This window comes from Silene latifolia, chromosome 5 (genome assembly GCF_048544455.1).
Source record: "Silene latifolia isolate original U9 population chromosome 5, ASM4854445v1, whole genome shotgun sequence".
NCBI classification, from domain to species: Eukaryota; Viridiplantae; Streptophyta; class Magnoliopsida; order Caryophyllales; family Caryophyllaceae; genus Silene; species Silene latifolia.
In genome coordinates this window covers 24,589,704-24,648,361 of record NC_133530.1, presented here as the reverse complement: position 1 = coordinate 24,648,361, position 58,658 = coordinate 24,589,704, and the positions used below count along the sequence as shown (strand labels likewise).

Sequence of the window (58,658 nt, the reverse complement as noted above, 5' to 3'; positions counted from 1 at the left end):
GAAACTTCGGTCCCCTTGTTGGCTTCTTGCTTACACCAAGATTCGTCCTTGTAGGTAGTTAAGCTCGCTTTGTAGACAATAGACAATGACATTCTAACACACATACTTTGTATTTTAGGGTATTATCCAACACCTATACTTCAATCAAGTAATTTGATATATAAGTGTTTTATCAGGTTTGGTGAAGTTTCGGAAAGTGTCATTCATAAGTTTGTGTAGTTTTGCTTGGCTTGTAGTCCTAAATAGTGAAGTTTTGTTACCAATATGCCACCTTTTATTCTTGTATTATATAATAATAATTGCATGAGATTGACAAACTTCTAGTAGGTTGAGGTCATTCTTTTGTAGGGTAGCCATTAATATTTTCCATGAAGTCAAATTAGAACACGGTTAGTTTCTCTTAAGACAGATATATCTATCTTAAGATTAAAACGGACTCAATAATGTATCAAACTTGTGTGAATGAGACAAATATTTTGTTAGTTCTTAGGCATTTTACTTTTGTCTGATTCAGTATATTTGATAAAGTATGTCTTAAGCTTAAGACGAATACTTATGTTCCGTCGTAAACAAGATTTTGTGATTAGAACAATTGATAATGCAAGTACCTAATTGGTAAATTGGGAGTAGTTTTCTTGGCTAAGTAGAGTGCCAAATACGGAGTATGTAAGTACCAAACGACATTAATATGTGATTATTAAATAGGTCTAAGGTAGTTGCTTTCGGTTAGAGGGTGGTGTCCATGCGAGACTTAATCATGGTTGTCACGTTTTGATTTGATGGGAATTGTACTCTCCCTCCATTCCAGTTTGTGTCATTTGTTTACCTTTACGTCCTCACGTAGAATAAAAGAGAAAAACAAATGATTGGCATGAAAGGAGTAGACAAACCATTTGGGTATTGTAGGAGCTGCATTGGTCTTGTATGAGACCAATGTTACTTTGTAAGATAACTAATGGTTTATTTGGATTCATGTTATAATTACAATACATTAGTTTTAAATGAGACTGCTACATGGTGTACAATGGTTCTTTTGTATCTTATCCTATATTTTTGAGTTTTTTAAAAATTGAGATTTCTTTTCTAGATCCTCAAAATGAGAATACAAATTCTTGTTCAAAACGGAGATATTTGTCTTAAACTTTAAAACGGGGCAAATAGAAAATGCAAAAAATTGTCTCTACTATCACCGTCTAATAGTATTTGAATTCGTCTTTGAAATAAAACGTATATCTCCGTCTTAAACAAGACTAGACATCGTTGATCACTTGCACTAAAATTAAGAAGAAAAAGAAAGTGAAACTAAGACATCCACAATCTCATAGCATATGGCTACACCTTTACACTATAGTACTATCTATACCTTATGCGATTATGGCCCCAGTTGGTTGGAGAAAAGCCTTATTCCATTGCTTTATTTAAACTCAAAAAGATAAAGAAGATTTACAACAATGTTAAGCATTTGCAGCTTTTGTTCTTTATTCTTCATCATGAGTGCACTACATAGTACATACTACTTTTATAATCTATTCTCTCTTATCCCTTTGATCTAGATCTACCAAAGCTTGTATGTTTCACATTTGATTAATTAACTTTTTTATGTTCACTAAAGGTTAATATGATCATGACTAGCTAAATTTTGAGCTCATAGAAAGGATTGAGCTTGAAAAGTTTGTGTGAAAACTGAAAAGAAAGAAGAAAATTTTACTGGAGAATCCATCAATTTAAATGACTCGTGGTCGTTTGATTCGTAAGAGAAATTGCTGTTCCAGAGAAGTAGAAATTCTCATTATCATGTATTTTACATACATAAAAAGAAAGTTGGTTGATTAGAATGCAGGTAAAAAATAAAAATTCCAACAAAAATTCTCACCTACGTAAAATTATAAATAAGCAATTTCCTCCTTTACGGATGTATTAGAGTTCTTATGAGATTACAATTCATGTTGAATTGGGAAAAAAATAACTAATTAATTTTGTAAATTTCATGAATTGTAATTCATGTATTTTAGAAAATGTAACTAATGAAATCATATGTATCAACATTTCTAAAATGATAATTAGTGTTTTGTTTTAATTGTCAAAAAGTTAGAATCTCGAATTTACTTGCATTTTGAGTCATGAGATGTTTGCTTGACTTGGCTCCCATCAATCTTGAAAATTACAGTTCGTGTCGTGATCGATATGAATAGTACACGTCACGTTTACACTACTAGATTATATGATGATAAATATTCCATCTTATCATACTCGAATTAACTTCGGTCTTCCACCTAAGAGTTTGTAAACTATATACACTTATAGACGTTATAGTTTATTTAGTTCTTTGTGTCGAATTAAATAGATAATACTTCCTCCATTCAACTCCACTCTACCACTTTGCTTTTTCATGTTTGCCAACGCGTGTTTTACGCTGTAAATATCGTTAGCTACGTATTTGCAAAAATTATAAAAGTTAGATATTTTTAATGTATTCGTAAAGACGAATCAAACAAGATCTCGCATGAATATATTTTCACTTACGTATCGAGAGAAAATCGAAATTGAATGTTCAGCTGTGAATAGTGTAGAAAAGAGAAAATGGTAGAGTGGAGTTGAATGGAGGAAGTAAATGACTGGAACAGAGGGAGTAAGATTATAAATTGAAAACATATAACAATTCAAAAGCCGACATATAAAAGAGCTACATAGTTCTTAGGTTGGATTAAATTAAGTTTATAACTAATATACACGGTAGTTTACATTTTTTAACTTTAACCGTCGTTTGTATTGACTTAACCTATACAAAGTTAATGAATAACTCTTTTGTCTCACTCATTTGCTTACCTTCTTTATCCTCTGTGAGAGAGACTTGAGAAGTATTAAATCGAAGCTAAACAAATAATTAAGGCGAAGGGAATATATTTACACACAAACACATTGATCATACAACCCGGATCTTGGAAAATGATCGGGCACCACCATGTGATATTCAGTTCAAATCATAATTATTACACAATTAACCAAATCCTTTAGCATTTAGGTTATAACACCCTAAAAGCAAAAGTTACACTCCTAAGCAAATAAGCAGCATCATCATAAAATAATACTCCATATCAATAATCGAACAAGCCTTAACCTAGTAGTTAAGACGAAGATATCTTGACAATAGGTCGCAAGTTCAATCCCGTTCTCATATATATATATTGTACTGGCCTTAATCCTTGCACCTCATTTAACACCGCCAAAAATATACTTGTAAATAATATTCCCTCCGTCCCCGACTCCCCGTAAACAAATTGTTCTTCTTTCTATTTTAGAAATGTATTTGATGAGCAATTTGATCATTCACACTCAATTTGGTCCACTTGTCATCTACTCCCTCCGTCCTGATCAATTGTTGTCCTTTGATTTTGGCACACCGAGGAAAGAGAAAGGAGTCAATTACTAAATGTCAATTGGAACAAATTGAATGTGAATTAAATTGCTCATCAAGTTCATATTTAAAATAGAAATGACAACAATTGATTGAGACATCCCAATATGAAAAAGGAGAAACAAATGACCGGAACAGAGAGAATAATAATTAATTCCCTCGTCTTTTCGTAATCTTTGTACCAAAATTAATGGATAATAATTGATCGAAAGAAGGGAATAATCACAAATTCTTGTTTGTGACGGCACATATCCGTCACTCTTGAGTGACGGATACTATTTTATCTCACAAAGTACCCACTTTTTCTCTCTCTGCAACACTATTCATGTGGTCCCCTTTCTCCATTAACCCATTTTGTTACCATTTTATCTCACAAAATATCCGCCACAAATGGTAACCCGTCACAAGGGAGACCAATTGGGGAATAATAATAGTATCAATAGGTCTAGTAACATTAGCCCCCAATATGGTTGACAATTGACTAATTGACCAATACACACAGACTCATGAATTTACGTACACAACCAACTCCATATATTTTCTAATTTGTGCCTCTTTATATAGTTGGCCGGCATATTGGACCCCCTCATATAAGTATTAAACAACACTACCTACACATTAAAAGTTTTAAACACACCAATTACTACTATTCCTCTCCTTTAACCCAAAAAACAAAACATCCTAAAATTTTCAAAAACAATCACTATTTGCATTGTAGTTAGCATGAAACACAACACTAATACCAAAACTATTGGTATTCTTCTTGACCAGTTTACCTCTTAAAAGAATACCAGCGACGCGAATCTCTTCTTGTATGAATCTTATGTGATTATGGGACAAAAGATTAATGTGGCGACCGGAAAGATGACGCACCTATGCCGGAGAATAGTCCACGTTAATATAAAGTGGGGTGTACTACGACGTATTTTACGGTATATATGGGGAAGTATTATAGGTTGTTCACGTGTAAGGAAGCCTAACTCGCCGGGTCATTATCGGCGTATTGGGCGGCCTAATTTGCCGGCGATGGTCGATGAGGTTGAGATTGTTGAGATGTTTGATGGGTATGAGTCGGATTCGGATTTGGTTCATCTTAAGATTAGTTTGTTGGGTGATTGCCAAATTGGTAAAACAAGTTTTCTGGTAAGTAACAACCTGTTCTATGTTATATGACGGTCTTACATATATTGATTTGTCTCATTCGACAAGGGAAATGTAATGACACTAAGGGTCCGTTTGGATTGAAGGAATTGGAGAGAAGGGGAGGGGAGGGAAAATGAGGGATTTAATTTACTTTGTTTGGATAAAAAATATGGGAGAAAGGAAATGGAGGGGGAGAGAAATGAGAGGACTTATTTTCTCTCCTATAGAACAAACTATAATCTTTCCAATGGTGGCAAGATTTGGAAAGAAAACCTTATTTGGACTCTAATTATATCACTAGCATCCTTCAATCCTCCATCCATTCATCATCTCCCTCATTCCTCCCCTTCCATTTCCCTTCATAATTTTTGTTATCCAAACATCCACATCCCATTTGCCCTCCCCTTCTCTCCCCTCCCTTCACCTCCCCTCACTCTCCCTCCCCTCCCCTTCCCTCCTAAAATTGTATCCAAACGGACCCTAATAGTAACTATGTTATATAACGGTCTTACATGTATTATTTTTGTTATCAATTGCTATCGTAAATAATTCACGTGTCTCATCCAATTGTTTACATATTTAATTTAACTTTGGACATGTTTGTTATTGATCTTAAAAATGTTGTGTGGTTGAGAAATTGAGAATGATCGTTGATTTGTCTAACCCATTTGATGTTCTAGACTTCTGTTCTAGACTTCTAGTAATAAGTAATCCAATATATTCTTGGCTTGTTAATTACTCTTTCCGTCTCAGTTATTTGTATTAACTCTGTGAAATGGTGTAGATTAAATATGTAGGAGAAGAGCAAGAGAGGAAAAGTTTGGAGATGAAAGGATTGAATTTGATGGACAAAGTTATGATTGTTAGTGGAGCTCGAATAGCTTCTACCATTTGGGATGTAGCCGGTAAATTCTTTATTTTTCGACATCAAGTTCGATTTCTTGAGAAATTTCAATTTCATTGAAACTTCCTCCCATTCTTTACGTTTTGATTTTTTTGTGGAAGTATATAATCAAACGTAAAGAATCAGATGAATTGTTAGTGTAAAGTAAAATCGTAAAAGTTATTTGGACCGAAAATTGATGGAATTTGGTGGGTGTGTGTAGGTGACAATGATTCTGTACATCATGTTCCAATTGCTTGTAAAGATGCAGTTGCAATTTTGTTTATGTTTGATCTTACTAGCCGGTGTACCTTGAATAGGTATGATTCATTTTACTCTTATAATTTTTAGTACGTTTTTCGAAAGACGGTCTCTCAGTATACTTATTAAGTGTGATTAATTAGTTGTTTTGAAAGTTTATTTACTGAATGATTATTTGTGTATTTGCAGTGTAATTGGTTGGTATAATCAAGCAAGGAAGTGGAATCAGGTACAACATATACTCATTTCATAATACACTCCCATGAATAATTTACATTTACTTTATTAAGTGAGAAAAGTGTAAACTATTGATTAAGATAAAGGGAGTATAGTTTAATTTACTTCAATAAATTATTAGACTACATTTAGGATTAGTTGTTGGATATGTAGTAATTTTTAATTGGTCAGTCCCAGTGGCGTTTCTAGGAGACTCGTAATGGGGATTCAAGTTTATACACTAAAATTAAAATTGAAGCAAAAGTCAATTAAAAATAAAGAAAGAGCTAAAATATCAAAGAAAAATTGTTCGCTATAGGAATTGAACTCCAATCTACTGCATAGAAGGTCATGTACAAACCATTTTGCCAACACCATCTTACTAATTCATTATCATTCTTAGTCATATATATTATTTCTTGAGACCAGTGGGGGTTCAACGGAAACCCATTAACCCCCACTAGAAACGCCACTAGTCAGTCCGTCATTTAAGCCTAAGCCGTAACCCTTTTGGAGTATTTTGATTGGATCAACCCTCATATTGGTGTTAAGGAGGTTCTCACTTCTCACACCTAATGATGTAAATTGGTCAATTATATAAGAGCAGATCCTTCGTCTCATTTTGTATCATGTCCTGATAACATTGTTCTATAGAAATAACAACCAATTTACATTTTTGGTAGATCATCATGAAACAATCATCAATTTATCAACATTACATGAATTTAATTAGAACAATAAATTGTTATGGTTGATGACTTGATAATTACTAATAAACTACAAGTGGACTAAGATTTTTAATATAGTTGTTGGTCCACTTCAATTTATTTTGATTTCCTCTATAATGTAAGAAAACATCAATGAGTGGAACTCCACCAAAGAAATAAGCTTAGTAATGACTATTTCAATGCTAAAACAAATCTCTCCAATTTTTTCTCTTACTAGTAGGTAGGAAGAAACAAGACAAAAGGGAATGTACAAACTTGAAAGGCTTCTCTAGTTATTTAGTCATGATCATATATCTGTCTTAACTCTTAATATAAAACGGGTTAAATAGATGAATGAGACGAAAAGTAGAATGCCTAGAGCAATATGGGGTAGTATTTGGTCTATTTTACACTTAAATCGGATATGACCGTCTTGAGGAAGACCAACTGATTATGAACATGTCAATTCCCTCAATAGCATGAAATATACCCCTCCACCTTAATTAGTTTGATGATTATATCAGTTGAAAGGTCTTATTCTCAAGTCATTAGTCAATAATGAGTGCATTTCATTCTCATTGATTTGTCATCCTTTACATTACTTCTTTAATAGTTTTTTTTTAACCTAATAATGGTATTTAATTTCTTATTACTCTGTATTTGATATCGTTAAAAATGTTGGTAAATTAGGTTTAAAGTACGCACGAGATAGTAGCGATTAGGTGTAATATTGTCACATTTATAAGTTATAACTCGTTTTTCAATATACTTGTTGCAGACGGCTATCCCTATATTAATTGGCACAAAGTTTGATGATTTCATTCGACTCCCTCCAAATTTACAATGTACTATTGTGACTCAGGTAACCCTTTCCCATTCACTACTATTTCACTCCGCTTGAATTTAAGAGTAATACGTAATCAAGTAGTACTGAGTTTTGATACAAACATACACGATACACTACCAGAGTAGTGTACCCATTACATTTCTCATGATGGATACGTGAAAGGGATAGTGGGGTTCATTTTTTTGTTAAAATGAAAGTGACATACGTGAATGAAATGTGGTTACCGGGTGTGAACAGTGTATCTGTCTCGTAGACTTGGTACTTGGAAATTTCTCCATTTCTTTTTGGTCAATTTGTTCGCAAAGAAAGAAGTCTCTTACACGTCAATTATTGTATACTAGTTTGAATGCCCGTGCGTTGCAACGGGGGTAATTAACTTATTTATAATGCAAAAAAAAAAATATTATAAGGGTTTAATGTTTATATTCTATGTCTAATGATTTGTTTACATTTTATTAAAATATCTCTTTCAAAAAAAAATAAAAGATTAATATATACGTGGGTTAACTCTTATTTATAATCATATAATCACCCCACCTTATACTAATCTTTCGATGTAGGACAATTCTACTATTTATAAGTAATATATTCACCAAACTTGGATTTTTTTCTGATGTGGGACAATTCTACTATTAATACGTAATATATATTCATCAAACCTCGCATTGTTTTTTCAATGTGAGACAAATAACATACTTAATTACACTATCTTTTTTTGCACTTAGTTTGACATCCAACCGGATCTCGAATACCGAATATAGACAATTTCTACTCATTATATTTAATAGTTATATTTAAATTTAATAATATGATAAAGTACTCTCCATTAATATTTGTACGTTGTTTTTCTTCAAAAAAATGTAACATAATTTAGATACGGAAATTTCCCGTGGCACCCCTTAATTTTGTCAGATTTTCTATGTTACCCCTACTTTTAAGAATCTGCCTATGATACCCTTGAGGTTCCATTTTTTTGCCCATGGTACCCCCTAATGTAAAGGCTGTTAAATGGATGTTATAAAATAACAATTAAAAAATAATACCCCCTTTATTATTTTATTGATACAGATATCTCTCTCTTTTAAATGAAAATTTAATTAACTATATCATTATAATATTGGAAATTTCTCATGGTAACCTCTTTGATAGATTACACATGCTACCATGGACGTTTGTTTTCTATTTTTTTATCATAATTAAAATATGTGCAAATGATAGGAACCTATACTCTAATGATAGAATATTTTTTAACACAATTCTAATTATATTATTTAAACGTAGTATATTTACCACACCTAAATTATTTTTCAATATGGGACATAAAATCTATAGGTAGAAAATATAATGATATTAACTTTTAAGAGTTCTCCAAGACAATACTTAAGACACTCAAAACATTTTGGGTTGATGCCTAAGTTCCAAGGATGCCTCCTATTTATAATCTTAGAATCACCCACCTTATGCTATATTTCGATGTGGGAAAATTCTATTTTTTATATGTAGTATATTTATATCACCTATATTGTTTTTCAATGTGGGACATATAACATACTATGAAATACACCATATTTAATATGCGCAAATTATATGAAATCTATATATATACTCTAATGATAGCATTTCTTACCATGAATCTAATAATATTATTTTCATAATATTTTTACCGACATTATTTTGCCAAATGAAATGTAAAAGTTTTTATATAAAAATTAAAAACATCACTTAAATATAAAATAAGAAATACAGAGTATATATTATAATAATTAAAAGATTTTCCAAAGATTAACCTAAGTTAGAAATCATTATTGTAGAGAGACGATAATACAAACTCTTTTAAGAACTCTCTCGACAATACTTAAGAGAATCAAAAGATTTTGGGTTATGACTTCTATTTATAATCATAAGATCACCCCGCCTTATGGTAATCTTCCGATGTGGGACAATTCTAATATTTATACATAGTATATTCACCAGACTTACATAACTTTTCAATGTAGGGCAAATAACATACTAAGTACACCATTTTTTTTTTGCACATACTTTGACATCAACCCGATTTAATAATGAGAAAATACAATACAATACAATCCACACTCTAATGATAGCATTTTTTTGTCACAATCTAATTATATAATTTTCATACGATACTTTTTTGTCAAATGAAATATAAAGTTTTTATATCAAAATTATAAACATCACTTTAATATAATATAGAAAATGTATATATATGGGACAATTCTATTATTTATACATAATATATTCATCAGACCTACATTATTTTTCAATGTGGGATATATAACATACTAAAAAGTACATATCTTTTATATCAAAAAATTTTGGGTTAATAACTAAGTTTCAAGGATGCCTCCTATTTATATTTATAGAATCACCCTACCGTATACTATTATTTCAATGTGAGATACATAATTTAATTATTTAGACGTAGTATGTTCATCATGCCTACATTATTTTTCAATGTGAAAGATATAACATACCAAGAAATATATGTCTTTTCTTAAAAAAGCTACTATTGTATACATATTATTTTTCTTTGAAGGTAAAACCACTTAGTCTCGATCATTAGATAGGGATCTCTACATCGTACATATAACGACTCATTAACTCTTTATTACTGCATTCAGAAGATAACCATTAGTAAAATCTTTAGTTCTGTACTATGTCAGGAGACTACCATTAGTAAAACCTTTATTTTTTGATTTTCTTGTTCATGTTCTTAACTCAATTAGTAAAAGCTTTATTTTTTGATTTTCTTGTTCATGTTCTTAACTCTTTCCCGGGTAGTTCCCTACAACGATTTCCACTTTATTTTTTATATCATATCGTAGATAATGATAGAAAATCTTAGGAGCTCTTTAAAATAATATTTATGAGACTCAAAATTTTTTGGGTGGATACATAAGTTCCAAATATGCCTCCTATTTATAATCATAGGATCACATCACCTTATACTAATCTTTCGATGTGGGACAATTCTAACTATTTATATGTAGTATATTCACCACTCCTACTTATTTTCCAATGTGGGACAAAATATACTAAAAAGTACACAATTTTACGTATTAAAAAGTACATCATCTTTAATATGTGCAAATAATATGAAATCTATATCCTAATGATAGCATTTTTTTCCACAAAGCTAATTATATTATTTTCATAATTTTTTTAACGATATTTTTTTGCCAAATAAAATGTAAAAGTTTGATATAAAATTTGAAAATATCACTTGAATATAATTTAGGAAATATACATATTATAATAATTTAAAAGATTTTCCACTTTATTTTTTACATCAAAAATTATACTTTCCTAAATTGATTTTTGATGATGTGGACGCTCTCAGATCGCTCGAAAAAACTCTCTTTTATATATATATATAGATTTGTAATTTTGTGTATAATAATCAAAGTTGTTACTTTTTGAATTGGTAGTGTCCAAATTTCCATCAAATAGCGTCATTTGCTGGATCTAGTGCCTGTAAAAATGGGTACCTTGTCATAAAGTATATGGAACAAGTGGGTGTAGTATGAGTCACCCTTAAGACCTGGTAAATGGGTCATTTATTTCGGTCGGGTTTAATTTGGGTTGCTCCGGGCCAGGTTGCTTCAAATCGAGTAGTTTTGAATTGGGACGTTTTGAGTCGCGTTGGGTCATTTCGGGTCAGGATTTTGCCTAATTAAGTCAATTCGGGTCATTTCAGGTCACTTTCGGTTTGGGTCACTTCGTATACGTCGGGTCAAAATAGGGTCGCACTTTTCAGGTCGTGGGTTAGCCTTATTTTGGGTCTTGTCATGTTTGACAGGTCTAGTTACATCAGGCCCATTCTAGTTGACAAGTAAATTCACTCATCTTAGACTTAAAACAACTTAAACAATACAAAAACAGAATGCCAACGGATTAACAAAAAATTCTTCTTCAACTGTCGAACAAAAAAGCAAGATGGATTTGTGGACTTGGGCTATTTGAACGATTATTTTACGTCGTAAATTGTACAGTATAAATGTTGTAATAGCATTGTCATATCAAATAAACCTCGATTGTCTCAAAAAAAAATGGTTCGATAAACATAGTCGAGATCGTATAAAAGATTTTATTTTTGTTCGTTGTATCTCGAATGTTTAATTGTGCTAACGAGCGTGTTTTGGGTGATAATTGGCAGGCTAGAGCATATGCAAAGGCAATGAAGGCAACACTATTCTTTTCAAGTGCAACACACAACATAAATGTCAACAAAATCTTCAAATTCATAATGGCTAAGCTCTTTAACTTGCCTTGGTCACTCGACCGGAATCTCACTGCCGGGGAGCCCATTGTTGATTACTAGTTCTTTTTTTTTTCCATCTTCGTGTTTTTTACCCTCCTCTCGGCCATTTTTGTACATTCCTCGGATCAGAAAAAAGGATTAGGCCATCAACATTAACGCATCAGTTAATAGAATTTCTCGAAGCGCTCATGTACCTAACAACGGATATAAAAAAGAATGAACAGAGTTGTATGTGAATTATTCCGGTGTTTAGTACCCCGTATATATATCATGTGTAAATGGATGGTGAATAAGTTTTTACAAACTAGTTGCGTAAAATTACAAATGTCTTGCAATAATGTAGATATATAAAACCGCTTACACAAGTATTTGATGGACCACTATTTGGAGAATATAGGAGATAAATTCAATAAAGAATGATACAAGCCGAAAACCCGGGCTTTTGAAATATGAAAGGACCTGTGAATACAATTGCAGTTTCATTTTCTGTCGTTTCAATTGTCTCGTTAATACATCCGAGAACAAACTAGTGACTCACTTTAAGAGTTAAGATCGTTGTATGTGTGAAACAGACGCAGTTATGTTTACCACTATTTACGAGGTTATACTTTTATCTATTCTTTTCACTTGACGAAGCATTAGTCTTCCCTGAAAGTGGTACAATCAAATTAAGACAATTAGAAGACATTTATGGTCATTGTAAATAAATCGGGATTCGCTGATGTAATTGTAACATTTTCTTACCTCTTCCAGCAGGCACATTTGATCTGAAACTTTTTCTCTGCTTGCAGCAGGAACTAACTTCGCAATTACACTATGCAAAATGGTCCGATTTGCTGAGATTTCAATGATTGCACACATGACAAAGATAAGTATGGCTGCCCATAAGGATCTGTATGCTATTACAGTGTAGACGCCGGTCATAAATGCTAACAAGGTGCCATATAAGGACTGCATTAGTATGAACACACTATGGTCTACCAACAATCGCGCCATATCAGGTTCAGAAACCATAGACCATATCAAGCAGAAGAGGACCAACATGGAAGTACACATTGCATATACATCCGCAAGTAAAAATACTAATAAGAATGCTGTTTTCTTAGCCAGAACAGCTTCCCCACTGCTATCAATGCCACCAGGAAGGGTGAATCCTGCTGCGAATGAAATGTAAATCGGTATTGGCTTACATTAAGCTACAGAAATACAGAATTACACCAAGTATATGCGGCAGACCATAGATCTTAGTAACAGTGGATACGTAAATACAGCAGAACGCAGATATATAGAGCCTACTTGGACTATGATAGCATGATTATAAGTCAAATTGAGCAAATATAGGAGAACATGTTTATTTTGGGTTAAATAATCCGATAGTAGTAAATCATATGAGGTTTTAGGATACAAGGTTCAAAAATTAATCGCATAAATTAGGTTGTTTAAACATACCCAGTCGTCATTGTCCTTGCAAAGCTCGGCAAGTAAGTCCATGCTGGTTCCGCCATTATGATCTGCAATGGTTCGCTCGACACCACCATCAAGGAGTAGTATCTTTGCAAGAAGCATATCCTTTCTCTCTAGTGCACGGTGCAATGGTGTTGCACCATCATGATCAGTTGTGTTTTTAAGTTCTGCGATCGATGGAATTTTAAGGAAATTAAAGTAATCTTTGTGAGTGGCTACTAGTATTACATGGTGCAGGGGAGTGTCATTTTCTTCGCGGTAAGCCCTTTGTAAGTCTTGGCAATTATCAACAAAGGCAAGAACAGCAAGAGTCTCTTCTCTTTTACAAGCTTCAATCCAATCAAATTCTTCTTTTTGTATGAGAGACGGGTTGGTCAATAAACTTACTGGCCATAGAACATTTGCTTGTTTGGCATAGTCAAGGGCTGTCTTTCCTTGATTATCACGCGAGTTGATTACCCACCAATATTTCTCAAGAATCGTCCTGCCAGTTTCCTCTGCATTCATGAAAAACTTATCTTAATCTAAAGAACTAAATCAATCCGCAAAAAGAAACACCCATTTCCAAACGAAACATGAAGGCCTATGAACCATTTCTATACAGCCTAATGTTGCTGATTTTCAACTAACAATTTTCTCTTCAATAGTACTGTATAAAATTAAACAAACGCACCTGGACAGGAGGATAAACTGTGAATCACAGTAGTTCCATCGTTGCGAAGGAGCATGTGGAAACGAGGCTCCTCAATTTTCATGATCTCATCCACAGCTAATGCACAACCAGATCGGACAGCAAGAAAGAAAGGACTTTCGCCCTTGTTGTTGCAAATTTTACAAGAGGATGGATCTATTGACGGGATCTTTAATGCAAGTTCTTCATGTTTTGACGTTGCATCCAAGGACGTAAGTAAAGGTGTGTTTCCTTGATTGTTCGTTACATTCCGAGGTCATTCTACTGCCACTAACTCTTTGTTTTCACCCTCGCGAATACTCACTTGTTGCTGATAACCATGTATCCAAATTTGCGCTAGCTCGGAATCCTTCTTCCTTGCAGCTATGTGCAATGGAGTGTCAAACCCCTGGTTTTCTTTCCGAAAAATACATTCCTTAAAGATTTTGGCCCTCGCGTCACCAACACCATCTCCCTCCAAAAGTAGCTTACACGGCCCTACGTCCCCTTTCTCTGCCCATTGATGAAGAATTGAGAATCCTTTGCCATCAATCTTATCCAACCAATCTCCACATTTTTTGAACAACAGCTTCACTACATCCTCTGTTAGTCAAATGTTAGGGAGTTAGACATGTAAAATATCTGCTGGTAGTACATTTGCAGCTTCCCCGACAAACTCGACTCTGTTGTTCCATGCAGCTAGATGGAAAATATTCCCTCCAAGTCTTTGGCCTTCGTCTTTTGGGGTTTGAGTCAAGGAGTACTCCGAAGGTTGTATGGAAAATGCTTCCTTCAAGAACTTCACATCTCCCATCTTAGCCGCTTCCTTCAACGCTGGATCCATCGTCTGTCGTCGTCTTCTTCAATTCGTTCACAAGCGTTTTTTTTTCTTCTTGCAAGCCTTTGCTCAAGACTCCTACAAGCCTTTTCCTTTTGCTGTTTTTGCCCGGAACGAACTTCTAATACTTATATAATATGGCTGCTACCATGTGCCATCTCTTATAATTGTTTTTGCGTTACTAGTGGTCTACTACTCTACTAGTCATTTTTTTATATTATGATTCAAATAAAAAAAAAATGTAAAAAAATAACAGAAAAAATAAATAAATAAAATCATATTTTTAAGGAAGGCATAACTTGGACTTATCATTAAACTAATAAAAAATAATTACTAGATATGAATCGGTGTTGCTCAAGAAAAACTAACAAACACACACAATGTTCCAAAGTCCGATCGAGTGGACCGATAGATTATTAAAACGACTCGATACCACCAACCAGCTCAAGCGTAGCAGCTTTGAATTAAGCAAACACTAATTAAATTCTTTTTGTGAAACCTACTAATCTACTTCTATCTATATTCATTATTATTAGTCCGGTAAAACAACGCCATCATCATGATAAATCACCTACATAAAATGAAAATAAAACTGAACTATCTTCATTTTGGTTTAGCAATCACTTATGGCTCCGACCTTCAACCAGAATAAGAAGAAAATGCAATTTGTGAAGGTTCAGATGTTCTGAACCTTCCAATGCAGTCAAAACTAAATTGGTGGAAGAAGCATAAATTAGTCGGAGCCTAGATCAATACTCAAAGATTGCCATATAAAATCTTAAAAGAGGGCAAGCTTTTGCGGTATGGAGTCCTATAGTGAACGTGTTTTAACACAGAGTATGCCTGTATTCCCCAAGGACAAGCTAAATTACACAACTGTACAAAACAATTAGTTTCTCCCTTCAAATAGAAGACGGCAAAATACAGAGGCTTAGCCTCACAGATGTATATCATGGCAGCCCTGCAAAATGACGACTCGAACTCGCTACCATTAGTGATAGTGTGATACAATGTGACTTCATGTGTTTACAGGCTTACAAAACCTCGATACAACTGTAAATCCAAAAAAAACTAACTACCACTGTGGAGTTCCGTCTCCCAGCAAGCAACAAATTCACTGCTGGAGGTTTTAGCAAAAAGTAGGAATGGCTTAGTGGAAGAAGGGTTCACATCTAGGTAAAACAGAATCATCATGACGGGAAAAGATCAAGGTAAGAGCAATTACAACTCTATAATTGAGTATAAACAAAAACGATGAAACACGATTAGGCCCTTACCAACTCATTACGAAAACAGCACAGTGAAGTTCCCTTTGCAGACATCAAGCAGCATTTGCACCTTCCGAGCTATCTCATCCTTTTCGATTGAACCCATTTTCGAACAACAGAAAATAGAGACTTTCTGCAATGCTGGCGCAATATCCACTACATTCTTGAGAACATACATCTGCCCCACGCTTCCACCATGAATAAAACAAAGATTAACCATCTTCAACTTCGGCAAATAACAACTTGGTTGGGAAATTATGCTGCAAACATCATGCTGAAGTTCTAGCTGATCAGAGACAGCTCCCTGTAAACAAAGATAGATGTAAGTCGGATACTTGTAGAATGATTAAGATTCCTGATTACTGTATCTGAACGATTCAGGACAAACCTCATGAAACACCAAAATTTCTAGGCATGGGAAGCCCACGAGAAATTTCAATAGAACTTCAGGAGAAACGTCTTCAATGCATACGTTTAACTCCAAGCGAGTCAGCTTCTGAAATAAAGGAAGCTGTCCCAGGAATCCCTCCGCAACAAAAAGAGTCTGTTTTTCACAATATTCAGGTATCAAATTCAAAACTTATTGTAACGAACATCACAAAGACCAATGTATGGATGTTTTACATAACTTATACTATAAAATCGTCTGTTATTTGACGGCTCAACCCACATACCCTATAAAAAGAATTTTTACTAACGAAAGACCTCACAAAAAAAATTAGGGAATTACCTTGATGGTGCTACTAGAAACTCTGAGAACAGTAGCGTGTTTAAGCCTGGTGAATAAATTAAATACATCAGGTGGCAGTGTTGTATTAAAATTGCACCAGGGTCTCTCGAGAATGAAGACAGTTGCATGAGTAAGCTGAGACAATTGGTTCTCTATAACAATCCCATTAAATAAACCCCCAAGGAATTCGAAAGACACGAGATTTGGTAATTCCAGTTTGATGATGCAATCATTTCTTTTATTCACGGACAACATATAGAACAGCTCGTCGATCCTCAAACTCTTAAGACTGGGAATTGAGATTGTAATACTTTCTAGTTTCTCCCAACTGCAGTCTATCAATTTCAATTCTTCCAGGGCAGGGCAACCAGAAAACAACTTATTTACGGATTCTTCATCAGAAAATCCAACAGCGCCAAGGTATAAGGTCCTGAGGTTCGGCAGGAAGACATTATTAGGAAGCTTTAGAGTGCACTCCATGCATATCTTCAGAGTCCGTAATGATGAGCAATTAAAGACACGAGGAGGCAAATGAAACGGATTGTGTAATTCCAGAAAGAGTTCAAGTTCTTTCACATTCCGCCTAATTGCAGAAGAAATCCATGAACTGACACGGGTTTCACACCACACACGACAAGAGAGTCGAAACCTAGTGATGTATGTTACATCACGGTGGATAAGAACTCGTTCAACAAAGTTATGAAATGGAGCAAGGTCAAAGAAGCTGATCGGTTTTTCACTGAGATTCATACTTCTGCAATACACCTGTCTGTCATCAAAATCGATATTGGGAAGGCCAGTCCAAAGATCCTGCCATCTGCGAGATAAGATGCAGGAGCCGACTGCATCTTTAGTGGGAAGGAAAGACAGAATATGACTTAGCACGCAGTTGGGCAAACTACTGATAACATCTTTACCGTCATCAATATCTTGCGCCACGTGAAGTTTCCGTTTCCTGCAACTCTCTGTTACCTGAAACAACATCACTGAAATCAAAGAATAAGGCATTCAACTATTGTAGTATCTCATCAACTCAATGACAATTACCTAATCAATCCCATAAGCAAGATTACAATTACTCGGTACGAGAGTTCATACCCTACACTTGTACTCCTTTCGTCCCGACTGTTGTCCTTTGGTTTTGGCACAAAGACTAAGGGTCCGTTTGGATTGAAGGAATTGGAGAGAAGGGGAGGGGAGGGAAAGGGAGGGATTTAATTTCCTTTGTTTGGATAAAAAATATGGGAGAAAGGAAATGGAAGGGGAGAGAAATGAGAGGACTTATTTTCCTCTCCTATAGAACAAATTATAATCTTTCCAGGGTGTGCAAGATTTGGAAAGAAAAACATTATTTGACTCTAATTATACCACCACCATCCTTCAATCCTCCATCCATTCTTCATCTCCCTCCTTCCTCCCCTTCCATTTCCCTTCATAATTTTTGTTATTCAAACACCCACATTCCATTTGCCCTCCCCTCTCTCTCCTCCTTCACCTCCCCCTCCCCCTCCCCTCCCTTTCCCTCCTAAAATTGTATCCAAACGGACCCCAAGGGTATGTTTGGATAGCAAAAATGGAGGGAAAGGGAGGGGAGGGGAAAGGAGGGAAAGGAGGGAAGGGAAAGGGAGAGAAGGGAAGGGGAGGGAGAATGGGGTGTACGTGTTTGGAGACAATTTCCCTCCAAATCTTGCCTATTGTGGAGAGATTTTGATTAGGCTTGGAGGAGGGAAATTGGATCCCTCCAAATCTCTCCCCCTCCATTTCCCTCCACCCTCATTTCCTATCCAAACAAGGGATTTTAAATCCCCTACTCTCCCTCCCTTTCTTTTCCCTCCAAATCTCTCAATCCAAACAAGCCGAGGAAGACTAAGAAAAGAAGAGGGGGTCAATTACTAAATAACAAGTGGACCAAATTGTGTGTAACACTAAATTGCTCATCAAGTTCAGTCTTTAAATAGAAAGGACCACAATTGACTAAGACACCCGAAATGAAATGGGATAATAAATGACCGGGACAGAGAGCCTTACAAATTAGTCCATAGTATATAGAATGATGAAATTCCTCGAAAATACTACGGAGTATAATTCATAGGAATATAATTCCGTCATAAAATTCATGTGAAAAATTGAGCGAACTGTTTGGTTGCCAATATACGAATTTAATTCACATGTTGCCAATTACCCCAGGGAAGTAGATAATCCACTTCCTCCATCACATAGGCATTGGGAATTCCTAGAAAGATGGAATTTTAACATTTTGCAACAACAAAATAGCGCAACCAAACAAGCCTTAATTTTTCAATTAAACTGATTTCCGTGTTCTTACATTCGATTTTCGAATGTTAGAAATAAGATGATTATTTACCAAAAAAAAACAGGCGTGTCTGTAAGTACTTTATACTTAATATGCATGTTTAATATACTGAAATAAACATACAATAAACTGAAAGCGGAAGCGATAAATTAAAGATCGAGAATTAAAACCTCCAGCCATTGCTTATCGGTATTCCTGAACAGCTTTAAACCCGAATAAAGAAATAACCTGTTTCCGTCTTTCCGATAACTCGTCTGTGTGTCTTTTCTGATTTCGGTTCCGAACCCTCCTTCTCACTGATTTAGATGGTGTATATTAACTTAAGGGAGAGTAGGTTTGGTGACCTTATTAATCAGAATTGAGTTCTATTTATACTAATCTTGCCATCAAAGATCAGTTAGAAATAATGAAGAAAGGATGAGTGGGGTGGTTGGCTGAATAAGTGGGAAGACAAAGTAGCCAAATAATGGGCCACTAAAATTTTGAGTGCTTGGTTGACTCAAAAATCCAACATTCTCCCACTTGGCCCATTTATGCAAGAGAAACTCCATATACGAATCATAGCGACGAATTCTCTAGAGCGAGAATTAATCTTCCATGTATTACGATACACTTAGTCTCTCACCACTCACACTTAACTTAATGAATAAACCATATGTTTACTCTAGGTCAAAACATAATGATATTTCTCAATAAAATAAATAACCAAAGTATGTACGTACATAATCCGAAATGAGAAAATATCCAACTAAATGAAAAGTTTCAATACAATAAATGAATGTATCACATTATGCCATTATGGGACCAAGTCCCATATTTACCACATGACCCTTGAAACCTTTAGGTGGCATGCCTTTAGTCAATGGATCAGCAATCATTAATTCAGTGCTAATGTGTTCTATGATCACTTTCTTTTCCTGAACACGCTCTTTTATGGCCAAATACTTAATGTCGATGTGTTTACTTCGACTTCCACTTTTATTATTCTTAGCCATAAATACCGCAGCTGAATTATCACAATACATTCGAATTGGCCGACTAATAGAGTCAACGACTCTTAGCCCAGATATGAAACCTTTCAGCCATACACCATGTGAGGTAGCCTCAAAACAAGAAATGAACTCGGCCTCCATAGTAGAAGTGGCTGTCAATGTCTGCTTAGTACTCCTCCAGGATACGACTCGTCAACTAGCATAAACACATATCCCGATGTGGATTTTCGTGAATCAATGCAGCCAAAGAAAGTCGAGTCGGAGTACCCCACCACTTCAAGACTATCGGTCCGTCTATACATAAGCATGTAGTCTTTGGTACCCTGAAGGTACCTCAACACTTTCTTTTCACCTTTCGGTGATCGATGCCGGGTTACTCGATATCCGCCTAATACTCCAACAAAGATATGCAATGTCGTGTCAGTGCAGGACTTGAGCATACATAATGCTACCAATGGTGAAGCATATGGAACATTTTTCATTTGTTCCCTTTCTAAATCGTTCCTGGGACACTGGTCTAAACTGAATCGGTCACCTTTCACAATAGGTGCTACACTTGGTGAACAATCTTTCATTCTGAACCTTTCAAGTACTTTGTTGATATAGGCCTCCTGAGACAAGCCTAAAATGCCTCGAGATCTATCTCTATGGATCTTAATGCCAATGACATAAGATGCCTCGCCCATATCTTTCATATCAAAGTTATTTGAAAGAAATTGTTTCACCTCATATAGTAACCCCTTATCATTGGTTGCTAGCAAAATGTCATCCACGTATAACACAAGGAAACAAATCTTACTCCCACTGACCTTAAGGTATATGCATTGGTCCATGATATTTTCTTCAAAACCGAATGAAGAAATTACTTCATGGAACTTCTTATACCATTGGCGGGAGGCTTGTTTCAAACCGTATATGGATTTATTTAGCTTGCAAACCAAATGCTCACCATCTTTAGAGGAGAATCCTTCAGGTTGTTTCATGTAAACCTCTTCCTCTAAATTGCCATTGAGAAATGCCGTTTTCACATCCATTTGATGTAGCTCGAAATCAAAATGAGCTACTAATGCCATGACAACTCGAAGAGAATCTTTCTTTGATACAGGAGAAAATGTCTCCTTGTAGTCGATACCTTCTCTTTGAGTGAACCCTTTAGCAACGAGTCTTGCCTTATGTCTCTCGATATTGCCAAGTGAGTCTCTTTTAGTCTTAAAGATCCACTTACATCCGATGGTTTTTACACCATCAGGCAACTCGACGAGATCCCAAACTCGATTAGCCGCCATAGAGTTCATCTCATCTTTCATAGCATCCATCCATAAGTTTGAATCTGTAGAACTTATGGCTTGTGAAAATGACATAGGATCATTATCAGCTTCAACATTGCAATCCAATTCTTGTAGATATACTTCATAGTCTTCAGGAATAGCCGATCTCCTTTCTCGAATAGATCTTCTTAATGGAATTTGTTCAACCTCACGGTGAACTTCTTCCTCATTATGATCCACCCTATTTTGATCGACATTTTGTGGAATTTCTGTATTTGGTTGTTGAACTTGCGGTCGATCTTCAGGACCGTGAACAATAACCAACCTATCACTTAAAACAGAGGGCGAAGCTTCATGTTGATCCTTTTCAGGTTCAACTTCTATAGTACTCCCACTGATTAAGTCATTCTCTAGAAATTTCGCATTTCTAGATTCCACAATTCTGGTACTATGAGAAGGACAATAGAACCTATAACCTTTGGACTTTTCGGCATATCCAATGAAATGCCCACTAATAGTCCTTGGGTCTAGTTTCTTTTCTTGTGAGTTGTAAATTCTCACCTCAGACGGACATCCCCAAACGCGTATATGTTGCAAACTCGGTTTCCAACCTTTGAATAACTCAAAAGGCGTCTTTGAGACGGCCTTGGAAGGAACCCAATTTAATATATACGCAGCCGTCTTTAGTGCATCAACCCACAAAAATGAAGGAAGTTTAATATTACTTCTCATACTACGCACCATTTCAATTAATGTCCGATTCCTTCTTCTCGCTACACCATTCGATCCGGAGAACCGGGCATAGTGTATTGGGCAACAATCCCATGCTCTTGAAGGAATTTAGCAAAAGGACCAGGTGCTTGTCCATCCTCAGTATATCTACCATAGTACTCACCACCTCTATCCGATCTCACGATTTTAATGTGCTTACCACATTGTTTCTCTACTTGACCTTAAACAATTTAAAGGCATCAAAAGCCTCGTCTTTGGAACGAAGTAAGTAGATGTACATATATCGTGAATAATCGTCAATAAAGGTAATAAAGTATTTCGGATCATTAGCGTTCATGTCCGGGACAACAAATATCCGTGTGTATGATTTCTAATATGTCGAACTCCTTTTAGCACCTTTCTTAGATTTGTTAGTTTGCTTTCCCTTAATGCAACTAACACAAGTATCAAAATCGGTAAAGTCTAAAGTACCAAGTACCCCTTCCTTTACCAATCTCTTAACCCTACGAATGGAGATGTGTCCCAATCTCCTAGGTGCCATAACATAGAGGACTCCTCATTCATAATACTTCTTTTTAAACCAAGATTAACATGCATAGTGTTTTGAATGGTATCATTTTGTAAATAAAGACGATATAAATTATCAGACAAAATACCATAACCAATAACTTTAGAATTTCGAAAATCGAAACCAGAATTCGAAAAATTAAAGGTAAATCCAAACGGTACAAGCCTTGAAACTGAAATTAAATTCCGAGCAAAATTCGGAACATAAAATGTCTTTTCCAAAACCAAAACAAAACCACTACTCAAAATTAAACTGCATGTCCCTACGGCCTCTACGTTCGAGCCTATCTGGTTTCCTGAATAGATACCGTTTTCACTTGCCATTGGTTTCCGCAGGTTTGTCATACCTTGCAAGGTATTCGAAACATGGATTGTAGTACCAGAGTCAATCCACCAAGTATTATGAATAATATTAACCATATTAGATTCATAACAAACAAACGCATGAAAATTACCTTTCTTTTTAAGCCAAGCCTTGAACTTTATGCAGTCTTTCTTCATATGTCCCTTCTTTTTACAGAAGAAACATGAAGACTCCTTCTTAATGTTCGGCTCAACAGACATCTTACTCTTTCCCTTATTCTTATGGTGACCCTTATTAGTACTATATGATTCTTTATTAGTACTAGTAGTCAGGTTCACCTTTTCGCCCTCCTCCAACAACAACCTCCTCTCCTCTTGAACACACATGGTCATTAATTCATTAAGAGACCATTTATCCTTATGTGTATTATAAGAGATCTTAAAGGGAGCATATTGTGTTGGGAGAGAATACAAAATGAAATGTACCAGGAAAGAGTCAGACATAGTAACTTCCAATACCTTAAGTTGGGCTGCAATATCCCTCATGCGCATGATGAAATCACGCACTCCTTTAGTGGCATTGATCTTCAAAGAAGTAAATTTCATAATTAAGGTGCTTGCCAAAGCCTTATCGGAAGTTTTAAATTGTTCATCTATTGCTTTAAGAAGGTCTCGAACTTTAGTATGCTGCTCGACTGAACCTCGAATACTAGCACACAATTTTGTCTTTATGAACATCGTGCAAATATAGTTTGATTTCTCCCACTTTTCACGATGATCTACTTCATCTGGTGTGTTAGTATCTTTTATCTTAGCCGGTTCATCATGTTGTATAGCATAATCGAAACGCGTGAATCCTAAATGCAATAGAACTCTTTCCTTCCACACCTTAAAATTATCACCAGTTAATTCAGGAACGTCTATTTTGATATCAAAGGAATTTCCAGGTAAACTTGCTGCAAATTTTAAATATACATGCTTAGTAACAAAAATTTGAGACTTAACTTTATCACAATTTACCAATGTAAATTATGCTTATATGAATCTAGTGACATAAACTTGCCTGTGGGCTAAAGTCTACTCAAATTAGATGCATAAATAAACTTTATGATGAAACTATCAAATTATATTCATTTCTCAACTCCTGTGGGTATATTAAGAAACATAATTCAATATAACATCCTAATTAATTATACAAATATAATAAGATTCCTGTGGGTAAGTCTCATCACATTACGTACAATTAATTACAATAAAATGTCTAGTTTCCACATGTGATTTCGTATAAAATTTAATCGAGTTAGAGATCTTTGCTTACTCCTAACTAATAAATTTAAAATCACTGACATTAAAATTTAGTTTATATACTCAACTTTATGTATATAGAAAAATATATGACCATAATAAAACTTAATTGGTCTTGTGGTCCCCAATTACAAATTTTCCAAAGACACTTAAAAAAGGGTGCTTTGGGTCTAAAGTCCACATGTTACGCAGGATACAACCCACACCAAAAAAACTTGATCGACAAGAGCATATTCCTTCATTATTATACATTAAAAACAAAGGCAATCTAGAAAAGTCACATATTATACTCCAGCCAAAACACACAAATCGTCCATTATCACCATAGTATTATATAAAATACTCCGTATAACACAAAGAGAAATCACAATAGGAGAGTAATATACATGTTGTTGTATTAATAAACCATGAAACATTTATACAAAGTATACATGTATAAGATAAATAAAGTTTTTGGACAACTCATGTAACAAACCAGATACCTCGTCCATATATGCTTCTCTATACTGCATTAATTAATTATATTGATGTACCTTATTAAACTATATGGTACACTCCACTAACATTTGTCAGCAACAAGGACTACAATAATATAGAAAGTGGACAAATTTGTGATGCATGCGCCAACAAAGCAACCAACTACACAAATTAAATAAATTAAATATGTTTGATGCACCAAAATTCTCCAGCAATTGTCAAAAGCATGCGCCAACAAAGCATGCCAATATTATATGCCAACAAAGTAACATAAAGGGGACAATCTTGCCAAAAGAACCGTCAAACAAAACAAAAACAAAAAACTATTCCCCACACAATGAAAGAAAAGTCATCTTCAACCTTTGTCTTTCTCCTTCATCCTCTCGTTACTCCAAAAACAAAACCCAGAAAACATTTCACCATAAAATTTTCCAGATTTAAAAGGCAAAGACGAAACAGATTTTAATCAACCCAGACAACCGAGTATCAAAATAAATCCCAGAATCCGACAGAAAAACGAGATTATCAGATTCATATATAAAAACTGAAACTGAAGACGGAAATACAACAAGCAAGACAGAGGCGATATACTCGCTCTGATACCAAATGTAAGTACTTTATACTTAATATGCATGTTTAATATACTGAAATAAACATACAATAAACTGAAAGCGGAAGCGATAAATTAAAGATCGAGAATTAAAACCTCCAGCCATTGCTTATCGGTATTCCTGAACAGCTTTAAACCCGAATAAAGAAATAACCTGTTTCCGTCTTTCCGATAACTCGTCTGTGTGTCTTTTCTGATTTCGGTTCCGAACCCTCCTTCTCACTGATTTAGATGGTGTATATTAACTTAAGGGAGAGTAGGTTTGGTGACCTTATTAATCAGAATTGAGTTCTATTTATACTAATCTTGCCATCAAAGATCAGTTAGAAATAATGAAGAAAGGATGAGTGGGGTGGTTGGCTGAATAAGTGGGAAGACAAAGTAGCCAAATAATGGGCCACTAAAATTTTGAGTGCTTGGTTGACTCAAAAATCCAACAGTGTCTACTACATATGCTAGAAATTCATCATAAATGAAACAAAACGGGGTAAGTCTTAAGTGAGACCGTCTCGTCTCGAGTTGATATTGTGATACGGTAGACATGTACAATAAACTTAGAGGAAGACCGTCTCATAAAAGAATTAGTTAACGAGACAAGATAGATAGAAAAAAGTGCGGAAAAGAACAAAGAAGCAGTTGCAATACTTGCAAATAAAGTTTTTACCTGAGATTCTTGAATATCTCTACAGTTGACTTGAATAGGAATAGGAATTTTAAAAGGGAGATGAGAGTAAAAAAGTTAAGAAGGTGAAGAAATGGTGTAGTAAAAAAATGATGTGAAAGATGGAAGGTTTTTACTTTTTAAATTGATTGATTGAAGAAGGAAGTATGCAGTATCAAGTATCAATCACGTCATCACAGTTTCGCCGTCTTTGAGCCACGTGCCTGCCATTTCCCACCCATCCCCTTTTACCGTTTACGCAATGTCTATCATCATTTTACTATTTTAGTCCCGTCAATTTGGGTAAATTATATCATGCTCCTGGGAGTAGGGAGCATGATCCTCACAGCCTCAGGGAATTATTGAGGAAAAATAATACTCCCTCCAATTCATCATATTCTTTAGGGCTGAGAATCGGTCCAAGACCGGACCGAACCGGACCAAACCGGACCGGACCGAAGACCAAAAATAAAAATTTAGTGGACCAAAGACCGGACCTAAAACTTTCGGTCTTGGACCGGACCAAACCCAAAATATTTGGTCCGGTCCGGTCTTGGACCGAAATGGACCTAAAATTAATTTTTTCACTATTTCGTATACGATAATTACATTTTAATTCCGCTAAATAAAATGCATTTAAATAATTAGACGACTCTTTTTATGAGAATCATTGACAATACTAATTTATAATGTCTTTTGAAGATAAAATATTAATCTGATTCATAATATTTTAATGTTGTGTCATTAAAAATATGATATTTGGTCCATTCGGTCCGGACCTAAATTAACCGGTCTTGGACCGGACCGGACCGAAGACCAAACCTTGAAAAAATGAGGACCGAGGACCGGACCAAAATAATTCGGTCCGGGTTTGGTCCAGACCAAATGGTCCGGTCCGGTCCATTTTTCCGGTCCGGACCTAAATTTGCTCACCCCTAATATTCTTCCCTATTTTCTAAAACGGTTATTCAGGTTTTCTTCTCTTTCTATTTTTGGTAACTTTTTATTCTTATTTTATTCATACCTCTCTCCTATTACCCCACCCACCTCCTTACTTTAATATTTGTGGCCCACAATTCATTATTTAACTCTTAATTATTCATCACTATCTCCTATCACCAAACTCCACCCAACTTTTTATCAATATAATACTTCATTTCTTAATTCTTGTGCCCAAAGTAAAGAAGAAGAAAATAGAGGATTGGAGGGAGTAAAAAATTATAAAAATAATCATCCACTAATCCACTATGTTACAATTCAGTTACCCTGTTCCTCTAATACTTATGTTATTCTAAAAAAACTCTATCATGGATCTATTACTACTCAATTACGTAAATTTCATGTCTTTTGGCCAAATTATTTTGCATTCTTCACTTCGCTATTGTTATGAAGGAAAACGTTTATGATTATTATTCCGTTTATTTGCACGAGTCCGCAAATGAAGATATTGACATTCACAAAATATAAATAAGTTATAGATTCACAGATTATATATTGTGAATACGAAGTTTATGTTTTGCGTATATGTAATCTATATGCGATGAATACGTAATTATATTTTATGAATATGTAGTTATACTTTGTGAATATATGTTATGTTAGATTAATATTTATGATAACCTCTATGTATTTGTCATTACTATGAATATGTATTTGTGAATTGTTTATCATATTGTGTGAATATGTTTATTAATTGGGTGAGTATGTGAGTTTTAATTTGAAAATAAGAAGTTTGATTTATATGAATATGTCAATTATGTAATGTGAATATTCTATTGTTATGAACATGTCAATTATATGATGTGAATATGCGAGTAAAATTAAAATAAACACCAAAATATATCAAATATGATCTCAAATTATAGAGGAATGAAAATCACGAATAATGGTATAATTTTTATATTTTTCTAATTTATGAAATGTAAGTTTTAAGGGTTTTAAAAAACTAAACTAAAGTAGGAGCATGATGTTTTATACACCTAGGTGTATGGTATAAGGATTGGTCAATTTGTGTCAACCTCACTCCTGAGTCTAGACCTGGTAAATCGGGTCAACGAATTGGGTTGAGTCGGGTTACTTCAGATCAGGTCCTTTTGGGTTAGTTCGGGTCGGGTTTGGTTTTTGAGTTTACGGGTCTGTTTCGAGTTTATTGGTCGGGTCTGTTTTGGGTCAAGCGGGTCGGGTTATTTCGAATCAGGTCATTTTTTGGATCAATGATTAAGAGAGAAAAAGACATTTCGAGTCTTTTGGGGTTAAGTAAAGATATGTTTTGTCAAGTCATTTTCGAGTTGAGTAGTTTCGGGTAGGGCCATTTCGGGTGTCATTCAGGTGCGGCAGCTCGAGGCATTTTCGGGTTTCGGGTCGGCCTTTTCGGGCCGGGTCAATCAGATCGGGTTGATTTTGCCAAGTCTAGTCCTGGACCTGACAAACGGGTTATTCGGTGGGGTTTGGAAAAGTTGTGTTTGGATTAGGTTATTATAGGGTTTAATAGGATTCGGGTCGAAATGGGTTAATTTGGGTTTAGGTCATTTCGGGGTCTATTATTATCAAATTATTTAGGGATAACGATCCGTTTTCAACAATGACATTTGCATCAGGTCAAACAGAATCGATTGAATTCATGTCCGAGTCCTCAATTCGGATATAGGGTGTCAATTTAACCAGGTTGGCTCAATTATTAATCAAATTGACCTAACCAGCATCCGAATAAAAGATTTGAAATTGGCTTGTGATCTAAATTGACTTGACTCTCATTCATCCGACTCAAATTTATATCATCACACACAGACTATTATCTCTAAATAAATTTATAACCACCCACCTAAAATTGAACTGAAACCAAAAATAATCTAACTGGACATAGAATTCTTTCAAACATAAAACGACCACAAATGTTCTTAAGGGTGAAATTATCCGAATTAAACTGAACTTAGTCGAAACGACAAATTCATGTAGAAATGTCCACAAACACCTCTAAGCCGTTACATACCTTAACAATTCCAAGACATTTAACATGAGATTACACATGCCAAGAACAATTAAAAGAGAAATAACTCGTTAAAATTTACAGTTTTATTCCAACGCTTTGCCAACATCTTCAACTGCTTCGTGATTTTAAACTTCCCTTTCCTTCCCACCCATTTGTGTATGATCAGTTGTTCTAGAACATGGCCGTTGCTAAGAAAATACTCGACTATTCTTAGTTCCTCTTTCAAGCCTAGAAAATGCTCTATCTCAATGACCTTAAGGTGAGTTTTCAAACAAGACGGAACAACTCGACCTCTTCCCCCCCAATAATTTTGCTGCACTGTGTCTTTATCCTTGAAGCCAACCCGAAAAAGGCCCTAGACGACATAACAAAGAGTGTCAAATGTCGAAATTATAGAATGCATAAACTAGAAAGTACTCAGGGTAGGGTGCGGGAACTGACCTCCAAAAAGATAAGCTCTTCCAGATTAGGTGCAGTTCTGAGCAATCTTAGCAATGTAAAATGCAGATTTGTAGAACAGCCTATCTTCAATGTAGTTAAATTACGTAGAATTGGCAACTCATCTATAAGCATAGTCAGCGCCTTCATGAAACAAGAAATTCAACCGTCATTTACAAATTAATTAGGTAACACCGAAGGACTTGGGTTGGTCTCATATGTGATACAGTTCAATAAAAAGCTCACCTTGATGCAATCAGCTGACAAGAACAAGCGCTTGACGTTTGAAACACCTTCGATAAGATCACGTGCAGAGTGAGATAAAGTCGAATTTTCAGAATCACCGGGCTTTATGAATATTTCTAGATGGGCTTCTACCAAATAATTTGATGGCAGAAAGAAGTAAACTTTTGCCAATTTGTCAGCATAGTGGAAATACTGCAACAACGGAGCAGCAATACCAACAAGTTCTATAGCCTCCATATCAGAACTGTCAAAGCATTTTCCGTTGCCAAGCTTCAGTTTTCTAAGAGGTGGCGCGGGCATAATGGCCAGAATTTGAGCTTTATACCAATTAAGTGGCTCCATAATAAATTCTTGGAGTGTCGGACATCCTAAGGAAATCCGGTCGATCAACATTGAATCTACAACCATAATTTGATGCAGATGGAGGATCTTAAGACACGGCAAGCACACAGTACCAGGAATTTGTAAAACAGTAAAATTACAAGTCAACTTGAGAATACACAATGTTTTGCAAGTGAATAAAGATTGTGGAAACCCAACATGCGCGCCACCAATACACAGATCGAGTTCCTGGATTCCCTTGTTTATTATAGTAGATAACCAAAGACCAACACTTTTAGGTACACAACATTCACATCTTAATGTACATTTGACGCGAAACCTTATCAGGATTGACACTTTCAAGCAGTCCAGCATTTTGAAGACTAAAGCTCTAAATGCAACACTACTCTCCTCACGATTCAAGGCACTAAGGTTGTTAACTAGAAGTGACTCATCAAAATCCAAATGAGTAATCTCTTTAAAGAGATAGCACCACCTCCTCGACAAAATACTGGTAATGACGGCGTACTTGGTGGGCAGGAAATTGAGAATATTTATTAATAACTCATCAGGGAGACTGCTAATTCTGTCCATTGGCATTTTGCTGTTAAACTCCAGCAGTATAGAACAGGTTGTATCGTTTAGTCCTCAGAAAGCAAACTGCTTGAGTAAACAGAAGAGTTAACAAATTAATCAATCGTTTGCTAACATCAGAATCATGATCAGATAACACAATGTGATTGTGTTTTAAGTTGTCATCAAATTCTATCTAAATTACCCAAATGAGATTTTAGAAAAACTAACATGTCGCATAAGACAGGTTCTAACCATACATGTAAGAGCAATGATAAAACCTTTTCTTTTCGGATCTTCTCTAGTACCTTCTCCTTAAAACACGATTACTCAAAAACTCACAGTACAAACACGACTACTCACAGTAAAAACTCATAAGACGGTTCTAACTTCTACGCATGTCGCATACTCATAGTAAAAACTCATAAGACGGTTCTAACTTGTAAGCATACATTGTTCAAAATTCCGTATTATGATTTGAAGTAAAAACGCAACTACTCAAAAACTCACAGTAGGATTACGTCCCTACTCAAGATTATAATCTTTTAGACAAAATATTTTCCAATATACGATCACAAATAGGATTATACAATCAGTTGTATCATAAACATTGTACAAACAAGGTATAAGAATCCGAGCTTATATGTATTTTTTCTGAGCTAATTCAAAGTTATATTTTTAATGTATAAATGGATGAGTTCAATACTTTCTAATAAAACTCATACGGAGTATTATTTAACATAAAGCTCGGATACTTTATCACAAAGCTCAGATTCTACACCGTACAACATATACAACTGTTTGTATAATCCATGAATTGATAAATGGTTTCCCTATTACCGATTTTCTCTTAGCTGAGCTCCGAAAACAGTCATTCATACTCAGGGCATTAGCAATAGACAAACCCCAAATAAGGTTTGTCTCATGCCACATCACTCAACACACAAAACTCTCTAACAAAAACCCTCAATACGACAATAGACAAACCTCTTAAATATAGACAAACCTCATAAAAGTATACTACATGGGGTCCACTATCACTCACAACCAAAAACACAAACCATTATACAAAATTGTAACCATTCCCGTCTATAAACTTCAACCCACATTCCCAACAATAGAGAACCTCTAAAAAGTACACAAAACTTTGTTGACAAACCTATATTGTTGATGCCCTAATTTAAGATATCGAAAACCCGAGAATATAAACAATTAAACATTTTCAGCAACCTACTTCCTTTCCTATATCTCCTCCATAACTAAAAGTTTATTTGCATGATTCTTCATCATTTTCCAAACTTCACTCAAAAATTTACCCCATTATTCCTCATTTTCTTGTATTATTAGGTTTAATTCACGATCAATCATATAACAAACAGTACAGAATTCGCAGGAAATGTTTAACAAATCTATGAGTAAAAACTTGGAAATTAAATTGGCAATGTTTAAACAATCAATAAAATTATGCTATTAAAAGTGAGAATAAATATACCTGAAGAATTGAATTGAAATTAGTTTGGGAATTAGGGTTTGATTGTGTTTGATTTAGTGGTACAGAGCACAGACTACAGAGTATAGCTAAGAAGAAGTAGTTGTTTAAATTTAAAGCAGGTGAAAGTGTACTCAGTACGTTTTATCTCAATCTAGATAAATGGGTCAATTATTTTTGGTATTTTCGAATTTTGGTTTTATTTCTCTATTTCTTTGATTTTGTGACAACTGTTATCTATTTTATTTTATTTTTGAGTATATTCCTCGTTTGTTATCAACTAGATTTTGTGCCCGTGCGTTGCACGGGTTTCAATTTTGTCTTTCCTCAACATACCTTGGTGCCATGTTTGCTTAAAGAGGTTGTAGGATATTTTTTTCCACCAGGTAAGTTTAACATTGAAATTAGTTTCTTTATAATCCCTCATATTCACTATATTTTTCCCTATTTCCCTTTTCGGATTATTCGGATTTTCTTCCCTATTTCCTTTTTTGGGTTGATTTGTGTGGTCCAAATTCAATTGCATGTGGGTTAGTGTGTTTTGTGTGGTCCAAATTAACTTTCTTATTTCTTGTGCAAAAAGGAAAGGGGAAGAATATAGTGAATATGAGTGAGTATAGTGTATTTAGAATCTATCTATTTCTCTAGGATTAGGAATTTATGAGTTAAAAGATAAGACTCCACAATTAACGATTTTCAATATTTATTAATTTTATATTATATTTTGCATGAGGTAGTGGCCTTGTCACAAATAATGGCCATATATTCACCTAGAACAACCGTTTATTGTATATAACTTGGACTCTGTTGGTCCGACACTTAGAATTTTTTGTTTTTGTTTTTTACTATCAAATCAATTTTTAATTTTTAATTTTTAATTTCTACTTTTCTATGCTAGATAATAAAAGAGATAATAAAAGAGCCCGTAGTTACTGTGTAAGACGGTCCCATAATGAAAAAACATAACCTATGGGAGTGAAAATTTTCAGCGGGGGTAATAGGGTATTATTACAAGGGGGACTCGAAAAAATTCGAAAATTTTAACTAAAAAATTCGAAATTTTTAAACTATTGACATATAAAACCTCATGGTTAGTTATAAGTTTGTTATAACAACCATAGAGTTAGTTAGACTAAACTAGAGTTAGTTGGGTTAATCTAACTACTATAAATAGCTGAGATTGTATCATCATAAACATAAGTTTTGATTAATGAATATATCATAAACATTCAATTACATAATTCTCTAACATCTTAACATCAATACAAGTTTATTGGTGTTTACATGGTATCAGGTTCTTGATTTATCAAGAATTCATACGCTTCCGCTTCAAATCTTCATACATTGTTCTTCATATCTTCATACACGTTCATACACAGTTCTTCACATCTTCATACATCTTCTTCTTCTTTTGTTTTCTAATCTTTACAACTTCAAACATATCATTCAATACTTTCAAATATGCCTGATTCTGATCATTCAACTGCTTCTGATTCGTATGAGTTTTATGACGATCCCTTATATCTTTCCTCTTCTGATCAGCCTACTTCTTTGCTTACTCCTGTCCTGTTCGATGGAACAGACTTTCTAAGCTGGAAGCAAGATGTTTTAATGGCCTTGGCTGCGAAGAATAAGGAAGGGTTTGTTAATGGTGTCCTGGTGAAGCCTTCTGCTACAGATAAGAAGTATCATCAATTCATTAGATGTGATTTGATGGTACTCAAGTGGATTCTGAACTCCATGGATAAATCAATCAGAGAAACCTTGAAATACATAAGAACTGCTAAGGCACTGTGGGACGAGATAATGGAAAGGTATGGCCAATCCAATTTCATAGAGATTTATCAGCTAAATCAAGATCTTAATTCCATTACCCAGTCCAATTCTTCTCTTATTGAATATTATAGCAAGGTTAAAAATATTTGGGAAACCTTGGATAGTTTGGACCCTGTACCTGATTGTACTTGTGGCAAATTGGCTACTTGTACTTGTACTTTGATCAAGCGAATTCATGCTCGTGATCAACAAAACAAGTTGATCAAGTTCTTGATGGGATTGAACTCTAGCTATGACACTGTTCGTACTCAGATATTGTCCATGGATACTCTGCCTACTATTAGCAAGGTTCTTGGTTTACTTCAGAAGGTAGAGAAACATAAGCAGCTGACTGATATTGTTGAACATGTTACTGATGCAACTGCTTATGCAAGTTATAGACCCACTGATATTGTGAATCAGAATACTGGTGCACAAGTTACTTCTACTTCTACTGGTAAATATTGTGGTCATTGCAAGATGCATAACCATAATCTGGATGAATGCTTCATGGTCAATCCTTGTCCATCTTGTGGTAAGGTTGGGCATTCAGCAAATAAGTGCTTTCTTATTGTTGGATTTCCAAACAAAAACAATAAGGGGAAGGGCAAGGTACCATACAACAAAAATGCAAAGGCAGGCTACAAGAAGACTGCAAATAATGCTGATGTCTTGGGTGATTCACCTCTGGATGAAGATCATTGGACTGTCAGTGGCACTGGTTCAAAGTCAGGCTCTATTGATTCTTCAGTGATTGATGGATTGGTCACCTCTGTGATTGATCAGGTGCTTAAGAGGATTTCTGATGGAAATCAACGTCTTTCATCTTCCAATTTTGCAGGTATGTTACATCATGTTCATTCTGCTCATTATGATAGTTATTTGCATGATTGGATCATAGACACGGGGGCCTCAGACCATATGACTTATAATCTACATCTGTTACACAATGTTAAACATATAGAACCCCCAATATTGATTGGTTTGCCTGATGGTTCTAGTAAGGCTGTGAAGGTGTCTGGTGATGTTGTGCTAACACCTGATATTACACTGACTAATGTTCTTTTTCTTCCTGATTTTAAACAGAATCTTCTATCTGTTAGTAAGCTTATAGATAACAATGCTTTATCTGCTGTTTTCTTGTCCACTCATTGTTTGTTTCAGGACATTTCCAGTAAGAAATGTATAGCCACAGGACAGCGGATAGGAGATTTATATAGGATTCAAGATGATAACACAAAGTTACTAGTTAATAAGATTGCTGTTGTTGTTTTTACTTTACTGTCTAAAGCTAGTATTCAGTCTACTGTAGGTTCTTGTAATTCAGTACTTCATGATGTATCTTTGTTTCACTCTAGGCTTGGCCACATTTCTTTAGACAAATTGAAAGCTGTAAACAAGGATGTTTCTATTAAAAATGCCAATTTCCATTGTGAGACTTGTATACTTGCTAAGCATCATCAGTTGCCATTTCCTAAAAGTAATTCTAGGGCATTATGTAATTTTGAGCTTTTGCATATGGATGTTTGGGGTCCATATAAGACTCCAGCCTTGTCAGGTGCTAAATCATTCCTAACTATTTTGGATGATCATTCCAGGAATACCTGGACTATCCTTTTTCAAACCAAAGACCAAGTTCCTAATTTAGTAAGAGACTTCTTTGCATACATTGAGAAACAATTTCAAGCTAATGTCAAGATAGTTAGGAGTGATAATGGTTCTGAATTTTTGCATCATGCTTGTGGTAGTTTGTTTAAAAGTAAAGGAATTGTGCATCAAACCAACATTGTTGGCAGGCCACAGCAAAATGGCCGAGTTGAAAGAAAACATAGATATTTACTTGACACTGCTAGATCTCTTAGATTACATGCTTCATTACCTGTAAGATTTTGGGGTGACTGTTTGCTTACTGCAACCTATCTGATTAATTTAATGCCCACCCCTATACTTGCTTAGAAGACACCATTTGAGGTCCTATTTGGTAAAGTTCCTGATTATTCTATGTTAAAAATTTTTGGTTGTTGTTGCTATTCTTCCATGCCTCCCACCTATTCAGACAAATTTGGGACAAGGGCTAGAAAGTGTGTTTTTCTAGGTTATCCACATAACCAAAAAGGGTACAGACTGTATGATATTACTACAAGAAAGATATTTGTCAGTAGGGATGTAGTTTTTAGAGAGGACATCTTTCCTTTTCAAACTCCTGTGTCATCTCCTACTGAATTAGTCAACCCTGCTACTTCCACATTATTAATTTCTCATTCTGATAAGTCTACACTGGTTAATAATAACACCTTACAATCTACCAGCGGTACTAGTGATTTACAGTCACATAATGACACTACTGAATTACCACCACAAACTGACACTGTCAATGAGCCACATGATAATGTACAACTGAGTGTTGACATCCCTGAGAATAATATCAGGAGGTCTACTAGACCTAGACAGCCTTATGTAGTGTTACAGGGATATCATTGTCCCTTAAAGTTGTCAGGTACTCAGAATGTTCCTGCAACTGGGTCAATGTCTAGTGCTTTGCATACTGCTGTATTGAATCAGATGCAGGGCTACAGTGACCAGTATGTAGCATCATTAGCTACAGCACTTCAAGAGCATGAACCTTATACATATTATCAAGCAAGCAAGGACCCAAGGTGGATAGAAGCAATGACTAAAGAGATTCAAGCTCTTGAAGCTAATCAAACATGGACTTTGATGCCCCTACCTGATGGTAAGAAGACTATAGGCTCAAAATGGGTTTTTAAAATCAAGTATAAAGCTGATGGTACAGTTGAGAGGTTCAAGGCTAGATTGGTAGCTAAAGGTTACAATCAAGTCAAGGACAGGGATTACACTCATACCTTCTCTCCAGTAGCCAAATTCACAACTGTTAGGGCATTGTTAGTAGTGGTAGCAGCAAAAGCCTGGCCATTATATCAGCTAGACATCAACAATGCTTTTTTACATGGGCAGTTGGATGAGGATGTCTATATGAGACCTCCAGAAGGATATAGAGTGCAACCAGGCCAAGTATGTAAGCTTACCAAGTCTCTTTATGGCCTGAAGCAGGCATCTAGACAGTGGAACAAAGAGTTTTCCAAATATTTGATCAGTCAAGGGTACACACAGTCCAAGTATGATTATTCCTTGTTTACAAGATCAGATGCATCAACCAAAGGGTTTACAGTGGCCCTGGTGTATGTGGATGATGTCTTACTCACTGGAAATGATGAGCAAGAGATTCAGAAAATAAAGAAAGGACTGGATACAGTGTTCTCTATCAAAGATTTAGGACCTGCAAGATATTTTTTGGGCCTAGAGATTTCAAGAAATGACACTGGCCTACTTATTAACCAAAGGAAGTATATCTTGGATATACTAAGTGACATGAAAATGGAAAATGCAGACACTGCAAATTTTCCAATGCAGAGAGGTCTAAAACTTAGCACTGATTCAGGAGAATTATTACAGGATCCAGAGAAGTACAGACGACTGGTTGGCAGGCTCTTATACTTAAACATGACCAGGCCTGATATATCATATTCAGTTCAGCACCTGAGTCAATTCGTCAGTCAGCCTAGGCAACCTCACTTTCAGGCTGCCATTCATGTCTTGAAGTATCTAAAGAAGACAGTCAATTCTGGTCTCTTTTATGCAGCAGACTCAGACCTGCATTTGACAGCATTTACAGATGCAGACTGGGGTCAGTGCTCTTTCAGCTGCAAATCCTTGAGTGGGTACTGTGTCTACCTAGGCAAGTCTTTGATATCTTGGAAAACTAAGAAACAGAAAACTGTTTCAAAAAGTAGTGCAGAGTCAGAATACCGAAGCATGTCATATACAAGTTCTGAATTGGTATGGCTTGATGGTTTGTTAAAGGATTTCCACATTGAAGTACCTAAGCCCATCCCACTGTTTTGTGACAATAAGGCTGCCCAGCATATCTCCATTAATCCAGTTTTCCACGAGCGAACTAAGCATCTCAATATTGACTGTCACTACGTAAGGGATAAACAAGATGAAGGCTTTCTAGTCACTAAACACATCAGAACAGGTCTACAAATTGCTGACATAATGACTAAGGCTTTGGGAGCTGATCAACATCAATTTCTGTCTAGCAAGCTTGGATTAGTTGCAACCCCATCTCAAGCTTGAGGAGGGGATATTGACATATAAAACCTAATGGTTAGTTATAAGTTTGTTATAACAACCATAGAGTTAGTTAGACTAAACTAGAGTTAGTTGGGTTAATCTAACTACTATAAATAGCTGAGATTGTATCATCATAAACATAAGTTTTGATTAATGAATATATCATAAACATTCAATTACATAATTCTCTAACATCTTAACATCAATACAAGTTTATTGGTGTTTACATAAACTTTAGCGGGGGCGACCACCCCTGCTACCCCCGTTAATCATCAGACCAATAGCAGTGGTAGAACCAAAAATGCGTTCTTACTCTAACACATCATCGCCATATCACCAAATAACAAACTCGATTTTTATGAACTGATTTCAACAATAACAAACTGTTTTCTAGTTCTCAAATAGGACCCATATTCCACTACCTAATAAAATAGTGTGTTACAAAAATCCACTAATGGACAAGAAAATGGTGGAGGCAAATTAAATAGTAGTGGGCCCACCAGCAATTCCCTTGTAATGTTATTTGCTGCGTGCTTAACACGCTTTTTTTTTCTACTTAAAATTTCTGCGCGTACCACCACACCCTCTTTCTTTCATTTTCCCACTTGATTTCTACTGTGCCTTTCTTCAGAACGAACCAAGTTCGTCTGCACAAACTATAAATGACGAACGAACTGCAAATGTTCTCCAACAATGGTTTTCAGTTCGTTCTTAAATAAGAACTCCTCTACAAACTACCATTGCTATTGCTCTCATGATTGATTTACAAATTTACAAATTCATCTTTTCCATTATGTGCGTGTTATTCTACCTATTTTATCAACAACTCCACCCCTCCTTTTAAACCTATCCTTTGGATGCTTTCAGTGTGAGTTTTATTTTTCTTAATAGAGGATTTTTGTAGTTGCGATATATTGAGGGTAACAAATTGCACATTTGCATTAATACCATAATATTGTTATGATATTTATTTGGTTACTTAGTTCCTGGCATTATCGAGATCGAGCGGATATCTTCATGTCATGTTTGACATCGTTTGCGCTTGTCATTGCAATTGCCATTGCTGTTGTCTTAAATATTTAAGCAAAAAATGCGTAAACCTAATGACTGTAGTCTGCTTCTGCAATGCATTGTGCTTATTTTACAGTCTATTTTTGTCAGTTGTTTGGGCTAAAAATCACATAATAAGAAAGGCCCACTTCATAAATAATGGATCATAAGAGAAGGGATAAGAGAAGGGGAGCCCACAGTTGGAGGAAGCACAAAATAGGACGAATGGTCCAGCACGCACGCGAGAAGAAGGCCGAGGCCCATTAAAGGAAGCATCTGAATTTAGGAAAGAGAAGTCAGGGAGAAGCCAGGGAGAAGTCAGGGAGATTAGGGAGAATTGAGGGAGACGGCCAAACATGGAAAGAGTTATTACAGAAGTTATATTTCCTTTCCATAATCAAAGTAGGATACATCTAGGGTTCTTACCCTATAAATAGCCAAGGAAGAAATCAAAGAAGGACATTCATACACACATTCATCCGAGATCACACAGACACAATACCTCGTGCTAGCAAGATTTGCATTACGACTCAATTGTATTCGTCCTCCTATTCAAGAATAGTGCAATATTTGGCAGGGTACCGTCCCTCCCGCAGTTGTTCCCACATTAGGTTTTCCGCGTCACCAAATCTTACGTGTCAATTTACATTACGAGCGTTATTTCCTTATTTAAATATCATCATACAAACAATTAATCAACTAACCAACGAGTAAGACCACATTGACCTAAAACAAGTAATTTGGTAAAAGTCACCTAAACATTTTGGCGCCCACCGTGGGGCATTGTGGTCGTCAATCGTTGACAATCTAAGTACGCAATGGATAAACAAGCATCAGAAGCTGTGTCAGGGAGCAGACAACCGTCGCCACCGCCGACCTCTACTCAAAATCCGGCGTCGACAGTGGCAACGCAGGCTCTCGGACATACCTCAAGAACCACACCAACGGCAAAAACCTCTTTGCCTCCTAAAACTCCTGCTGTCACAACCCAAGCTAGATCAGATAAGTGAGCAGCAAGCTCAGGCCTCACCCCGCCACCCAGTCCTACGCAAATCTTGCTCGCTGGCGTAGAGAACCTTCAGAAGACCATGGAAAACATGAGAGAAGACCAGAAGAAAACTGAAGCCGAAGCAAGGAGGAGAGACAGAGAGCTCTGGGCGCAGATAGATATCCTAAAACAGCAGTCTGTCACCCCAGTAAGCAGGACAGGTGAAGGAAAATCTCCGCTAGTAGATCTGACACATGGGGCATCAGGCAGCAGGAATTCACCTCGGCAGATACCAGCTGAACTGGTAACAAGGTTAGATCTAGCTACAATACCATCAGATGGAAGAATAACCCCACAAGGGCTGGGATACCTCACACCAGATAACTGGCCGCCAACAAGCCGTGTGGAAGCACGAAGAGGTGGCACCCCTGTTGGCAATTTCGCAGCAATCAGCCAGACACCTGGAGCAGGATCTGGGGTGAACCACCAAGGGAATTGGCAGCAGGGAACGATCGTTACTTCAACCCCCTAGCTGCTGGGACACATCAGAACCTTCAAGAGTTCGGGTCAGGAGGCGGCGTATTGAATCAGCAAGCAGCTGACAGGCGGACCCCAGACTCAAGTAGCATAACAAATCAGCAGTACTTGGAGCTAAGAGAGATGCTAATAAGCAGGGTCCCAGGACTGCCACCCCCACTCGAGAAAGCAGCACCTGACAGTTATGCCGACTCGCCATTCGTGGACGCCATATCCATCACAGCCATGCAAAAGGGATTCACCAATCCTAATATGCCTCTCTTTGACGGCACAACAGATCCCTTTGACCACATAAGCCAGTACAAGCAGAAGATGATGACAGTGACAGCCGTAGGGTAGGTCAAGGAAGCTTGCATGTGCAAAGGATTTGGATCCACCTTAACGGGGCCGGCACTCTGATGGTTTGTAAGTCTACCCAACAGGTCGATATCCACATTTGCTGAATTGGTAAACGCGTTCACCCAGCAGTTTGCAAGCAACAGGAAGCCACAAAAGCATGCATGAGATCTATACAGAATCGTCCAGGGGGCAGGAGAAACCATTGGAGAATACAACACCAGATTCAACAATGAGAAAGTGGCAGTACGGGAATGTGATATTTCGACAACAGTAGAAGCCTTCAGGAGGGGCCTCCACGATGATTCTGACCTGTACAAGCAGCTGACTATGAATCCCTGCCACAGCCTCGAAGCAGTGCAAGAAAAGTCAGCTGCCGCAATAAAACTAGAGGAAGACATCCTAGCCAGAGCAAGCCTACCTAATACACCAAGTGTTTCCAGTAACTCAGCCGCAGAAAAGTCGGGAAGAAAGCAAACTACAAGTAAAAGGGACGAAAGATATAGGCCATATGGAAGGGGAGTCAACAGAATCGAAGAAAATCAGCAACTCCCTACTCTGGCAGAATATGGATTCACTACAGGCACCGGAGGAATACTAAAGGCACTCAGGGAGATGGGAGACATGGTAAGGTGGCCCAAGCCACTAGTAGAAGAACAGGCATGGCGAAAAGATAGCAAAAAGAAGTGTGAGTTCCATCGTGATATTGGGCATAACACTGAAAACTGCTACACACTACGAAGAGAGATCAAGCGCCTGTACGAACAAGGTGAACTGAGCCACCTATTACCACGTGGGGGCAAACAGCAGGATAAGGTAGGCTCCGTGAAGCCTGCAAATCCACCCACATGCACCAAGATCATAAACGTGATAACAGGCGGCTCAGACATAAGTGGGCTAACGTACTCAGCAGCTAAGAGGCATGCCACCGGTACCAAAGGAGATAGTGTAACACCCCCATACTCCAAGTGCCTTACCAGGACCACTCAGGTATGAAGACATTACCATCTCGGTTACCCGAGGCAATGATAATCAAACAACAATAAAGAAACAACGTTTATTATAAATAATTTAGCGAATAGTTACAATCCTCAAAACCAAACCAAAAGTACGATACATGATCTCAAACTGACTGTTCTAACTGAAATGTAAATAAACTAAAGGCTACAGCGGAAGACTCATATCATCATGTCGTGGCATCCCAGCTATCCCAGTACTCTGTAAGGTACATATACCTATTATTAGACTCCTCTAATAGTGAACTAATTAACTTGTTAATTATTTGTTCTTTAGATCTAGTGCATGCATAACAAAATGAAAGATTTATAAGAAAAACAATGTTCCTTACATTGTTGGTTGGTTCGAAAATTTGGGCACAAGTAAGGTCACCTTCCTTTACTTGTTCTTGAGCTTATAATGATGGATGATCCTCCTAAGACTCCAAGCTTAGAAGCCACTCCAATAAATTGCACCCAAGATGAATCCCAAAAATCTCTACTAATATTAACTAGATATATAGTAGAAACATTACCTTAATAATACTAATATTCTTATATTACTACTTCTAGTAATAGATTTGGTGTATTAGTATTTATTGAGAGGTTGTAAGAATTTTGCATGTGAGAAAGCTAGAGAGATATGAGGATTTTCAAGCAAAAAAACAAGTAACGAAATGAGCAACCAAAATTCCTCCTTTTGTAATGCCAAAACCGGTTGGCATAAGGCAAAGGAGGAATCTTTTGCCTTTTGTTTTTAGTCTTTGTTTGTGTAGGTAGTGTGTAGGCTTTAAGCTTTGTAAGACATGTCATGGATAAGTCACTATCACACATTTTTATAACAAAAAGAACAAGACAAAACAAGAGCATCTCTTGCTCTCATTTTGGCCGAAATAATGGACCCTTTATGGTCTATTTTTGCCTTTTGTCATTTGTCCCACAAATGCTTATAAGTCATATGTTCAACTATCTTACATTTTTAATTATTAATGTAATCATTTAACACTTAAATATTCCCATTAATAATATAATATACACTCCACTTTTTGAGTAGTATACTACCATTATATCATCATATAATGGGTCCCATAATTACTAGTTAGTTAAAATTACAACTTCTTGTAACTTTAAATAACTAATTACCTCTACCTCAAAACTTATATTAATATCTCAACTAATTTAGTAATATAACACTTAATTACTAAATTTAATCTTTATTTAATCACATTAAAATAAGACGCAAAATTGCACTCCCATAATTAAGGAATTAATTAATCAGACGCATACAATTAATTAAATATCTATTTGGGCCTCATCCTATAGGTGTGACCTAAAGGGATCAATTGACCACCACCGTCACACACGACAAGTAATGTCAAACTCTAGTTAGCCAATCATTACCGATTTAATGACGGTCATTGTATAAAGAATCATCCTCTCGTATTCTTAATTTGAGATTTAATTATGATATTTAAATCATGTGATCGCACTATTGTTGAGGACACATTTCCCAACAATCTCCCACTTGTCCTCGACAAGTGTGCGTCACCAATTCTCTTGTCCTATTACAATCTCCCACTCAATGCAAGGTGTCTTGCAGGTCGTATTTACATTTGATCATATCTTGAGTGGTTTTCTCGATCCGGAGATTAATGTCCGACCGGAATTATCTATCAAAGATACCTTCCGAGCGTGGCCACGCATTTCGATTAACTACTCCTCGAGTGGCCTTGAGATTTCAAACAACCCCGACAAGGGGTGGACAATTCCTATCGCCCTATTCCCTTCGTTCACCACGAGTCCATCATAACCCAAAATATACCCAGTTTGACCTCGTTTAAGAAATCGTAGAGTATAAATCAAAGCTAATCAGAAGTTGTGCTAACTTGGGCGAATAGTCTCTAGTCAAAAGAATTGACTCATAAGAATACTATAGTAGCTCTTGCCACGACCAGGCTTTATGAATTACGTAACTCTATAAGCGGTCATCGCCCGACAGATTGTCCCATACTGATCCGCCTATGTGATCGACTAGTCATCCCATATGACTCTATGGCACTTGAACTTGCCATCAATCGCATCACACTCTAGTCACTTCGAGACGTCACCTCATATAAGTAACTAGGGGCGAATACCATGTCAATCCAGTTCACTTTAATGGGGTTCAATTTGTCTCTACAACCCATTCGGACAAGACAAGGTACCGGGCGAGTTTAATAAAACTCAAACGATAAATGTGATTATCACATATGAATAGTCAATACACTATTACTACTTCATATTCTTTAATCTCTAGTGTATTAAAACACTAGTTAAAATGCAATACAAGCTTGGCAAGTGGATATACCCGATATCCATATATTCCAACTTAATTAATTGCTATTTCCTTCCATTCAATGTCATTTCTTAATGACATGAATTTCTCTAAGTATATGTCTAGATTTCATACTAGACCCGAGCTCTTTAACTTGAAAGAAGCTCCCACTGTTATCGCATAACATGTGATAAAGTTATTTGTAGAGGGATTCACCCTTAATCCCTACGTTGACCATTTTATCACAACTTACTTAGATTCCTTTTGTAGAATTTGCAATGCGCGAAACTAAAACATATTTCTTAGTTTCTTACTCCTCTGTCAATAACATTTGCTTAGGATTTCATCAAATCCTTTTAAGCTTGGAAACTAAAGTTTGTGCAACCCTTCAACACCTTAACTTAGTTTATCATCCAAACATGTGTACAAGTCATCAATTGCACTTTAAGGCTTTCACAAGCCCATCTAATGAATTAACTTATTATTGATTCATAATATACCTAGCATATGGTACATCATAGCACGTGCGTCTGTTGGCATACATAATCGTTCTAATGGCGGAAACATTAGTAATCGATTTCATGTAATCAACAACTTAATGGGTTCAGTGAACGACTATGATTCCATCATAGTAATTCCACTTTCATCATCATGAATAAGCCATTCAACTTTGTTGTTGTACAACAGATGTGAAATATCTTATCCTCATAAGACTCTCAACTCTATGCCAATATTCTCTCACATAGATTCAAAATCTAGAATACTTTGCATCCCTTTCCATGTGTCCCAATTACTCTCACCAGAAGAGAGCATTGGTATATTATTCTCAATGAGTAATATGTTATCAACATATAAGACATGGAGAAACAATTATAGCTCCCACTTAACTTCATGTATATCATGATTCTTCAATCATGTGAATAAAACAATTCACTATAATCACATGAACGAAAAGTATAATCCTTTAATGCTAGCTTAAGACCATCTTGTGATCACTTAAGATAGCTACGTATAATATGTCAGGATTCTTAGATCTTCATCTAAGGTTTTGTGTTTTAAATATTTCCTTCCCTAAATTCCCATTTTAGAAAAGCGAATTTATATTTGCCATTCTTCATTGTAATGAAATGCGGCAATTCCTAACATAATTTGTCTTGATCAACATCTTTATGTAAATCTTATGCATTTGTATACTCTAAAGCTCTATTTCCCTTTAAAGAGACCCTCACTTTAAAGTAAATCTACTCATGAGCAACAATTTTCGGATTTGTAATGCTTCGGCTCGTATATATAACAAGGTCATTATATATATATAACAAGGTCATGATACTATCACTTTCACGAAGTAATATTTTTTAAACAATAAGACATGTGCGATAGACTCCCATTTGAACTATGGTCTCATACTATCTTCATAGATAATAGTTCAATACCAACTCCCACTCTATTAATTCAATTACTTTCACAAAGTAACATTTCAACTATAAGAGGTGTTTGTGACGATACAATCTTCTCCCACTCTATCTCTCAGAAATACATCTATCTTCTTGAGAGATAGTTTTGTGAGACACAAACATATATATTTTAACGGAGTTTAGCTTTCAAAAGGCCATCCTAACATGGCAGCTTGATAATATACGAGTCTTATCCATGTCATCTGTTTGATAGACTCTCTATTCTAGGTATCTCATGGTTGACCATCCAATTAGAATTACTTGTCCGTTTTGGATTGCAAATTCCCAAAATTGAGTTCATCAACTCAAACCGACTCATATTAGTTTGATCTTATGGGTAGTGATGCTAGGTCATAATCCATCTTTAATAAATCAAATTTATTACTTAGATCTTTGCCACTACGATTGGGTCGTAATGCTTAGAACTTTATTCAATTGGTTCTCTACGTCATTTAAGAAACTTCTCAAATCTCTCAAATGTTTCACCTTTTATTTGATTAAGTAAATATACCCTTATCTACTTGAATCATTGGTAAAAGTGACGAAGTAGTCATAAATTCCCCTTGCGGTGATGCTAATTAGAACACATACATCGGCATGTATTAGTCTCAACAAATCACTTGCTTGTGTCCCTTTACCACTAAAGGAAGTACAAATTATATTGCAAAGGAGACAAGATACGCATATTCCATATGATTGAAAATCAAATGGTCCAATAATTCTAGTCAACACTAGCGTTTAATGCGTTTCTCATTTATGTAACCTAATTGAAAAATCAAATGTACAAATCATTTGGATTACCAGTTATGAGTCTTTTGGTGCGTATTATGCAGATATCTATACATGAGTTGGAACTGTCTAAAACTTGTGTATCATAAAGATAAGTAACATGGCTCACATCCATGTCTATTTTCAATAAAATACAACAATTGTCTTTGAGGACAAAATATAGATCCTTTCATGTCTCACATGGAAATAATGATTTAGACTAAGTGGATACATAATAACAATTATGTAAATTATAACTCAAAGTTATTTGCTAAAACAAGTATATCAATTTCTCTTGAAGTGGCGGCTACCCGAGCTCCCTTTCATTATCGCAAATTCATATCATTCTTGTTTAGCTTTTCCACATTTCCAAGTCCCACTTGAAGTAACAAGCCCAACTTTGATATCTTCTAAATACTTGGGGCAATTTCGCTTCCAATGGCCCATGACATTACAATAATGACATTCCTCATAGGATTTGGCACCCTTCTTGGTCTTGGTCTTGGTAGTCCCACTATCCATTTCCAATTTATAATCAGGTTTGGGTTTCTCGCCCATTTTTGCCTTCCCTTTATTAATACCAAAACTCCTTTCATTTGCAAGGACACTCTTGCTAGAACTCCCACTCAATTTGATATTCCTCATTGTTTCTTCAAACAAGGATTCCTTAGGCTTTGTAAGATTTTCTTCACAAGAATTTCTTTTCAAGGTGGTGGGCAATAATATTGGAGTGGGTGGAGTGGAAGTGGTAAAGAAGCAAAAATTTCCATCCTGACCAATGTCAATGCGTAATTCTCTAATCGTTTCATTGTCATAATCGGAGCATTTGTCATCGTATGATTGGAGCCATGTTTCAACGGTGATTGGTGTAGGAGTATTTGATGAATTCATTGCGTATAATTAACTACAAAAATGGAAATAAAGGAAATAATTATCATCTATCGTTTTAATAATACTCGTAAATTTAACTACAAGCATTGCATTTATATGGTGACCTCCACCCAACTACATAAATGATTCCGAGATCCAAGTTCATATTAACTCGGGCACGGTGAGCCGATTCATCCCTTATTAATATAACTCGGTAGATTAACCTTTTAATCGATTCTACTTTTAGAACTCTCGGTCGATAAAAATTACTCTAATTCTCATCTTTAGCCCGGAACACATGCGACTACGGTCAACATTACTTCCGTTGAGCTCAATCCAAATTTCGATGTAATAACATTTTACTACCCCACTTCGCCAACGTAACAAGGTTTGTATTACGGTGAAGCCGGATTAACTCCCTCATGAAATTGGTACTTCATGGGTTTCTACTATTTGGTAAGGCTTTATCTCAATTATTATATGTGAGAGGTCTTGTCAATTTATTATCTATCACGTTTTAAGTGAACTAAAGCGGTGAACTACGATAATTATAATTGACACGGTCGATGACTCGATATGATATGCATGTGTTGTTATGGCGATTTGGCAACGCATGCAACATATTAAAAGAAATGCAAAGCAATAAATAAAATTCCCAGTATGGCCTTCCTAAAAAATAGAAAATCAAATAATCTATTACATATTCGGAAACCAACTCCTTTGGTCCCTTGAGTCTTCAAATGGCACGCCTCCCAAGACACCGTCTTTGTCGGATCACTTTTCCGAATGGCACCGTCTTGAAGATGCTCCATAATTACAAATAATAATAAAAAATACAAAGCTATTCCTATTATACATTTGTAAAATGGAAAAACTAATAAAAATAAAATAAAAGTGATTCGAGATCACATTAAATTACAACCGAATCAATATTCCCTTTCATTACGGGTAATATTGATTAAACTAAGGTCATACTAAGATAAAATTACATAATTCAAAATTATATAAATAAAAGACATTCAACAATTGAAATATGCAGCATTATAATATGTATCTATCATGCCAAATGATGTGCCAAATCGCCCTATTTAACTTATGTCGTACATATAACCCAGTTTCATGGAAATGCGTGATAATAACCTTTTAAAATCACTAATTAACACTTAAATCACATCTAAGCTCAAGTTAATTATCCTAACACATTTTAGGACTCAAAAATCAGTCATCACTAAATTTTTGACAATAATTCAACTTGATTTAATTTTATGCTCATTTTTGACCTTAAAAACACAATATTTATGAAATAAATCCAAATTAATTCATAAAAGTTTCAAAATTTGAATTTTAAATTTTTGAACATTCTGGAATAATTTCATGACCCTCATAATGTCAAAAAACATGGTTAAAATTTTCGAATTAATTTTGAGAAAATATAGTTGCATTTTATCGATTTTATCTCATAAAATGTATAAAGTATACGAAAATTAAACCAATAATTTTTACAACTTTAGATCTGAATAGTGAGATATTAATTCAACTTAAAATAATTTTCTCAAGCCATGCAATACGTTTTAGCTAATTTTTGCTAAAATAATCACTATTTATGCCATTTTTACTCAAAAATCCATAAATCATGCTAAAGAAGATATTTAAATCTAGAAATTTACATACTCTTTGTAAATCTTGCATGTGACATCATATTAAAATATCATGGCTTAATTCGAAATTTAACTATTTTTAACCATTTTACCTCTTTTAATCCATCTTTATCTCATAAAACTCATAAATCATGCAAAATTAATCAAATTAACTCGTCCTTTTACACACAACTTGTAAAATATGCATGTGAGGTCATATAAATTTTCCAAGGTCATAAACGAAATTTAACTATTTTTAGCATTTTAATTCCCATTTTAGTCATAAAATTGTAATAAAATGACCAAAAATCCTTAAAATGAGCAATAAATTTCCATGAATCATAAAAATGACCTAAAAACATTTTAGGACCAGAATATATAACATGCATAGTGATTTCGTGGCTTATACTGATAAATGACAAATTTTTAAGTTTTATATGTTAACCTCTTAACTCGGAAAAACAATAACCGATTATGCATGCAACATCCTTATGCTCTGATACCACTTGTAAGGTACATATACCTATTATTAGACTCCTCTAATAGTGAACTAATTAACTTGTTAATTATTTGTTCTTTAGATCTAGTGCATGCATAACAAAATGAAAGATTTATAAGAAAAACAATGTTCCTTACATTGTTGGTTGGTTCGAAAATTTGGGCACAAGTAAGGTCACCTTCCTTTACTTGTTCTTGAGCTTATAATGATGGATGATCCTCCTAAGACTTCAAGTTTAGAAGTCACTCCAATAAATTGCACCCAAGATGAATCCCAAAAATCTCTACTAATATTAACTAGATATATAGTAGAAACATTACCTTAATAATACTAATATTCTTATATTACTACTTCTAGTAATAGATTTGGTGTATTAGTATTTATTGAGAGGTTGTAAGAATTTTGCATGTGAGAAAGCTAGAGAGATATGAGGATTTTCAAGCAAAAAAACAAGTAATGAAATGAGCAACCAAAATTCCTCCTTTTGTAATGCCAAAACCGGTTGGCATAAGGCAAAGGAGGAATCTTTTGCCTTTTGTTTTTAGTCTTTGTTTGTGTAGGTAGTGTGTAGGCTTTAAGCTTTGTAAGACATGTCATGGATAAGTCACTATCACACATTTTTATAATAAAAAGAACAAGACAAAACAAGAGCATCTCTTGCTCTCATTTTGGCCGAAATAATGGACCCTTTATGGTCTATTTTTGCCTTTTGTCATTTGTCCCACAAATGCTTATAAGTCATATGTTCAACTATCTTACATTTTTAATTATTAATGTAATCATTTAACACTTAAATATTCCCATTAATAATATAATATACACTCCACTTTTTGAGTAGTATACTACCATTATATCATCATATAATGGGTCCCATAATTACTAGTTAGTTAAAATTACAACTTCTTGTAACTTTAAATAACTAATTACCTCTACCTCAAAACTTATATTAATATCTCAACTAATTTAGTAATATAACACTTAATTACTAAATTTAATCTTTATTTAATCACATTAAAATAAGACGCAAAATTGCACTCCCATAATTAAGGAATTAATTAATCAGACGCATACAATTAATTAAATATCTATTTGGGCCTCATCCTATAGGTGTGACCTAAAGGGATCAACTGACCACCACCGTCACACGACAGTAATGTCAAACTCTAGTTAGCCAATCATTACCGATTAATGACGGTCAGTCGACTGTATAAAGAATCATCCCTCTCGTATTCTTAATTTGAGATTTAATTATGATATTTAAATCATGTGATCGCACTATTGTTGAGGACACATTTCCCAACATACTCATCTCAATACCTGCTCAATATCTGCTCACCATCCCCGAATGGATCACCGCAGGTTTACAAAACAACACCGGGGTCAGTACTAATCACACAATCAATATAAACAACAATGATAAGATAAACAAACAGCTTAACTGTCACACACACACACAACCAACCAATTCCCATCATCTCAATACTGACTGTCCACTGACCAGCCCTGCCAGTGGGGGACCGCAGCCGTACCCACCAAATCCCCGCTCCACATAGTGAGCGATAACCCTGTCCATTAATGTGCACATCCCTTCTGTGGCGGGTTCCACTGAAGGCGAAACTAGGGCGTGAAGCCACTCCCGCAAGTGACCCCACTCAGCCGAGGCCACGCCTCGCGAACCATCAACAACGATCACAACCACAATCACAACACAACTATTATATCAAACAACCAAATACAATACATCAACCAATATCCCCTTATGGGACTAATGCGAGTAGGAAATCCTACCGGTATGCACACAATCGACGGTCTCTCTCGCCGAGTCAAAAAGCCTCTTCTATGAACCCTCCTCCTATCATACAACACATATAGGCTACCAATCACATACTACACATAAAAACCCCCAATCTCTAAATTAGGGTTTAACCAAATCAAAGGAAATACAATAAAAAGGGTACGTAGATCTTACCCTCGACGCAAGGAACTCAACGGTATACACAACGACAAGAACTGACCGTCTGAACTCCGGGAATTGCTAAGAATGCGATTAAGAAGATGAACTTGTTTGCTTTCTCTCTTAAACAGGAATTTAGGTTTTGTAAAAGTGATTTAGAATAATGACGATGAAGCTTAAATACCTTAATCGCATAATTAACAAAACCCGAGAAAACTCCCCGTAAAACCGGACACTCGATTGAGTACCCAAGGTACTCGATCGAGTACCCCCTTACTCGATCGAGTGCCCCAGCTACTCGATCGAGTACCCAACAGGTCAGAAACTATTTTATTTCGCAACTTACCCTTACTCGACAGAGTAAGGCCTACTCGATAGAGTACCCCAAGACTTATAAATACGGAGTATTACAATCTTCCCTCCTTAAAAAGGAACTTCGTCCCCGAAGTTCAAACCACTACTAAACAAAGGTACTCCCACAACATTCCCGACTCAAACGCCAAACAAAATTCAACATAAAACATGATACTAACCCAACTCATCCCGACAAACATACCGACACAACATATAAAAAGGGGTATAAAACTCTTAGAAACTGATCGCGATCATCTCCTACCCCCCTAAAAGAAACAAGGTTACGTCCCCGTAACCATACATACCTGATCAAAAAGGAAAGGGTAGCGCTCTTTCATAGCTTACTCTGGCTCCCATGTAGCTTCCTCGGTCTCGTGGTTAGACCACAGGATCTTAAGCAAAACTGTCTCACCACTCCTAGTCTTTCTAACCTTTCGGTCTAGAATATGCTTAGGCACTTCAAGATATGATAAGGACTCATCTAGCTCTAAGCTCTCTGCCTCTAACACATGTGACGGGTCACTCACATACTTCCGCAGCTGCGATACATGAAACACATTATGCACTCTCTCTAACGCATTTGGTAAAGCCGGACGATAAGCAACTTCCCCAACTCGCTCTAAGATCTCATAGGGCCCTATAAACTTCTGACTTAGCTTGCCTTTCTTCCCAAATCTCATAACCCCGCGCATAGGAGAAACTTTCAAAAGAACCTTGTCCCCAACTTGAAACTCTATGTCCCGACGATGTAGATCCGCATAACTCTTTTGTCGATCCTGGGTTGCTCTCATCCGTTTCTCGATCATCTTAACTGTTCCACCATCTCATGCACCATCTCTGGTCCTAAAACCCCGCCCTCATCACTATCGTCCCAACAGATTGGACTCCTACATCGCCTCCCATACAAAGCCTCAAATGGTGCCATACCTATCTTTGGTGTGATAATGTTATTGTAAGAAAATTCTATCAAGTCCAACCTCTCGCTCCCGCCTACCACCAAAATCCATCACACAAGCTCGCAACATATCCTCAAGAGTCTTGATTGTTCTCTCGTCTGCCCCGTCTGTCGCAGGATGAAATGTTGTACTCATCTTCAAAGTTGTTCCCAACGATTCCTACAACTCCTTCCAAAACCTCGATATAAACCTCGCATCTCTGTCAGACACTATGTCCTTAGGGACTCCATGTAACTTCAAAGACGTTCTTTCGATAGGCCATAGCCAATTGTGTCTTAGTCCATGTATCTTTCATTGAACAAAGTGAGCGACTTGGTCGACGATCCACTATCACCCAAATCATGTTGTTACCTTGTTGACTCTTTGGCAAACCCACAATGAAATCCATGGAAATGGATTCCCACTTCCACTCGGGTACCTCTAAAGACCTGAATCTTACCTTGTGGTCGTCATTTGTTCCCCTTTAACTCTCGGCATGTCAAACAACGGACACAAACTCATTTGTCTCTTTCTTCATCCAGGCCACCAAAACGTTTTCTTCAAATCCTTGTATAGCTTGTCTCCACCTGGATGAAATGAATATGGTGTGCAATGCCTGCCTGTCATGATAGTCTTTTTCAACTCCTCATCGTTAGGAACACACCACCTACCATCAAACCTCAAACTACCATCTGTATGAATAGAAAACCAGGACACTGTCCCTTTTCTACTCGACTCTCCACTCCACTATCTTAGGATCCAAAGCCCGCTTACCTCGAATATCATCATAAAACTCCGGATGTCTTGTCATATCACCCATGGCATCTCCTTTCGCATCATATGTATCCCAAAACTCGCTACCTCATCCTCCCTCATCAAAGATAGAGCTGTACACAGGGAATGTACACTCTTCCTACTCAAAGCATCAGCTACAACATTGGCTTTCCCTTCATGGTAGATGATTTCCATGTCATAATCGCCAATCAGCTCCATCCACCTCCTCTGTCTCATGTTCAACTCCTTCTGCGTGAAGATGTACTTGAGACTCTTGTGATCAGAAAATACCTTAAAGATTGCTCCATAAAGGTAATGTCTCTAAATCTTGAGAGCAAACACCACTGCACCCAACTCCAGATCATGAGTAGGGTAGTTCTCCTCATAAGGCTTCAATTGCTTAGAAGCATAGGCAATCACTTTACCATTCTGCATCAACACACATCCCAGCCCATTCTTCGAGGCATCTGTATAAACCTCAAAGTTCTCGCTCCCTTCAGGCAATGCTAAGACAGGAGCTGTGGTCAAACGCTCCTTTAATGTTTGGAACGCCGTCTCACAACTCTCATCCCAACGAAACCTGTTCTCTTTCCTCATCAACGCTGTCATCGGTCTAGCTATCTTGGAGAAATCTTTCACGAACCGTCTGTAGTATCCAGCTAAACCCAAGAAACTCCTAACCTCAGCAACATTCTTCGGTGCTTCCCACTTTGTCACTGCCTCAATCTTCGCCGGATCCCACACTACCCCATCTTTAGAGATTACATGCCCCTTAAAAGCAACTTTCTCTAACCAGAACTCACACTTGGACAGTTTAGCATACAACTCATGATCCCTCAAAGTCTGCAACACGATCCTCAGATGCTCCTCATGCTCCTCCTTAGTCTTAGAGTAGACTAAGATATCATCGATAAACACAACTACAAACTGGTCCAAGAACTGTCTGAAGATTCTGTTCATCAAATCCATAAACACTGCCGGCGCATTAGACAACCCAAACGGCATCACCACATACTCATAATGGCCATACCTCGACGTGAAAGCTGTCTTTGGTATATCCACCTCTCTAATCTTCACCTGATGGTACCCCGACCTCAAATCAATCTTAGAAAAGACTGTTGCACCACTCAACTGATCAAACAGGTCATCTATCCTTGGCAAAGGATACTTGTTCTTTATCGTCACTCGGTTCAGCTCCCTGTAATCTATGCACAACCTCAAACTCCCATCTTTCTTCTTCACGAAAAAGAATGGTGCTCCCCACGGCGATACACTTGGTCTAATGTATCCCTTCTCTATCAGATCATCCAACTGCTTCCTAAGTTCCTCCATCTCCTTAGGACCCATACGGTACAGTGCCTTAGAGATCGGCCCCGTCCCTGGCTTCAACTCAACAGTGAAATCTATCTCCCTCTTCGGTGGCAACCCCGGAATCTCCTCGGAAAAACATCGCAAACTCTCCCACCATGGTATCTCATCAATCGTCGGACTCTCTATCCGGTCATCTCTCACATGGCACAAGATCAGAGGACATCCCTTCCTCAGATAAGACTTCAATGTGACAGCTGCAATCAACTTAACTTTGGGTTTGACTAGAAACCCACGATAAGACACACTAACACCCTTAGGACCTCTTAAAGACACTTTCTTTTGATGACAGTCAATCTTAGCTTTATACTTTCCTAACCAATCCATCCCGACTATCATCTCAAAACCGTTAAAAGGAAACTCTAGCAAGTCTACAGGGAAATCAACTTGCCCAACTATCAAAGATACATCTCTGAACAATCTCCCACACGATACAGACTCACCCGAAGGTATGAAAACTTGCTCACTAACAGACTCATATACTCTCAAACCCAACTGTTTGACATGACTCGAAGACACAAACGACTGAGAAGCCCCCGAATCAAACAAAACAAAGGTAGGAATACCATTAACAAGGAATGTACCGGTGATAACGTGCGCATCTTCCTCGGCTGCTTTCTTCTCCATCATGAATAACTTGCCACTGGTTTTCTGCCCACCTCCCTAGACAATACTGGCTGAGGTGGTCGGCTTAGCACCCGACCCTTGATTGTTGTTGTTGCTCGCTGGTGGTTTCTGATAAGAATTACCGCCGTTGCGGTTGCCTCCACTGTAACTCGACTTCCCGGTTTGGCCATGATCCACCCGGTCTGTTGCTCGCGAAGCTCTCGCGCAGTCTCCGGAAAGATCCGGTGCACTTGTGCACTCATGTCTCTTGTGGCCTACACCACCACGGCTATAGCAGGTCACTCCCCAACTATTACTCACACTTCCACGGCCACGCCCAAAGGAAGCCCAAAGATCGAACCCGGACCAGGAAGAAAATCCCTTAAAGCGATTGTGGTTGCCTTTCTTGTGATTAGATTGGCCACCACCCTCGCTCTCGGACTTCCTCTTCTCACCACCTAACCTCTCCTGAGCCATCTCCACCAACCTCTCGGCTCTCCCGGCCCTCTCTCATAAGCTTCCTTAACATCTGTAAGGATTCCCACGGGTAACTTATCCATAATCTTAGGGGTCAACCCCCTCTCAAACCTCAATGCCAGATTCTCCTCACTCAAACCCATATCCTCAGCATACCTAGACTTCTCATTGAACAACCTGTAGTACTCAGCCACAGACATCTCAGCGGTCATCTTAAAACCATCAAACTCTTCTCTCATCTTACTCCTCACATGTTCCGGTACAAACTCCTTCCTCACAGCCCTACGAAACTCCTCCCAAGGTATAGCAGGTAAGCCTTGGTTTGTATATATCTCCTTAGCATTCACTTTCACCGTATCCCACCACTTGCCTCGCCGCCTCCCTCGATAGAACAGCACTGTTCCACTCTCATCTCATCAGACAAGTGAACCAAATCTAATATGTTCTCCATCTCTCTCAGCCAACTATCAAGAAGGTTAGGTTCCCCAACTCCCTTGTACTCTTTCGGGTTAAACCTCGCAATGTAGAGGCTGATTTTTGAATGATCAACCTCCTTCTCCTTATCCTTATTCTTGTCCTCATTCACTTTCTTTAGGGTCTCAGTAAGAGCATCCTGGTGCTCTAACATCTTAACGATGTCATCCACGGTCATAAGTTCAGCTCTCGCATACAAAGCAGTTCTCTTGGGCGGCATCTTGAAACTATACATATATAAGAAAGGGTAGATATGAACATACGTACTAAACTTCAAAACACGAAGACACGCCACCCAGGACCTACTCGATCGAGTTCCCAAACATACTCGATCGAGTAACGGGCTACTCGATCGAGTGCCCAACATACTCGATCGAGTACCCAAACATCAGACCCCTAACAGACCTTCTGATCTCTTACCTACTCGATCGAGTAGCTAGGCTACTCGATCGAGTGACCCCCTACTCGATCGAGTACCCCTAGTTACTCGATCGAGTGCCCAAAAACGCGATTCTGGACTCAAAATCGTTAAAAATCCACCCGATCGAGTCAGTCCCACTCGATCGAGTCACGCTAATACATAAAAGCTACCCGTATGTTACGTCATATGCTAACATGCTAAACTTTATAAACCACATTACATCATAATAAACATGCTACGCATCTTTCTACTATCTACGAGATCATTTCATCATGTTATTAAATGCCACATTGTAAATCATCCAACATGTTATCATCTCATCAACAAGTTCCCACATATCACCATTTTCTTTCACATGCTCAACTTTCTACTTCAACACCCAACAATTAACACATTTCATCACATTCTTACACAAGTTAACCAAACACACATACGACTCGACAAACACTTCCCCCATGTGACCGGTTCAAAGTTGTAGGGCGACCCCTGCGACTTTAGGACGTCTCCCAAGCCTTTGCACTAGCTCCTACAACTTTTACCCCGGGTTCATTTTAATTGACTCCCTATGTTCATTAGGTTCATTGGTTACAGGTTTCAGGATCGTCGCTCTGATACCATTTGTAACACCCCCATACTCCAAGTGCCTTACCAGGACCACTTAGGTATGAAGACATTACCATCTCGGTTACCCGAGGCAATGATAATCAAACAACAATAAAGAAACAACGTTTATTATAAATAATTTAGCGAATAGTTACAATCCTCAAAACCAAACCAAAAGTACGATACATGATCTCAAACTGAATGTTCTAACTGAAATGTAAATAAACTAAAGGCTACAGCGGAAGACTCCTATCATCATGTCGTGGCATCCCGGCCTATCCCAAAGACTCATCTCAATACTGCTCAATATCTGCTCACCATCCCCGAATGGATCACCGCAGGTTTACAAAACAACACCGGGGTCAGTACTAATCACACAATCAATATAAACAACAATGATAAGATAAACAAACAGCTTAACTGTCACACACACACACAACCAACCAATTCCCATCATCTCAATACTGACTGTCCACTGACCAGCCCCGCTGTGGGGACCGCAGCCGTACCCACCAAATCCGCGCTCCACATAGTGAGCGATAACCCTGTCCATTAATGTGCACATCCCTTCTGTGGCGGGTTCCACAGAAGGCGAAACTAGGGCGTGAAGCCACTCCCGCAAGTGACCCCACTCAGCCGAGGCCACGCCTCGCGAACCATCAACAACGATCACAACCACAATCACAACACAACTATTATATCAAACAACCAAATACAATACATCAACCAATATCCCCTTATGGGACTAATACTGAGTAGGAAATCCTACCTGGTATGCACACAATCAGACGGTCTCTACTGCTGAGTCAAAAATCCTCTTCTATGAACCCTCCTCCTATCATACAACACATATAGGCTACCAATCACATACTACACATAAAAACCCCCAATCTCTAAATTAGGGTTTAACCAAATCAAAGGAAATACAATAAAAAGGGTACGTAGATCTTACCCTCGACGCAAGGAACTCAACGGTATACACAACGACAAGAACTGACCGTCTGAACTCCGGGAATTGCTAAGAATGCGATTAAGAAGATGAACTTGTTTGCTTTCTCTCTTAAACAGGAATTTAGGTTTTGTAAAGAATAATGACGATGAAGCTTAAATACCTTAATCGCATAATTAACAAAACCCGAGAAAACTCCCCGTAAAACCGGACACTCGATCGAGTACCTTCACTCGATCGAGTACCCAAGGTACTCGATCGAGTACCCCCTTACTCGATCGAGTGCCCCAGCTACTCGATCGAGTACCCAATAGGT

General features: G+C 36.7%; 4 protein-coding genes across 5 annotated transcripts; 1 reads left to right on the top strand and 3 right to left on the bottom strand.

Moving 5' to 3' along the window:
- Positions 1-3,981: 3,981 nt before the first annotated feature.
- Positions 3,982-12,058, top strand: LOC141657080 (septum-promoting GTP-binding protein 1-like). 2 transcript variants are annotated; one of them, XM_074464200.1, is made up of 6 exons: positions 3,982-4,558; positions 5,343-5,463; positions 5,665-5,761; positions 5,892-5,931; positions 7,404-7,487; positions 11,650-12,058. In XM_074464200.1, the coding sequence occupies exons 1-6, from the start codon at positions 4,247-4,249 to the stop codon at positions 11,812-11,814; spliced, it is 819 nt and encodes a 272-aa protein (XP_074320301.1). In that variant the 5' UTR covers positions 3,982-4,246; the 3' UTR covers positions 11,815-12,058. The 2 variants fall into 2 exon arrangements, 1 of the variants encoding a protein (XP_074320301.1); XR_012548654.1 differs by having other exon boundaries at positions 4,004-4,558; positions 7,404-7,915; positions 10,834-12,058.
- A 290-nt stretch (positions 12,059-12,348) lies between these two features.
- LOC141655086 (uncharacterized) lies at positions 12,349-14,732 on the bottom strand. The gene is made up of 6 exons (XM_074462184.1): positions 14,544-14,732; positions 14,214-14,441; positions 13,892-14,078; positions 13,204-13,715; positions 12,499-12,939; positions 12,349-12,402 (listed from the first exon to the last, which is right to left on the bottom strand). The coding sequence occupies exons 1-6, from the start codon at positions 14,730-14,732 to the stop codon at positions 12,349-12,351; spliced, it is 1,611 nt and encodes a 536-aa protein (XP_074318285.1).
- A 735-nt stretch (positions 14,733-15,467) lies between these two features.
- Positions 15,468-26,025, bottom strand: LOC141657079 (F-box/LRR-repeat protein At4g14103-like; the record flags this gene model as incomplete). The annotated part of the gene is made up of 4 exons (XM_074464199.1): positions 15,468-16,298; positions 16,383-16,538; positions 16,725-17,696; positions 25,957-26,025. Coding segments are annotated over 4 exons (1,485 nt in total), but the record flags the coding sequence as incomplete, so codon positions are not given.
- A 2,837-nt stretch (positions 26,026-28,862) lies between these two features.
- LOC141656008 (F-box/LRR-repeat protein At4g14103-like) lies at positions 28,863-30,699 on the bottom strand. The gene is made up of 3 exons (XM_074462977.1): positions 29,627-30,699; positions 29,384-29,524; positions 28,863-29,297 (listed from the first exon to the last, which is right to left on the bottom strand). The coding sequence occupies exons 1-3, from the start codon at positions 30,545-30,547 to the stop codon at positions 28,992-28,994; spliced, it is 1,368 nt and encodes a 455-aa protein (XP_074319078.1). The 5' UTR covers positions 30,548-30,699; the 3' UTR covers positions 28,863-28,991.
- Between the last annotated feature and the right edge of the window lie 27,959 nt (positions 30,700-58,658).

Coding starts and splice junctions, on each gene's coding strand:
- LOC141657080 (XM_074464200.1), top strand. CDS start 4,247: ATGGGACAAAAGATTAATGTGGCGACCGGAAAGATGACGCACCTATGC. Junction 5,464..5,664: donor TACCATTTGGGATGTAGCCG/GTAAATTCTTTA, acceptor GGGTGTGTGTAG/GTGACAATGATTCTGTACAT. Junction 5,932..7,403: donor AAGCAAGGAAGTGGAATCAG/GTACAACATATA, acceptor TACTTGTTGCAG/ACGGCTATCCCTATATTAAT.
- LOC141655086 (XM_074462184.1), bottom strand. CDS start 14,732: ATGGATCCAGCGTTGAAGGAAGCGGCTAAGATGGGAGATGTGAAGTTC. Junction 14,079..14,213: donor TACATGGTTATCAGCAACAA/GTGAGTATTCGC, acceptor CTTGCATTAAAG/ATCCCGTCAATAGATCCATC. Junction 13,716..13,891: donor CAGTTTATCCTCCTGTCCAG/GTGCGTTTGTTT, acceptor TCATGAATGCAG/AGGAAACTGGCAGGACGATT.
- LOC141656008 (XM_074462977.1), bottom strand. CDS start 30,547: ATGCCAATGGACAGAATTAGCAGTCTCCCTGATGAGTTATTAATAAAT. Junction 29,525..29,626: donor TGTCAGCTGATTGCATCAAG/GTGAGCTTTTTA, acceptor TGTTTCATGAAG/GCGCTGACTATGCTTATAGA. Junction 29,298..29,383: donor AAGAGCTTATCTTTTTGGAG/GTCAGTTCCCGC, acceptor TATGTCGTCTAG/GGCCTTTTTCGGGTTGGCTT.